Source organism: Apteryx mantelli, chromosome 1 (genome assembly GCF_036417845.1).
Source record: "Apteryx mantelli isolate bAptMan1 chromosome 1, bAptMan1.hap1, whole genome shotgun sequence".
Taxonomy (NCBI): Eukaryota; Metazoa; Chordata; class Aves; order Apterygiformes; family Apterygidae; genus Apteryx; species Apteryx mantelli.
In genome coordinates this window covers 190,771,660-190,843,748 of record NC_089978.1, presented here as the reverse complement: position 1 = coordinate 190,843,748, position 72,089 = coordinate 190,771,660, and the positions used below count along the sequence as shown (strand labels likewise).

Below are 72,089 nucleotides of genomic sequence, written 5' to 3'. Positions count from 1 at the left end.
TTCCCTTAAACTTTGTTTCTAATGCCTCACATGTTTGTGGAAACCAATACATAATTCTAGCCAAAATGCACTCTAAAAAAAAAAAAAAACAACTGCCTAGCATAGTCACAAACATGTCAGCTTGAAATAATTAACTGAAACAGAGGAGTAGCTATTAGTTATATTCTTCCATCTGCCAACGTATTATTCTTCATTAATATTAAATATAAAAGTGTCTTGGAGTTATAGGCAGGCCCTGCCCTCTCGCCCCAGTTGTCATATTTTGCCTGCACCACTTGACCCCTTTATAGCTCTCCTTGGCTGTCCTTTGGAACAAGTGACAGATAGAAACAGTACAGTCACCAGGGGCTACAGCCTGTTCAGACTCCTTTCCTATTTTACAATTGATTGACGTTACGTTTCCTGGAGAAGAATCTGAGATTCATGCTCGGAAAAGAGTCCTACAAATCACGTCTGCAAAGGTAACTTGGCAACCACAGAGAGGCTGTTTCTGACCGCAGGCGTCCTGGTGAAGCTCCATCCCTCTAAACCATGAGGGCCAAACTTCAGCCTGCAGCTGTCAGCATGCAAAACCTCAGCACAACACCTTCCTTACACTCAGTGAAAGGTTCATATTCCCTTTGTGTAAGGGAGGCTGCTGTCACCATAACAATTCTTCAGTCATGCCCATTTCTGGCCCCAGGTGCAGGACAACGGACTTGTGACCACCATGTGCTTGCACCTTGGGCCTGGGGATGGCCACAAGCTGGTTAAAATGGTAGCAGCTTTTAAACTGTTCTGATTTCCAAGAGCAAAACCAAAGTTAAACCACCCTAAATATTCTGCCAGACTTGCACTTGCACATTCAGGCTTATTATATTCTTCATTCAGCACATCAGATGCTCTCAGAGTGATTATGCCGGTGAAGCTGCGCAAACACATCACACCAAGATCAACGCACCCAGGCAATCCTTATTAGGCAGTTGCCAGTGGATGAACATTTCACACAGAATAATCATTATATCTCTAATTCCCAGCCCGGTAGCTTAGGGAAAACTCACAGAATACCTTCCAAAAATAAGCATGGGAGGTAGATTTTATAACTCTACTGCAAACAAAAAACAGGGACTCAGCAGCACTATCAGTTATACAGCATATTATAAGACCCCTCCCTCCAGTAAAGCAAGCGACAATCTGTTAACTATGTTCCTCCCTCTCCTTCAAAGATATAAATATCTTTCACCTTTCTCCCTTTACTCTTTCTTTCCAAGACGGTCCACCTGCTACATACCTAACTAAACTCCAAACAGGTGTTCCCAAAATGTGTTTCATTTTCAAATCTTCTGCCTTTATTTGAGACCTGAAGTGCACCCAAGTGATTGTCTAATTTTCCAGATGATAAAAGAAATTAGCCTCTACCAACAAACCTTGTCTTGCCCAGAGTTCATCATCCATTGTATTAATAATGTTTTAGCTTCCCTTCAATTAAATGTAGGAGTCTATACAGACTGGAAAGCAACAGTAAAAGACCAAGTAGACTTCTATCACTGTAAAACCATGCAATAGCAAAATAGACTTCATAGACTGTTCCTTTGACAATGGGGAAGGAAGGGGCATTTACAGTCACAAATATTTTCTGAAGTAATATAGTCATGAGCTCCGCAGGCAATTAATTGCTTAACAGGCTGCATCCTTGTAATTATTTTACCTTGATAACAGGCTGTTATCTTAAAACAATTTATCAAAGAATTCACTATCAAATTTTTTCCTCTATTGCACTGATGGAAAATTTTCCATCCTGACTATTTTAACGGAAGATCGGATTTTTAACCAAAAAAAAGGAGGTGGAGAGGGGACTGCTTTCCCTGCAAAATGTCAGTTTCCACAAAAAAATCTTCGAAACTTTCCAGGTAAAAACTTTTCAAGCTAGAAGTAAAATTCAGCTTGTGGAGAGGTCCTTCTTTTTTACAAACATTTGAAATTCCTTTGGGCAAAATACTCCAAGCAAATCGATTTCTGATAGCGGCCATTTTGTGAGCTTGTACCACACTGTGAAGGAATACCTAACAAGTTGTGTAATTTTAAGATATCCTTGCAAGCCGGTGAAAGGACATAAATACCTTTTACACAGTTGACCTGCAAAAAATGAGTACGGTACAGAACTGCAGATGCATTTGGCAGCATGAATCTCAGTCGATATAAAAGTCTCAAGAGTGCCTAATGAGCTGTATGAGAACAAGACTTGAGGGGATATGTTAACTAACACAAGATCAGCTATGACTCTGCGGCCGGGGTTGACAGAGACGAGTCTGTGGTTTGTGACCAGCTCACTGCTACCCTGCTGGCTGCTGCAGCCATGTCTTCACAGGGTTTTGGAGCTAGGGGTCAGCATGTAAGGTAATAATTAGAGATAGCTGCCGCGCTTTCACGGCTAACACCCAGTGCCCCTCTCTTTCCTTCCTATATATAGGGAGAACGTCTGGCAGCCCCAGAGCCTGCTGGCCTGAATCTTTTGCCGCTCTCTCAAGCTTAATAGGCACTTCATTCCCCCCTTGACAGTAGGAGACCTCCAGCAGAGTTTTATCATCTGCCTATTTGCCACTTAGGAGGTTTAGCCCTCCCGCATCTCCTAATGCAGTTGACTAAACCAGATCACAGTACCAAGCAAAATGTTTATTTTCAGACAGGATTTGTAAAACACTTTTTTTTTCTTTTCTTTTTTCTTTTTTGCTCAAAAAAACAATGAGATGGCAGGTCTTTGAAATTAAGTAAAGGCACAGAATATAGGTATAGAATGAATGCTGAATGAGGTCTGAAATGCTCTCAGCTACTTTGAATTTTGTTCCAGCAAAACTGATGAGTTGGATAGGACAGCCTACCAAGCAGAAAATGAAATGGAATTTCAATTAATTTTATTTCATCTTCTGCAACAGATGGTCATGTGCTTTGCTGTAGGGATTCGTGCAAAGGTGCTTAAAAGGCACATACCATTACCCTTCAGCTTATCACAGAAGCCCACTATTCACAATGGCAGCTAAAGATGCTAATATGTGCCTAAATCAAAAGATAAAACAGCCAAAGAAACAGAGTAACTAAATCATCCTCTCTTGATTAGTGAGATGTCACTACCAGCCCAGCATTTTATCTCAACTTGTCTCAGTATCATTTAATTCCTTTTCTCTTAGTCACCAGATGAGAGGAGTGTATTTCTTTCTGAAACTTTTTATACAAGTACAAAAATATCCATCAAGAACAACAGAGACAAGATTCTTGCTCAGAGATCACCTAACAAAAGTACTATGCTATTAGTGGAAACAGGAGAAAAATTTGATTCCAGAGATGACCCTATTCATTAGATACCAGTACAGCTACCAAAACATCGCATATCTATAATACACAGCACTATGATATCTAAAATTACAGGTAAAGCACATATAAATGTGTTCCAGGGTAAATAAACTTGGAGTATCTGTAAATTTCTTTTATATTCTCTGAAGGGGTATTTTAATATCTTACATCAAGCTCTGAAACAAGCTAAATTTTTTGACCTAAAGCAAACCAGAAATATCATCTTTTGCTTTCAGTTCCTTTCCTACTTTAAAACCATTTACAGCAAACTCTTCTATCTGATCTGCCTCAAACAACTCAACACTGCTGGGAGATCAGCATATTCGGGAAGAACAGAGTGTCAGTCAAAATCGGCTACACAGGCCTCAGAGGAGGATTCTGACCACAAACAGTAATTACAAAGTTTTGCTAGCTGGTTATTTTTACTACTACTCAGTGTGTTACAGAAGATCAGGTCAGAGAAGACAGCTCGGGTCATTTAGTCTATCCTCTGCACTTTACTGAGCTTTTCTCTACCTCGTTCTCACTAATGCCTTGTTACTCTGCCTCAGTAGTGGCCCCAGCAGTGCCGCAGCCGTCCCCATTATCAATTATAATTCTTCCTTAATGCACCGCTTTAATGCCAGGCTGCGCCGTGGCAGCAGGGAGGGGGACGCTCACGGCCCTTACCATACCTATCGCCCTGGGAGTCCCGCGCAGGGGCAGACTGTAAAGGAGACAGTTGTCTGCCGTGGAGCTCTGTGGTTTGATCCTGCCACCCCCCGGGAGGCGATGCTCAGCCCCTTTCACCTTCTGCCTTCTGCGCAGGAGTTCAGTCTCCTGCTCATGCATACGCTCTTCCCTACTATTCTCACCAAGCTTTATGGTAGAAAAGACACAAAAAAGAACACCGTGTATTTTTTAAAATAAACTGAACACTTACATTTCTGATAAAATAACTATGAAAAATATGAAGATTTCATAATAATATGGAATAGTACAAAAGTTTTATTGGCCCTCAGCTAAAACAAAATTATGGTTTGATGATAACTAATGATTGTTCTCTAATGCTAAAGAGATCTGGAAGGGTCCTCCAGAAGTTACCTAGTGCATGTCCCTGCCAAGACAAGATTAGCAATGCCTAATGTTTCTAACTCATATTTTCATGGGAAGGATGTGGTGTTCAGTCCCTTCTTAATACTAAGTAATTTGGACAGGCCCACTGCTGAATTAGGCTTATTATTAGAAACTATTTCCTCATGTATAGACAGAATCACCCTTGCTACAATTTAAAACTCCATCTCTCTTCTTCATACGACATAAATACTTCTACATACTCTTCTCAGACATGGGGACAGTTCTTTCCTTTTTTCTTTGCAGCTTCCTTTGCATAGCTAAAGAGTGTTATCATGCCCCCATCTCTCCTCAGCCTTCTCCAGTCTTCCCTCACAGGCCATTTTTTTCTGTTCTTATTGGTCTTTCCCAGATTTGGGTGCATTTGTCCACATCAAGTCACACCTTTGTTTTTTTTCAGGCCGTTTATCCACTTTGCTAGTTATTCTGAATTCTAAATCCTGCCCACCAAAGTCCAACTACTTCCGGTTTACCATCTGCACATGAAATAAATGTACTCTTTAATAGCACCATCAATGAAAACTGTGACTGGCACCAGAAAATACATTTAGAAATACATTTAGATAATTTGAAATTTTTCCCCATTTTGACCATGAACTTTTGGTATTTGTTTTGTGAGCACAGTTCTCCAGTGCTTTTTTTTTCATATCACAGTAATTTCCTCCAGACAGGGTTTGCCTAAGTTTTTATGGAAGAAAACGGACTATGGCACAGAGTCATCCAGGTTACTGAGGTCAGTTTATTTTTTCTGTATCTGAAAAGCCTTCTTTGGCTTCTTCGTAGAAAAAAATTCAGTAGGTGTGACATGATTTTTTTCCCCAAAAATCTGTTCAGGCTGTTATTCGTTGTTTAGTTGTTTTCCAAGCTTTCTGATTATTTCTTCTATAACCATTCTAGACATTAAAGTTAATCTGACTGGTCTGTAATTCCCTTTTTCTTTTTGCCATGTTTAAAAATGGGTAACATGTTTGCCCTTTATGGAGTGTCATCCTTTCTGAATAAGTTTACAGAAAATTTTTAATGGCTCTGACGCTGTTTCAGTTGTTCCTGAAGTACTCTTGAAAAAGTTTCAAGTCCAGTGAAGACACTAACGTATCTATATATTCAGATTTATTCTTTTGCCAGTCTGCTATTCGGGGCTTCTTATCCCTGATGTAAATGATATTAATCATCTGATCAATGCACTCTTGTAGTGAGGGCCTAAACAAGCTTTATGTTTAAAACTCTTTCCACCTTTTTAGCATACTCTGCTGCTAGCTTTTTTTTTCCCATTTGAATAATTTATTTTCTTAGTTTTCACAGTACTATTAGTGTACTCATAAAATGTTTCCTTATTACATTTTACCCCCCCTGCTAGATGTGTCTCAGTTCGTGCCCTCCCAGGGCTGTGGATACAAGGTCTTCCCATCCTCAGTCAGCTCAACTTGCCTGTCAGCTCAACATTTCATTCAGGTCCAGCAAGCACTCATGATTTAGTGAAGTCATTTTCTTATCCTTCCTTTGCACAGACATGGTACACACTTTTTTTCTTTCAGAGGCTTTCCTGAAAACTTTTTCCTTGACCTTCTTCCTGTAGAATGGCTATGATCTGCTTTTTTCTTTTTAATCTGTCCATTGCCTTTATTCTGCTGTCCTTCCTTCCCTTTCAAAAAATCGTGCCCTTCACCTTTACATTCTCTGAAATTTATAATCAAGAATAAATAGTTTTTAAGTAATTTTTTTTTTTTTAATCTTCCTGTATCAAGAAATTGCCTCCAACACACTGCAATAGTTTTTTTATACGGTTTGGCTACATCCATGGCTCAGCAGATAGCTTCTGGTGCTTGTACAGCCTGTGATCTCATCACATATTTCCTTGGAGGCAGCCAAGAATGGCCTTCTAGCTGATGGTTGGAGGTCCTCCTAGGTCCCAGGAAAGCCTGTCTATTGGTATCCATCACGTGACATCGTTGCAAGGACTTGTGCAGTATAAGAAGTTACTGTGCTCGGTAAGAAAGATCAAAGATACTCCAGGTTTTCCCCCGGGGAGTGTCTACTGTGCCATCTCAAAGCTGCCTGCTTCAAATAATTTATAGCAGACTTGGCCTGTCACCCAGTCTGGAAGCCTTTCCTGCCTAGCAGTGTGGAAGCAACTGCCATTTCTCATGGTCTCCTTCACCAAGAAACGTGCAACTCTTATTGTTGGATGAATGTTAGTTGTAGAGAAAAAAGCACCATCTGCTTTACCTATTTGAACTGATCATCATAGGTGACCCTTGCAAGGGCTGCCCTCACAAGGGTGGTCTTTCCTCCTCTCATTGCCAGCAGAGGCTTTCCATGGGTGTGTTCTTAGGCCTCCATCTCCTCTTCCTCTCCATATTCTCAGTGTCAGACCAGTATATTTTATCAGGCTAAACTTCTAGAACTGGCTGTACCCCTCTATATAAGTATTGCAGTCATATGAGTCATTCCCTAGAGCCTGTGTTGTGCCAATTCAGTAATAATTTTGATTATGTGCTGAGATTTCTATTCTTGCTCTTCCTAGAGACACATATTAGACACATGTATCAGTAAGGCTGTCTGTTAAGTCTTACAGTAGTTTAGCTTCTCTATATTTATTACCTTTTCCATTGTCCTTGCCTGGATAGTGTACTTCTATTCCATGCACTCATTGGTCTGTTTGAGCCCTCTAAATGTCCCTGAATAAGAAAACTACATTGTTAATTCATAAGAAGAGTTATATTTTAAATTGAAGATGACAGCATATATTTTAAAGATATGCCCCAGTAGCTTTTTTTAATATTTGCTATAAATAACAGTACACAGACTCATAGAGAAATATCAGAATTTTGCTTATGCAAAATGAATGGCTGCACATCTACTTTAATACAGCAGTCCCTTCAAATGTTAAATTCAGTTTCTTGATCAGGAAGAAAAAAATACACCTTTTTGAGAGACTGAGGGGGAAGGGAAGATGATGCTCAGTTTGTTATATCTCTCCCTGACTTCCACAGTGCTAGAGCAATTTACACCGGTTCAATTTCTCTTCCAGGACTGCTGTTGTCTTCTTTGTATCTGATTTCCAGCTAGTCAGACATAAGTGGTTTAGGCATAAGATATGCCTTAGGCAGCATTCTTTTTGGTCTCCACTAGTGCCTCAATAACATTGCAGGATAGGACCCTCTTATAATTAATTCCATTTTATTTCTTTTTATTCAATTTTTGCAAGAAAAAGCTCTTAATAAAGGCACTTTCTCCACACGTTTTGTCTTTAGATTTTAGCTGTGAGATTTTCATTTGAAATGAACCCATATTTTATAAAGAAAATTCTGTAAGTTGTAGCTACAAATGATACATGGCAAATGGCAGTAAATGTACAGAATACCTAGGGCCAAATTCTGCTGTCAGTTCTTTCTAGTTATGTTGGATCAGTACACTGAAAAAAGATTTACAACCTCAGGACATATCAAAAAAGGGTTACTAAAATGTCAAATTGAAAAAGCTAAACAAAAAGATGAAGCAGCATTTGATGTTTCTGAAATGGTCTCTAAAGCATTATTGAACTCATTAAAGTCGTTGAGGTTGTGAGGGTGCTACTGAGAGAAGTGTGAGTTAATAGTAATGTATTACATAGACTTCTCTGCCAACATTTATTACATAAAAATGTATATTCAAGTTATGTTTACCTTTGTGTCTTCTACATAGATTCTTACTGAATCTTATAAGAAGTCTTCTGCTTCAAACTAACAACCTCATCCTGCTCTTCTTTGTTTTAATACATCGTGCAATTTATAATAACCCATATTTTCATAAAGCAGAAGAATAATCTTCTTAGCTGATTTTCCACAGGGATTATTTATTCAACTTTATTTTCCAGGTCTGGAAGTAATATAGACAGTAATTTTTTTTCCATTTCTCTTTCACTGAAAAGAAAGTTACTTTTTTATCAAGTGACACTGATCACAGAAAAATCCTTTTAAAGAATGTTTGTTATTTATTCAATTTTCTGATTCGGCATACACATAAGATATTAATTGTGTTACTTAATACTGATGAATCCCTTTTAGAAGTTCCCTGATCTGCACAGTCATTAAGTATTAAGGGATTTACCTCAACAAAATCTAACACTAGGAAAAAAAGTACCTGTGGTAAATCCTATTATAGCTAGAAAGATGGGTTACCTTCCCCTGTTTATTTTTTTAATCCTCCTTTGGCAGGAACAACAAATTTGCAGGGTTTTTTTTTTCTTGATTGTCATTTTTACCACTCGAAAAGTGTGAAGGGTGAACATCAGGAGTATCCTGACATTCAGCCAAGTCCTGCACCTGGGTCAGAACAACTTCACACACAGTACAGGCTGGGGGCCAACCTGCTGGAAAGCAGCTTTGTCCTGGTGGTCAACAAATTGACCGTGAGCCAGCAATGCGCCCTTAAGGCACATTGAAGAAATTACTATTTATATGCAGTACCATAGAATCAGGAGGAAAAAAGCAGGCTTTGGCTCCATGCTCAGTAAAACCAGAGACTAAATACCACTGGTCAGCCTGTTCATCCTACTTGCCTCTGAGTAATGTGTCAGCTTCTCCTGAGTCCTTGTAAGCTGAGGGGCCAACAAGTTCAACCAACAAAGTCCAACAGAAAAAGTCCGACAAACAAACCAAACAATGAGTTCAACAAGTTGGTCTCTCTCTTCTCCATTTGGCGAAGGCTCTTGTTGAGTTCAGAGCTCAGGAAGTCCCTCCCCAGGAGGACTGGGGCATACTGGAGTCTCTGCCTCACAGCACAGCTAATCCTAGCTCTGAGATCTCCATCTACTGTGCCCACACTGAGAGCAGGAATGACCACACATCTTGACCTTAACCAGGCCATTTTTCTGGCATACCAAAATTTTCATATGGCCAAGACCATCCAGGCGCTTATCATACACCCTGGAGAGCTGCAGGGAGAGAAACACTATGAGCTGCAGACAGGTGAGGATGACAGCCACTCCCTGGAGGTCTCACATGCCCATTTCAGGACAGGGCTGGGTGTACAGTAGGGTGGCCTCAGCTATCCCTTGAGTTTGGTTTACTTTTGAATCACCACTATTCTGGCACTGATCATGTTCTATTGCCCCACTCTCAAACTGTTGAATAGACACAAATTTACTTTAACAAAAAAGCTCTAATGTCAGCTCCACGGTGGTAGGCACTCTACAGAGATTTTAAAAGGGACATCTTGCTCTATTCTTAGCATGTAATAAGACACAAGAAATAAATAGAACAAAGGAGGTAAGACAAGGCAAAAATAAAATAGATGCAATTAGTATAATGAACAGAAGGAAACTATGGCTTTCTCTTGAGATAGTTCTCCCACCCTACATTATTAGAGCCTGCACAGAAATGATAAAACCAAATAATCCTGTCTGCATCTTCACATGGAAACCCTTCCTGGTATGTTTTGAGGTATCAGTTTAATAGCATACACATTCTCCACTGAGGACTATAACCTCCTGTTGCAATGGGAATGAACTCTCTCTAATTGTTTTTTCCATGCCTAGTTATTACATTCTGTGTGTTCATGACCCATTAAAGTATAATAGCCATTGAGAGAAAGCTGCAGTATACATAGCTAGAGAGAATGTGTATACATACACATACATATATGTATATTCACACACAGTCCATACACTCATATGTATATGCACATATTATTTTTTACAGTATATATTATTTTTACAGTATATATTATACAATGGGATCCCAATGCAGTCCATAGGAAGACTAGTTTTTTGCAAATTACATTTAAAATTATTTATTATTTGTTTTTTAAATTGGAATCAGGGACACTATGGGAATTTATGGGTACCATTTATACCGCAAGCCTCGGCGGGGTACTTAGATTCTCCAAAATTAGCACTAACACCTGCAGATTGGAATTTTAATCTCTACTCTGTGAAGAAAAGCTACTGAATTAAAAGTTGGGTTATTGTTGTTATTTAGGAATCCATTTCACAAGATAATGTATGGAAAATACAATGCAAAAGAAAGCAGGGTGAGGTGAAAAGAAGCAGCATTCCCTAAGGCACTATTCTGTTCTATTTCTGTTTAGTGTGGTACATTAGGAAGTTTTTCCTGTATTTGTATTCTCTGTATGTAGCTCTCCACTGATGAGCTATGTGGTTTTGGTTAATTGTAACATTAGCAGAATGGAATGCTTTGCTTTGTGCATGGCATTTGATGATTACTTAAACACAGTTTTAAACTAGTGATTCATTTCTGAGTGGGCTTCACCATGAGTAGGCTCTGTCAGAGAAAGCTACAGTGTCATCGTCTCTGAAAAGATCATCTTATCATCCTAGGACTCTGTTTGAATACAAACCAACATGCCTGGGCAGGGGCAGAATGACTTGTGAGCTTGCTGGTTTAACTCCTCTTTCTGCATCAGAAACACAAGTTGCTACTGTGGAAGGAACTTCTCCTCATTTGTAATGATACCTCCACAATTTTCGGTGACAAGTGGAAACAATAATAATGCTACAAACATTTCAGGGTTATTTAACTGCACTATTCAGCAAATAGCATTCAACAGCTCTTGCATTCATAAGATACTTTTCCCCTTTTAGCTGTCATTACCTCTCGTTAGCAGACAGCTTATGCAAAGAAAGGGATGTTTAAGATGGCCACGGTTGTCCTCAGTCTGATCTCTGTCTTGGCGGCTCCAGAGCTGAGTACTGTGTGCTGAGCACACCCCACTCCTCTCTCCTATTCCCTTAGTGCTATTAACCACCAAGCCTCATTGAACAGAAATATTTGCTAATAAATATGCTGTGCAGCTGCCTTGTGGATGGGGCTGTTCCCGTGCATCATACCCTCGTGCAGACTGCCCTTCTCTCCATTTGCCAAACCCCAGGAGGAGGCAATGACAACTAGAGAACAGGCAGTGTCACAGTCACCTCTCACCTATGCAGCCTCCAGTGGAGTGGAGAAAATAATAAGGAAATAAGCTGCACCCCACTGAGGGAAAAGCTGCATGTCCAAGGAGCCAGGCAACATTCTGCCTTTAATACTTGTGTAACCAGATTCAGGTCTTTGCTGCTTCTTTTTAATGGTTAACTAGAGACCCACTGGAGTTTATGAGTACTGATTCATTTGCTCCCTTCAGCAGTATGTTCACTATCTTTAAAATTAAAGTGTCCCAGTTCCAGAGAGAGTTCCAGAGCCTACTCCAGAAAGCTTGCTCCTACTTTGGGGATTTTCCTGCAGGGTACTACATCACAGCACTACCTATTAACGCCCTGGTGGTCTACAGGGCCCTAGTCCAAAGCAGTCACAGGCATTCAGATCAGGAACTTATGTTTGACCGTGCCATGAACGGAACAACAGCATTTCCATCTGCCTCTCTCCTCAGAAGCCAGGTTTCTGCATCTCACGCAGCTGCATGTTCCACATAGATGCCACCTTTCACTCAAGGGGCTGCAGGCACATGGACTTTAAAAGTATGTGTCAGTATTGAAGGAATGCAACTCAAAGAAGAAATGTGATTAGGTCCCACTCATAGGAAAAAAAAAAAAAAGAGTATCATCCAGGAAAAATGGATGTGAGAAAGATGATTTCTTACGATAATGAAATGTAAAAAAGTAACGCAAGCAAATAGGGCATCAATAGAAATCCAACTTTGCACAAGACAACATGTCAACATTAGTACTTTGCATAATTTTAGATATAACAGGAGAAATCCCCTATGTGCATTTTATATAATAGAAGCATATTTAACAAGTGGAAGTCATTTAATAGATTCATGAAATAGGATGGGAATTTGCTATGAACCAGACTGAAGCACTTTCAAATAAACTTTATCTTTATGTGTTTTTAATATATGCTGTTCTTCAGATGCAGTTCAAGATTTATTTCTTAGTTAATTTTAAATCTTCTACTTTAAGGGAATCAAGTGTACTTTCAGTGACCGTCCTTGAAAAAAAAATGCCACCTGCTGCTTTGGGTTGTATGCCTTCAACACTGCCACCTGCCTCCTTGCAAAATAATATCTGAGTGTGACTATGTTCATAAATTGACACTCACCTTTTTTTAAGATGAAAGTTTTCATACAAAGTGCCAGAAAGACTTTAATGATATTTTCATGTAAAGCTTCCAAATCAGAGAAAAAGTGGTTCTTGCAAGAATATTTTGGCAGTTTGAGAATCCACAGTAGCTCTGTCCAGTTCAAGGGACGATGAGCTCATATATCACTTTGGAGGTTCATAATCAATTCCAAATTTCTTACTTGAGCTTTGGGATGATTCTAAAACCCAGACAGGAAAGAAAGTTCACAAGTGCTTCAAAAGTACATTCCTGATCCAAATTAAAACAAAAACATATATTCACCCTTTGTGTAGTAAAACTAGATTCTCAGGGACAGTCAGAGAACTATCTTACTCTTTGGGCATCTAGATTCACTGTTAAAGGTGAATAGTCATGGGGGTTCTCAAGAATGCCCTCCTGCTATCACCAAATCAGGCAGGCCACTAAGTACAGTGGCCTGGTAGTTGTCCATATGCTCCAGGATTTAGTCTGCAGACTCATGATATCCTAACTGCCCATACGCACAAATGCATCCTAGGCTCTAAGAAAACCTGTAGTTAGCTTTCTGTGTGAAAATTTGTATTTTTTTTTTTTTATACCACCAAAAGCAGAGGTTCTCCTGTTTGACACAGTAAGCCTCTTCATCAGTCTGGCATGCTGTCTGGTTGAGACTGCTCACAAGTGGATGGAATGGAACAACCATGGATCTTCTGACAGATCTCTTTATGGCTGTGGCCTAAGTCATTCATCATATGGAGTGGTCATTTAGTGAGACTGGAAGGCTTTTCACGACTGACAGAGCTGTGCCAGGCTGGAGGAAGCAGAAGCTGGTGAGGAACCAGACACGACTGATTTGAAAACACACACTACAGATTAGTAGATTATGATGCTAGACAATTTTCTCCTTCTCCTCAAGCACTCACTAGGATTTCTGGATCAGGAGAAAGAACAGTGAATGGCAGGTTACCACTGTTTTATAGACAAGACCCCTGATCTTCCTTACGAGGAGGAAGAGTTTCATAGGCCAGTCTGTGGCACTGTTCAGAGCCCTGAACTTGCACAAGGCTATTACCTGTACCAATCCTGCAAATGATTTCTCCAATGTATCTACCTCATGCCTATGCTCATCGACACTATAAGCACATTCTCCTGATGTTCCTGGCCTGCCTCTCTTTCCATTTCTCATTTCTAAATCCAGGCTGTTAACTCCATCCAGTAAATCTTCCTGCTCACATTTCAAGCACACGAGAAGATTTTGGTATTCAACACATCTCTGCAGAGGGCTTCTCCTCTGAAAGAAAGTCCCCTGATAGAAGCCACAGCGCTTCATGATTTCACACTGACTAGACATATAACAGCATACCCGTTCCCTGACCCGCTCCCGTGTTAGAGCTTCCCTCAAAAACAGTAACAAGAATGGTGGGTAGGAGCACTGTCCGGTTCCCTGTGCTCTAGGACAACTACAAGTCAGAGTGCTCCTGCAATACGGTAAGGAAAAGTTTATTTTCTATATTCACCTCATTTTACAAACTGCACACCTGGATGAATAAGATGAGTTGGGTACCTATCCAATGGCTGAGCAGAGGAATGAATAAATAGCACAGCATGTGCTTGCAAACATCCATCTGTCATTGCAAATATACCCTACCTGCAGAAGGTCAGCACCATCTCACATCTAAATACCGTTCCTTTCTCTGTAGTAGTTTAGGGTTCTGCTCATGTGAGTGATCAGCTTTCTTACCTCAGCACTGGACTTTTCTCCTGAATTCCCTAAGGGATCCTGGATGTTGAAATTAGGCAGAGAATTTTACCCAGGAGCAGGACACCTAATTACCTTTAAGGATCTAGCCTTGAAGACCTAGTTCAAACTCAACTACAGACAAAGGGATTACACTCAAAGTCTTGATTTAAGAGAAACTGAAGAAATTTTCATGTAAATTCACCTATAGTTGATCCAACAGATATTGTATTTGGAGAACAAAAGTGACAGGTGTACATCAGCAGCTGTCACACACACTCCTCATGCCCTTGCTCCAAAGAGCTTCACTCCACTAACTACTATGCAATATCAAATTTGTCTGAAAATACATTTCCCAAATCTAACATCAGGTATATGAAAAACCAGCTTCAGTGAATGTTATTTTCTTTGTTGCTCCTTTTATTTGTGAAAATTCTCAGTTTTTAATTTTTATACAGACTCTGTAACCTGGAGACAGTGGAGGGATGATAATGGAGCAGGTCAGCTTTTCTGTTTGTTGCTTTAAAAAAAAAATGTTCTAGTGCTCACTGAACTAAAAAGTCTGGTTGCCTATGTTTTTTTGTCTTGTGGTTGATTGTAAACTCTGATTAAAACTTCTCCCAGGGCAGGGGCACTTATAAGAGCTCTCTCCAGAGTGGACTCTCTAATATATGAGCTCACACTTCAGCCTTTCCGTTATTCAGGGCACTTCAAGAGTCTCCAATCTATCCGGCTGCCTATTTCCACAAAATTTATAAGAATACCATTATCTTTGAATTAATTTAATTTGTGTTTAATTCATCATCCAAATTTGAAAAGTTATTGCCAGCAACAGAGAAGCACAATGTGATTATATAAGAGGCTAGGCTAAAAATCACCATGGGCCATCCCTCCTTCCCTCTCTCTCTCATGTGTGCACACTGCACACACACTCAGAGAAAACAAAATATATGAAAATACCTTAATATTTGTGAGGACAGAAATGACCCTCAGTTGGGCAGGATCTCTCCTGCCCGTGCTCTCGCCCCCTGAGCTGCAGCCCTTCCCTCTGAAGACCTTCCTACCTCAAATCAGTGGAGATCCCCCCGCCTCTGTTGACGGCAGCTGCTCTCTGAACATCGGGTGGGGGAAGGAGGTGGGAAGAGGAGAGCAGTGGAACTGGGTGGCATCTTTGTGCATTCCTGCGCAAATATGCGCAGACATGCACAAGCAGGTCAATGGGGGGTTGCTTCTGCTGCTGGCTCCCACCCAGTGACTTCTTCCCTGCTCTCCTCCAGCAAGGGAAGTGTCTCCATTGCAGACGAGACATGTCACAGCAACCATTACTGGAGCGACCTTAACTGCCACGAGCAGCACCTAGCCCTCAAGGCCAGACCCACAAAGCTGAAAGATCCTGCTGTCAATGAACCTGTCAGGAGGGTTTGACAGGCAGATAAAAATATACTGTGACCTGGGGAAGTATAAGGACGATGCTAGAAACCTTCACTTTATCTTCTTTTGTTTCTTGCTGGTGTGTGTCATCACAGTTTTTTGTGTGTGTAGAGAGGAGTGGAATTAATTTTTTTTTTTAACTAAATTGCTTCTTTCCTCAGTGTGAAAATAGGTCAAGCACAGATCTAAGGGATGTGCCTTCAATACATTTTCTGCCAGAAATCTAGCTGGTGTTCCACTGTTTGTTGCTGCAGTGTGTACTAATCTATTCAATCTCTTCATCATAAGGGATTTCATTACAGTCCCATTAGTAATTGCTCACAAGTTTTAGAGTGCTGTCTCCATCCAGTGGTAAAACTTTGAAACTGCTGCTTTCCTGGAGTTTCAGTTTTTCAGACTACTTGTTAAGCATGATATATGCTAGCGCTAAAGTGCTGACCTTAAATTGCACAACTACTAATTGAATAACTGCATTAAAACATCATACTAACATGCATATGCCATCTGTAAAAAAGTGGCATTTTTTTATTATGATAATCTCAACAGCAAATGTTGCATGTTTAAATTCTTATCCTTCTTCCATTTTCAACTTTCACTGTGAAAGCTGATATTCGTCTGCCCATATAGCCATATCTGGTGATAAGGAAACAGGGACTCACCCACCTGCCTGTCCTGTTCCTCCTCTAGGTTAGTACAGCTACATCAATAACCTCTTCTTTGCTAATGTAACAGAAGAGTGCTTCTGGCAGCTCACATTTTCCGGAGATGTGGCTGAACTATGCCAGCAAAAGAACTGCTACAGACTGTGCTGTGTTAGATGAACTAATGTGGTTTCACCAGCAGAGACTCTGTAATTAGTCAAGCTCCTGCTTCACTGCCTTCCCTACGCTGTGTTGATTTTAGCTGCCACAGACAGAAAAGAGAAGAAAATGCAGACAGTGTCGGCTATGAGAACCCAAAGGAGCGCCAGTTTTTTTCCTCACTGTAGCAGCCTGTGCCTTAAGTCTTTTAGAGACAAGATGCCCCTGCTTGAGTCTTTTGGGGATACATTCTTGTTTTCCCTTCTCTTTGTTTTTGGCACGGCCTCAGCAAACATTTGGTCCCAGATTCTCTTCACAGGAAAAAAAAAAAAAGCTGCTGTCTGAGTAGGGTAACAGCAACTTTATCAAAAAATGGTGTGAAAGGTTAATTCAGAGGATAAATGGTTCATGCCAGACTCTCAGTGATGTTACATTGACCTGCTTTTGGTTTTGTTTTGTTTTCCCTAATTGCTCTCCAATATGCCAAGGTCTGGCTGATCTCCAGAAAGCAGGAGCAGAGAACAGTGTAACTCCATTTCTAACCCATCTCCTTGGAGTGCCCTCAAGGCAGCGCTGGCACAGTTCAGGCTGTGGGCCTTTATATTCTGAGGATGCTGGTGAAGTCTGTAAAGATGCACTGTATGTCCTGTATATGTATAAAGCTGCAGTAGGGGACTTAGGGAGAAATCAATTTTTTCAGTGTTACCTTTCAGCATTTTAAATCCAGGTATGGTCCATTGTCTTTTGATAGTATCATAGCTTTGAAGTTGATAAAAAGAGTTGGCAGCATATCTGTGCCTAAGACTTTTAAAGAAAGAGTTTGCTACTTAATGCTCAGTTGCTATTCCCTTTGGCTGCCAGGTCATACCCTTGATTCCAGAAAGTTTTGAAATTAGTCTTGACAGAAAGTTCAGGAGAGTGTAGACCACTTCCTTGTTTTGGACCTGTTCCTAAGTTAGAGTCTTAGAAAACAACTTTATGTATTCAAACGGTCCTTCTAAACTGAACAAGATTGGCAAGCCACTAGGAGTACATGAAGTTATGTACAAAAATATGCTTAGAATCTTGTTTTAACCTCTCAGTAAGCCAGAATGCAAACCTGGAAGTAATGAGGGTATTTCACCTTTTTTTGCTGAAGTGCTAAGGAAAATTATTAACTTATAAAGAAGAAAACCTACCTCCCTTGGAGAAAGTACTTGTTTATAATAGAGCTCAGAATTAAAACATCTTCCTTTTTATTTCACACAGACTTCTTTAAAATAAAGAATCCAGTTCTCTGAAAAGACATGACCTTTTGGACAAATTTTCTCCAAACTCCTGAGACCTTCTCAGATGTCTTCCTGGCCAGCTGGCTATGCAACTCTCCATTATCTTTAGGTCTAAATTTGCACTTTTATTCTGGGAGAAGTGTCCTTTGTCATGATTCCAGCCTCATGGAATGAAACCTGTTGTTTTTTTGCTCAGCACTAGATCCTGTAAGGCTATGCTTTCTGGTGAGACACTCAAAATGAACAAGACAGTTTGCAGCTTTCACCTTTCTCAATGACATGATACCTCCTGTTGCAATCTCACTTTAGGAGATGAGACCTGCTCACGGACTAAATTACAGCGCAAGATAGGAGGGTACAGCTACCTTTAGCACAGTCACTTCACTCCCCACTCTGAAGAACCCACAGATTGCACATTAGCTCTCCTATGCCCCAGCATTTTGCTGGAGAGAGGAGCATCTCCAGACAGAAGAGCATACCCTACACCCAACCCTTCTCAGAGTATTAGAGAAGAAAGGCTGTGCATATCATTGCTTTGGCTCTGGAGTAAAGGCTGATTGAAGAAGAGGCTGATCCACAAAGCAGTGCAGATTGTGGCTCATGAATATTGCTTTGCTTAGACATTATGGGTACCTAATCATTTTGATATTATCTGGTTTCGGTAGAACTACAAATATCATCTTTCAGTAACCATCACAACCAAGAATATGAAAGTGCTATACTGCCCAGATATGAATAATTCAAGTATATGAAGTGTAATAAGTTTTTAGAGATTTCTCTTAATACTTTTCCAACGGTTGGAACATGTGGCTTTACACATTTTCAATTAGACCTTCAGTACAGGTTGCTGCTCTGCTCTAGGATCTAGATGTAATGGGCAGGAGCCAGGCACATCTAAACTGCCTAAGGAAGAAAAGATTCTGTACTTTCAACAAAACAGTTTCTTTATGGCCTTGTTGATGAGGAACTAGAATTTGGAAAGACAATGATTTTTATTTTTAGAGTTCAGCTCTGTAAGTTTCTGCACACTTCTTGAGAGGAACAAGGCTTCTCAAGGTCAAAAAGACCTACACCTATGCTGTCAAGGCGGAAGGGGCCCTGAACACCCAAGGTACTGGGTGCTGGTAACTAAGCAAACTAACAAGGCAGACTCTGGAAAGGAAAGCATTCAGGTTGGAATGGGCTATTGTCGCTGGCTCTTTGACGAAGACGGTAGAGGTTGAAGGACATCTGCACACCTTAAACAGCCAGATGAGGGCAGCTGAGAGCAGTCACCTCTGCTCAGAAGTTCTGGAAGTAAATATGTCCAGCACTGAAGCAAACCTGCCCCTAGACTTTACTATTATTTAAATATGCCCCATATGAACTGTACTGCCCAAAAAGTATGCTTCTTTTTCACTTAGAGATAATCAGATGGGATACAATTTTACTACCCTTATGATCAAGGGAGAAAAGTATGCTGCCAAGGAGATGGTTTACTTATTAATTAATTTGGGAATTACAGAATGCAGAATCCTTTCTAAATAGTTTGCATGCAGTGGGGAGGTGACATCAGGCTATAACCCCTCCTCATCACATTACTGCCCTCTCTCTCTTCCATTTTTCCTCTTCTTTAACAGACGCATTCTCCTAAACCCTTGCGATAAAGAGAACCCTATTATCACCTACCTACATTTCCAGACAATTACAGTGCTTATAAAGGCATATACTCCTGTAGATGAGACAGAGGCTGACTACTATATTTAGCTGATTTATCAATTCCCAACCTTGCTGCCTGTAATTCACCAATCTCCTGACCCTGTCAGCCTGCAATGACCTGAGAGTTTCCACCATACTTTGCATGGAAGTAATTCTGGGCAATTTACAACACCCTTGAGAAAAGGCCCTGAACTGCCCAAACTTTCTAATAAATCATTCACTGTATTTAAATCCTCCAGTACATGGAATATGCCTTCACATCTAGAAGGGGAAGGCCCATAGCATGTACCCTTTGTCCAAAGAAAGGAAACTTCAGATCATAGAAGTTGACATAGGACATAGAAGTCCTTTCATGGAAAACTTTCCTCTTCTATTAAAACAAGTGAAGGCAGGCATTGTTAGCCTCTTCACCGAACGGTGTGCACAGCTTTTACTGAAGAGTTTCCAATCTCCCATACCTACTTATAGGGCTATGACCAACTTTGTAGGACTTTTCAACCACACCAGGAATCAGCATCAGATTTCTCCCTCATACTGCACATCCTCCATGTCACAGTCCCACTTAAATCCTTCCTCTCCAAGCTCCTGTTAGGTCTGATCAATCCACTTCAGCTGGCCAAGTTCTGAGGTGACCACACTCATGCAGAGTTGCATGAATCCCTTTCTATGCTCCTGAATGTGCAAAGTGCTGGTGATTTTATACATAGGTGTAACTGGTCAGAAAGCAAGATTTCAGAGGGATAGCTACACCCCAAGCTGGTTGTTAGCACCGGCTCTCAAATCATGCCTGTTTTGTTCTGAGTAACCAGAAGAACTGGCAGTCACCATGAGTCGCTGGATCCTTGTGTAGTTTTGTTTCTGCATTAACTCTCTTCCTCATTCTTGTAAATAGCTCTGGGCTCAAGGATAAGCAGAGTTGAAGAGTTTGTTTACCTACTCCAGCATTCAGAGATGGGGTGACTTCATCGTTCTTTCCAGCCAACCTCCTAATCCCTGCTAAGGAGTGCCTTAAAATCCACTGCCTTTTCCCCCAGTGCAGACAATGACTTTGAGGGTAACAGCCTCTTAAACAGGCAGTAGAGGTAGGGAATAGTAACCCTGAGTGACCTTCCAAAGAACCCCTCCCCTGGAGTTGGTTGCAGTACGAAAGCCAAGTTTGCTGTCTGTCTTCCAGGCCTGCACTGCTGTCACTGAGCTGTTCTCTGCTAAGTAAAAATACTTTGAGCCTTTCTGGTATATCATTAGCTACAGGAGTTGGTAAACATTGACTTCCTTCCTATGCCTAGGGGATTAAAATCTTACAATTACAGTCCATGATAAATAAATGGAATTTGAGGGGGGAAAGAAAAAAATCAATTTCTTGTCAGAAATACTTTCTGACACATCATTATTGCACTGGGAGCTGGGATTTCTTCACCTCCATTCCAGCACTCCCCAGTTAGAACATACTTGTTTATCTCCCTCCCTGTTCAATGGGAGCTCTCAGTTCATCATTCCTCTGCTGCTATCTGAAAAGAAAACCTAATTCTGGACATACACAGATTTATTTGGCTCAGGGGGGAGGGAAAAATGAGGAAAGGGACAGGGGCATCCTTTGATCTGACTGGCACTCTGCATCTCTCACAGCTATGTATAGATATATTTGTACTTACAGGTTCTGCATCACACAGGTATAGAGTCAGAGTGCATAGTTTTGCACAGCAACTAGAAGGCCTGACAGCCACGTGGCACAGGGTACTATGTGTGTATTTCGTGTGTGTATATGAAGAAGTAAAAAAGAGGGACAATCTCAGATGTTTCTGAACAATGCCTAGGCTTCATAAGCCTAATCAATTAGAACCAGTTTACAAAAGAGATTCTTAAACCTGGATGTCTTTTCTGAGAAGCCTTTTTATCTATGTATTTGGCTTCTCAGGGAGAGTACAATATGTATATAATTCTAAGAGATATGTAATAAAGACTTTGAAAATATCTTACTAATACATTAACTGAGGAGGCTGAAGTTCATCTTGGCTGCTAACCTCTGCAAATTAGCTGAAGTCATTTTAGATAAGTAATAGTCCATTGACCAAACCTTCTTAACAAGTCTAATTTCACAAGCCAGGGATGGGTGTCAAATGACATGTGATATATAACAAATCTCTGTTCCTGATTTTCTGTCTTCCTGCACAAACATTTTCATAGCAAACTGTAAAAATATGAGGAATAGATATAAGACTCAAAGTTTTGTATTATTTCTTTATATATGTCTGTTTTTAATTCTGATTTTATCATTCAGATTGTATTATTTCCAGTTAGCCACAATTTTTATAATCTTGCTCTCAAAAGATTAGGCCTAGTAGTCAGATCATAACAGATTACCACCATGTGTGAAAAAGAAGAACAAGACTGAAGTTATTTCTTCTAATGAAAAATAACATCAAGTATGGAGAATCAGGATTTACCTTGGAAAGTAACAGTACTGAAAGATAACTAGGAGCAACAGTAGACAGAAATGAAACCTGAATTTATATCATGAAGCTGTAAGAAACGACCATCACAATTGTTTCTGCATAGAGAACATCACATCTAGTTGAGTTACAAATGCATCTGCAAGAGTATATTTATTAGAAAGATGAAGTTAATAAGCTGGAGGGTGGTCACAGAAAGCAAGTCAGACAAATGATTAACAAATTTAAATATAATACGGGATTTTAAGAGTTTTAGAACATATGAATGGTTACACCAGTTCAACCAAGGATCTTTCAAGTCCAGTATTGTCTCCAACTGTTCCTATAAGCGAACATCTAGAAAACAGTTAGCACAGGGTAAGCCCATTTGGTCTTTTTCTCTTCTGGTCTTTCAGCTCCAAATATTTTCTGTTCAAGGAATTCCCAAGTCTGAAGAGGTTTATCTGTTTATTAACCCCAACAGAAATCTCTTCCAAGACTTGCCCAGTCTCAGTTCAAATCTATCTCAAAGTCTTGTCTCCACCCTATTCTTTGGCAAGTTCTACATGACTACCAACGCTTACATGAAGAACTGCTTATTTTCTTTATTTTTCTGGAACTGACCAGTCCTTGTACTGCAAAAGACATCCACCTTCTCATTACCACTTATGGTCTTGTAGGCCTCTATCATATCCCTACCTGGTCTACTCAATCATTCCTCCTATGATTCCATTTGATTCCTCCATTTGATTATCCTTATTGTCATTTTCTGAATCCTTTCCCATTCTAATACAGCATGCTGAAAGTAAGAGGGACCAGAACTGACCACAGCATTCAAGGGGCAGGTGAACAGTGGATTGATACGGTGGCATAATGATGCTCTTTTCATTGCTTACTCCTTCCTAAAGTTTGCTTTGCTTTTCTGATTGCTCCTGAGCACAGAGCTGATGTTTTCCTGGACCCATGTCCTATAACTCCAAGATCTTGTTCTTGAGTGGTAATGGCCAGCTCCAGGCCCATCATTTTATGCATTTTTACCCTATAAGTGTCACTTTATATTTATCTACTTTGAATTCCATCTGCTGTATTACTGCCCACTTATTCAGGCTTCTCAATCAGAATTACTTGTCATGTAATAAATACAAGTTAATGCTGACACAGCATCACTGATGCTGTTGGTTTCAATGCATACTATAAAAAATGCAATTCTGAATCCTGTGAATGGAAAATAATTCATATAAATTTTCCACAGTTGTATGTGTCTCAAATTACAACTTTTGTTTGCTTCACAGACCTTTACAGATCAGCTGAAAAAATACAATAGGTTTTGCTTCCTGGGACATTGCTGTATTCACAGGAAGCTAAGCTTTCCTAGAGTTACAATATTCACTGGAAAGATTGCTAATTTACTGTGCAAGAAATAACTGAAATAATCACTCCCACTGAAGGAACTATTCTTTCATGTTTTCACTCCAACCAAAATTTGAGATTTTTTTAAAACTTATTAATTGTTCATTAAAATGGTTTCAGCAAGAGGAAATGTAGTCTCTATATAAAGAATAGCATCCCAATGGATTTCTGAAGAAAAGAGCCTTCCCAAAGCAGAATAACCTCCTAGTCAATGTTTTGGGGCCAAATTTGCTTGCTGTTTTTTGAAATTTGAAATGAAATAAAATCTTCAAAAATGTTCTGTAGGAAACAAAGCCTGTATTTCTAGAATGTGTTAGGTGAGTAATATCTTTCTGGTGCCTAATTTGTGTATTTATTTGTCTTGAGGAGACAACTGTATAGATTTAAAAAACACACCAAAAGATGGCTTGCTATTTATTTTGCAGGGAAGTACTGCTGTGTGAGGTAGCATTTCTGTGGTCTTTAGGCTTCATGGACTGCAAGTAAACAGATTTATGGTATTGTTAGAATAGACTGTTGTTCTCATGAGATGTGACAGCTATGATTTTATAGTACTTAAGTTAGTGCAAAGTGACAGTCAGCCACCTACTGGAAATAATACCTACAGGCATAAATAATGTGTATCCACATGATTCCTGCAGCAGGTAAGCACAATAATGAAGTCATACTCCTCCTTTCAAATTCAGTCTCCTTTGCATACCAAGACTGCTTACTGGGTAGCCATGATGTTCCAGGACAAATTGCCTATTTTTCCTCACTCTTCCATTCTTTACTGCAGAACCGATCCTTTTTCAAACACATTCTTGTTGCACTTGCAGCATAGTACACAGAGTGACTGAATTACTGGTAAATCCGTATATGTGAGAGTAACCACCTATTTCTTCTCTGAAAAAGATTTGCATATGGAAAAGCAAAAATTTATATTACTATGAACATAAAACTGGCATAGTTCCCAATCTACCTTCACCACCAGCTAGGAAAGGTATTCTAGGAGATAGCAGAAGCACTGCATATAAGGGGCACGTTTTCTAACAAAGCCACTGTCATTTAGGCAGTATGCGATTGTAACAAATGCTGAGTAAGGTAAGAATAACCCCATGATAAGGGCAAAATGTCTGGAGCCAAGAAACCTTGCCTCTCCTCCTGGCTCTATCTCAGATTATTTGTGTAACCATGGGTAACTCAGTTCAGGGTTCAGACACATGATTGAATTATAAGCATCTAATAAGTTACTATGTGTCTAAGCAGTGATAACTCATGATAACTATTTGAATTCTCATAGCCAGTGAAGGACATTTAAGTTCATCCAAATACCTTGGAACGGAGCAGACATAAGACAGCACTTAGAAACAGTTAATAAAAATCAGCTGACGAGGGGATGACATAAGCAACATGTGGCACTTCATGAAGTTAGGTATCCACAAATTGAAATAAATCATTGTTTTTAAGCAAGCAACAAACTAACTGTAGAGGTTTAAATGTTTTAGCCACTTGATTCTAGAATCTCTTACAGAACCCCATTTATTTATCACGTATTTAAAAAGCAAAAATCTGTTTCCCTGCACACAGAAGAAATATAAGAGAAAAGTTGCCTTGCTTAAGTTAGCCTACACATTAATGTTTTTTTTCCCCTCAAGGTTATCATGTAAAGTGCTGATCTGACAAACTCATTCTGCCAGGTCTTTCCCCCCCCCCCCCCAAACAAATTTTTGATAGGTTAAATATACCAGCAGATTTTATGGATGATATCTTATGTCAGCACCTGCCTAGCTTCATACAAGATTGGGTATCATTTTTCTTGCCACAGATAGAATAAAAGCAGAAAACCTGGATAAAACACAAAGCTGTGTACTTGGCTTGCTCAACAGGATGTGGGGAAAGAGGAGGAAATTAGAGAGGTTACACTGAAATGGTTTGTACCATTTCAAAAAGTGTTGTTGGGTTGCAAAACATTTCTCGTATGCACAGAGGAAAATAAATTGATGCAGATTTACAAAGCAAATAGAAACATAGTAACTATGGCCATTGCCATATACGGAAAATAGACTGGAGGCAGCGTAGAGCCCAAGACCTCTAAAGAAAAAAAAAAAGGTGTGAGGGGAGAGGAAGAGAGAATGTCTGTTTCTTGATTTTGATACCATTTAACCACAAGGTCTGCATTCAGTTCCTAGAAGAAACAATTCAGCAGCATCTGCCTCCAGAAGCAGCGAACCAGGGTAAAAGCTGTATATATGCTCCATCTGCATAGCTATTTATTTACACCTGCATGCTGAACTGACTCCAGCAACACACCCTGCACTCCCTCCTCGCTGCTTCCCTACCTGTCTCCAAGTTTGAGCTACCAAGAGGTAGTTCATACAACCTATAGGCGGGTTTAAGAGACCAAAGATGCACATTATTTTAGAATGACTCCCATGTCATCAATTTATAAATGAAAGCAGAATGACTGAATCGAAGTCATTGTTTAGATTCATTAAATAATTTGGGCCGAGCAGAGAATATCTTCACTCTCAGCTGGAACTCTGCGTATTTAGCATTAGCATGGTGGCATTATAATGGGTTCCTGAGCTTCAGCCAGGCAGAGTCTGGAGAAAACTGCCCCAAGACAGGCATTTCAGCTCCACTTTGTAATTTTTCTGCCATGCAACAATAAGCACTTTACAAAGAAGAGAAACGTACGCTACTCCTGCCCCATGGGCATAAAACAACTTTTCATTAGATTAGTACTTAAAATTCTGTACATCAAAAGCTAAAAATCTTGCAAGTGCCAGGTGTTAAAGTTAAATGGCTTAAAATCAGTGGGACTCCTCATACAAGGCTCATTTCATCTTTCTTCTTTCCTGTTTAGTATACTCACCTCTGAGCCAGTGGGAGATGAAGAACAAATGATGGTAGTGTCATCAGCAAGTAACCACCTAAAATGTATTTTCTTTCCTTCTCATCTCTAGAAGAAATTCTGCTAACAAGAGTGGTGCCTGCAGAGAGGGTTTCAGGTGAAACTGAAAACTACAGATTCAGAAGACAGCAACACACGGTCAGAGTTGCTGGGTCAGTTGATGTGGGACTGACTCACAGCCATACTATTCAGTATTCTGCACCTCTGGAGCAAACTGATCTCATCCACCCTGAATAGCAGATGTTTTGGACTCTGACAAAACACCTGTCCCTCCATCCCCATCAGGGCTGAGGGCACCATCCTGCAAGTGCATCTATATCCTGCAGCACATCAGTAACATCCCTGAAGTCACACTGACCTTCAGCTGGCAGGACTTGCATCTCCATACACTGCCCCCCACACAGTTCATATTATTAAAACAATTCTCCATTTTGCATTGCAGGAGATTCACATGTGAGAAGACAAACTGCACCAGCAGTTTGTGCCAACTGGGTCTTCCACAATTCCCAGTCTTTCTCTGGAGCCAGGCCAACATTTCTCCTCCCCCCAGGGCACCAGTTCACATGAAATCAGACTGACAGTGTATCAGGGGAAGCTGCACACTCCCTAGTCATGCAGCCATACCTGCAGAATTGAGAGATGCACAAATGTTTCATCTGTGTCCTGGCCAGCAATCAAAGCAAAACACATAGGCAACTGAAGCAAAACATGTATGCAACAACAGACTCATGAAATGAGCTGTTGACAGAAGTCTCTGCACATAACTCAAAGAGCGCTCGTTTTCCTCATCCCCTTCTTGCCATTCTGGCTTCCTTGCCAAAGTCCTCCACAAATTAAAAAAAGTAAAAACAAGATCCATTTCCCCTAAACATTTATGAACTTAGCCCCTCGATTACATTTGCAAGTCAAAAGGGCCAGGAGTAGTATTCACAAAGCCCAGGCAGACCTATGCAATGGAAAGCCCCATCTAAGCTAGAAGATGGAACTGTTTCTGCTGCTGGTCACACACACATGCTTCTATGTCCCCTAGATCCAAGTCCTGAAGGCAACTTGTACTTTTTTATTGTGGATAAGTAGAGCTCTGTCCAGTTCCCCATCTAAGCTAGCAGACGGAACTGCTTCTGCTGCTGCTTACACACTCACATACGCACACTTCTCTGTCCCCTAGATCTGAGTCCTGAAGGCAACTTGTACTTCTTTATTGTATATAATGTAGAACTCTGTCCAGTTCCCCACCTCCACCACCAGAAAACAAAAACAAAACAAAAAAAGAGACACAGGTGCCCACATTACAGAAGCCTCTAGTATGGTTGTATGAACTGGTGCTTCAGGGCAGAGCAGTCAGGTTTAATCCATGTCAGTGACCAGAGCCAAGTGATCCACTGCACAGTGCTCTATTCTGAAGTGTCCCATACATTAAACAGTCAAGATACTCCATAAAGTTTTTTATTGCACAGGAAAATTCTTAACAGACATTCCTGACACAGATCTGCCATTAGCTCTAACACATTTAGTACACAAAATTTGTTTTTGCATTGTTAAGATGAAAGATTTGCTTAGGTTCCAGGAAAGCAGGTTGTAATGACAGACAACCTGATGAAGGGACATACTGAGTCCTGACACTTTCAAATTCTCCTCCTTCTTAGGAGGAACAAAAAGTTACCAGCAGAGTCATAAGGCCAACTCTCAAATCAGCATGGCAACATCCTAACCTTGACTTCAGAATCTGCACTTGCCAGTGGGAATCCAGACCAATCACTGTTAGTCACACCGCTGTTACACACCTTAGAGGGGTAGACGGAGCACAGGCAGCAAGGAGAAATGCAGCAGCTCCCAAGGCAAAGAGGCTTTCAGCTGTTACATCTACTGCCTCTAAGGTAAAGGCCTTTTGCACAGACTGCTTAGTTTATATGCATAATCCCTAAACTCCAACTGATTCTCCATGTCTTTCTCCCTAAGAAAAACACACCAGGGAAAAAAAAATTTTTTTTTTCCAGCTCCACTCCTGTGTTTCCCTTCTCCATAATCACACAGATTCTTCCAGGGAAAATGTGGTGGTCCATAAAATGCAAGTGCTTGAGACCACCTTAAAAAATAATAATAAAATAATCACACATGAACATTTTCACAAATTTAATGTAATGGCACCCTAATTAAGTTTACAGTAGTTTCATCTCTACTAGATATCAACTGTGTTTCAAAAGTAAAAATGGAAGAAAAACAACATGTAAGTAAAGCACTCATCTTTCATGAAGTTTTAGAAACTCAAGCATTTGAGTTACGTATGCATATTTTTCAAGAAATTAGAATTTTATTTTCCATCCTCCAAGAACAAGAATAGCTTCTGCTGGGTCTTTTCACACGATATGGAAATCAAGGATGACAAGATTCAACCCAAAAACTTGAGAAGCTTCTGAAGTCAGGGGTGTCATAAGGTTGTATCAGGACTTCCGTTAAAGAGCCTGTCATGAAGCACACACTATAAATAGGAAAAGAATGTGCAAGAGCTCTAAGTGAGAAGCACAACGTTTTGCAAGCTTGTGCTCTGACGGAACTAAAAAATGCTGACAGCGAATAGCCGGCCTGCATTCCTTCAGCTAAAAGTCAATTAGCTAGAAAACGAGCAATCCTGTCATTTTATTAATAGTTTCATACTTTAACTTTAAAAAGGAAAACAAGCATACTTTGTATTAATAAAGTTTTGGACATCCTTAAAGGGAAGCTAACCTAGAAGCAGTCAAGGACACCTTATCTTCACCTAAAATTAACCTGAAAGGCAATGCACTCACTCACCCACTAAAAATGGACTTAAATTTGGGGGATAGCTGTGTTTTGTGCAATTTTCAGAACTCATTTTAGCTTCTACTCCTCTAATTCAGGATTATGCATATAGACTTCTCTTGCAGAACAGACCCAAGTTCACATGAGAGAAAACTACCCTTAGGAGAGATCAGTAGCTTGGTTTCAATATGGACTTTAAATCGTCCTTCATTCACGCTTAAAAATGGCTCCAATTCTGTTGTTTCTGGAGGATATTTTTTTAAACAGTTAAAATATTACCCAGATGAAAACATTAATATTTTACCTTTCCATCCTGCCTGTAGGGTTGCCTTGCACTTCTAAGTTCCAGCACTTAATCTCTAAAGATGACTCACTAATACTCTTATATTTAATATTAAAGGCCACATCCTTTCATAGTAAGTGTTTACTTTTCAGTGTGAATAATTTTTCTCAATTTGATACAGAATCCTCCTCTCTCTTAACAAAAAAAAAAACCACACACCTTAATATTTGTGAGATAAAGTAATTCAGAGCTTGAAGATAATAATTTGTTCACTTCGATGCGCATGTGGTATGAATCAGATTGATTCATGCATGGGACTGATGGAGCATGTTAGAGAAAACCTGCAGAAAGCTACATGAATTATACATTTAAGTTGAGTCATATATTAATTATATGGAAGAAACTAAAATCTCTACTTGCACTGAAAATAGGCGGAAATAAGAATCATATACACACACCCCAGCATTTTTCCTACTATAAGAATATTGCACATTCCGATAATGTTGCACAAATTACTGGCTTTTTATAAAGACCATATATGAGGTATTAGTCTATTAATAAATAAAGAAGAACATGGTAAGGAAAAGTACTTAATATAATGCAAAAATCCATTATAAGTATTTAGTGAATGAAAACTGAACAAGCAATAATACATACCCTTGTGGGGAAGGTTAAAGTTACTTAGCAAATAGGCAGCTTTCAATATCAGTCTGAGAGTAAAGGGTTAAATCTTTCTGATAAAGATTTTAAGAAATCAAAGCCTATTGAAAACACTGCTGTTTAACATGCTCATTTTGCTCATGAAATCCATTTGAAAGGTAAACTCTTACCTCTGAATTCTGCGGGGAAATCCCTGATTGTGGGTGATAGCAATCTTATTAAAGGGAACCAGTTTAATATACTGGACCTATATTACTAGTTGAGAAATAAAGCAGAACTTTTGGATTGACATCAATTAAAATATCATTTTTTCCGCCCCTTAAGTAGTTTATGCTGGTTATGGATTTCTACAGTTCTGAAATTGTTACCCATTAGTATTGTATTTATTATCAAATTCCAGCACCACAAGGAATTAGATGAACATGACAATTGTAATTTTCAGTTTTACTCTGTATTTATGCTAAGAGCTTACCTTTCAAATTACAAAGCTGATAATTCCTGCTGACAGGTAATAAATCTGTCATTCTAAACACAATATATTTATTCCTTATTTAGTAAATTCCAGAAACACTAGGCATCTGGAGCTAAGCTTATCTTGTTTAAGTTCACCAGAGCACTGAGGAGTATTTAAGTTCAATATACTGAGCTATGGAAAATACATTTCACATGTGGTAATATAATAAGCAGAAAACAAGAGTATATTCAGTATGCTCTTCCAAATTTGGTTAAAAAGAAATTTGTATTAAGGAAAAAAAAAAAAAGAAGAAGAAGAAGAAGAAAGGAAAGACCTTGTGGGCACACAAACTTGCATCCATGAATAGCCCTAAAGTATTCAAGTGTTATTCACATCCTAAAATCTCTAGGGGCCTATGTAAGGCTACCTGGAAATATAAGCAACTCCTACATCACTTCCTAGGTGAAGCACAATCTTAACGTACTCCCTCTTGTTACTACCCAATTTAAAAAAAACGGGTTTTATTTTTAACACATTTGCAACACTGGACAGAGTATTCAAATTAATACCCACATAAGTCGCACTTCCATTTCTATTTTGTGCAAACCAAGATAAACCATACAGTAAGTCCATATCAGATGAAAACTGCAAGTGAAAACTTGGAAACACATTAAGGGGGGGGGGGGGGGGGGAAGGCAACACTTCAGAATAAAGCAACTCCTCTCTCCTCTGCTGAAATTCATGCACCAGTAACTCAAACAGTCCTGAATTGGCATATATGAGGAAAAAAGTCTATATTACATTTCTAAAATTAAAAATATATCATGTTTTGAAATTCAAATTTATGGAAAGTGTTTACTAAACTGAAATATATATATTATATATATCTTCTTCTGTCACATGAGATCATTTCTCTCCCCTTCCCATTCTAAGTAGCTTTCAAGACGTTTATTTCCCAACTGCATGTTGTTTCCATTAGAAGAATTAGTTTTAACATTACTGCTATAAAGAAATTTTAGGTAAGTGGTTTTTTTAAGAACAGACAGCTTAAAGAAATTTCTCCATATTAGCAAAAAACCAAGAAAGATTATGAAGATGTTGAAATGAGAAGAAAGAGATGAAAACAGAAAGGAAACATTATTGTCCTGAACAGTCTGTATACGTAGTAACCATGTTTCCTCGTCGCTGAGTGACAGTCCTACAGTGCTTGCTAGATCCATGAAACCTGTTATCAGTTCGCACTGCATGTCGGTGTGAATTTTCAAAGTCACTAAAAGAAAACATTTTTTCCATATTTTCAAACACATCATCAAACAGTCCACCTCCAAAGGAGAATTCCTGGAAAGAACGTCTTTGCCGATTGTGACCTTCCCGATGACTTCGGAAGTGACTCTCAAAGTGCTTTTTTGACCGTGAGTTTTGACTAAAGAGGTCGAAGTCTTTGAACAAATCATCAAAGTTGAAATTAAATGATTGATGGAAAGGGTTTCCATTACTTCCCTGTCCTCCATGATGGCCAAACTGATCATATTCTCTTCGTTTATTCTCATCCGATAATGTTTCATATGCTATTTCCATTAAAAAAAAGTTTAAAAAGTTATTATTTACATTCTCATAAAAAAAAAGAAAGAAAGAAAATCACACACAAATGTAGGCCCAATTAAGCTTAATATTTGTTTAACATTCTAAAATCCAGAATAAGCTATTTCAAAAGAAATCTAGCTAAACTATCAGGACAGATTATATTCTCAAAATATTAACTTCACATTATACAATACAGTTAATAAACCAGCGATAAAGACTAGTATTTATATTTGAAAGAAAAGAGCAATGATGCACAGCCAGCAGAAAGATGAAAGCGGGGAGGAAGGGAGCTCTCCCTAACAAAATGAGCTGCCTACTGCGTTCCCGTCACAGGAATGCAGCGCAACCTCCTGCTCAAAGTAGGGTCAGCTTTGAAATTGGACCAGGTTACTCAGGGCTTTATCCAGTCATGCTTGAAAACCTCCAAGGATGGAGAAACAGCCTCTTTGGGCAACCTGTTCCAGTGCTTGCCTGTCCTTAGTGATGAAAAAGTTTTTCCTTATAGCCAGTCTGAGCCTCTTGTGCCTATCATCTCTTGTACCATGCACCACTGAAAAGCTTGGCTGCAGTTTCTTGATAACCTCCCCATAGGTACTGGAAAGCTGCTGTTAGTTCCCTCTGAAGCCCTAATAATTCTAGTAATACCAAACAGGATCTTACTGCACAGGTCAAAAGATAAGAATAATATTTGAAACAGCCTCCTAGCGCTAAGGAAAGAACTTTGGCCTACTGCCAAGAAAATTTGTGCTAAGAGACAAACCAAAAAGCCCAATAGGCAGGAATGTCTAAACTGTGTAAAAGGCTTGCCTATGCACAAGGACACAGAAATGAGTCGAATATTGATACTGTACATTTGACACCATGGAAGCAGAAATAAGAAAAAAAAACACTTTTCACCTTTTATCCAGTAAAAACAGAGTATACTTAAATTACTGCATTTGTTCACAGATGTAAGCCATGTATCTAGTTATTAGGACTACAGTTAGAATATATTACCTTCAGCAATTTCTCTAAATTTTGCTTCTGCACCAGGACTCTTATTTTTGTCTGGGTGGTATTTCATAGCCAGCTTGTGAAATGCCTTCTTGATCTGGCGGTCAGATGCATTTTTTGGAACTCCTAAGATACCATAATAGCTCTCTGTAGCCAGTATTAATTCAGTTATCATTAAAATGCAGAGAGCAAATGTGAAGACAGATTGCGTAGTTGCCATGTCTGTGGTTCCTAGAAAGAAAAGGAAACATACTTGAAGAACAATGTCTTTTAGGTCTCACAACAACTTAAAGAAAAGTACAACTATAAGCTGTAAGAGGAAGACCTGTATGTTTTATGAGTCACTCAGTGACAGAGATGAAAGTATGCGGAGTTTCACGTGTGCTAATGAACCTCATCCCCCCTAGTTCTATAGTCACAGAATACAAGTCACAGAATTAAGACTCTGCAAATTCCTATTTCACCTGCATCACAAGTGCACTTCAGTATACTTCATCTTTGATTTACACCTATCCTTACCAGTACACTCTCCCCACAGTCCTGTTTCCAGCTGTTGAAGTAAATATACAATACATTTCACTGCAGCAAACACAGTTCATGCTGGCATACCTGAACTAGCTTGAAACTAAAGTCTTGAGTTCTAGGACCATAGCCATGGCAGCTCTAAATTAAGTGCAGGCTGCAAAACCACTTCAAAATACTAGGTGAATAACTCAGTCATTAACCTGTGCAACAGTAAGAGTCTGAAAACCTAAAAGGCCTAAAGACTGACTGCGAGGTGTAAAACAGTAAGACTTAAGACACTCATGCTCAACTTAAGAAGGTCATTTAACTGACCTAAGGTGAACACAACAGAGTAAAACACTCATTTGGAGTGCAGAGTTCAGCCAAGTAGGGCATATTTTCCTTTACAATGGGCTGGGCTGAACACTTTCATAATAGATTGTGTTTTGAATAAAAACACCTACCATATATCTTTTATATCAAAAAATTTATCTGATAAATATCATTGTACGTAAGGGTTTACAAATGCAACTCAAAGTCCGAAAGTCTGTCAAAAAAGAAAGTTTCCTATACAAGACAAACTTAGCTTCAACAATGTAGCTAAGAGTTTTTAGCTATTTGACAAATACAATGCTAATAAAAAGAAGTTATATTTCAAAACAAGCTGATGCTAGAAGTCAGGGTAAAAGTGGCACAAACAACGGTCATAAGAACATCAGCTCCATGTAGCCACACCATCTTTCATGTTTTATATAAAGGACAAAAAGTGTGCTCTTCTTATCAGGAGAGGAGACCAAATGCTACTTGAATGCTTCTGTATATTAGAAGCTGTATTTTAAAAACATACAGTATAGAAACATGAATGTTCAAAGACAGAATGCTGGCTGTCACCCAAACAGCAAAATGTCTGACAATGCCCTGAATATATGAAAAGTAACATGTCCCCTGCACCAGATTACTCTCATTTGAGAGTATCAGAAATACAACTCAAGGGAAAAAAAATCTAAGACAAAGTATAGTATTAGTTTCCTGATGAAGTTATTCTGTGAAAATTGAATAAACTAACATTGTTGTCTGAGCAGCATTAAAGTTAGAGTAATTTTGGCTGGTATGTGACAATAAGACAATTATGCCTCTAGTAGAAAGTCCATAACCTCTAAAGAAAACTAACATCCAAGCACTACAAAAAACAAAAACAAAACCCCCCCCCACTCTTCTAAAGGGTAATTCAGGGACTAAAATGAATGTTGTGACATCAGAGCATAAAGCTCATAAAAGATTAACATGCCCTCTTAAGCATTTCTTTGGCTGGCAGCTTGTATGATATCAAGTGTTAAGGGGTAGCAGTTGAAACAAACTGTATTTTGATCAGAGTATTTAGATACCAAATGGACAATTCTTTTCAGTATTCTTCTTGCATGATACCAAGAATATTTTTAGTACAAGAAGTTTTCCATGTAGTCCCTCCCATCAGTTCACTAATCTCAAACATCGCCACTTTGGCACTACTCACTCATAAAACCTTCTATTCCTTTTGTGCTTTTTTCTTCTTTGCACTTTGCAGATATAGATTTGCCTCTTAATCTCGCACCAGAAATTGTTTTTATTTGTTCTCCCCACAACTTTATCTTACTTATATAATTACCTGCTCCTTTTTCCTATGGCCAACCTCTCTGCTTCTACTATTTAACACTCTTTTTAGCATCTTTTCAACTTTTATTTCCTTCACTAAGAGCCAAAACATCTTCTGTAACTCCCAAGATTGTCAGCACCCAAGAACATAAAGTCACTCCTCTAAAGCTTTCTGCTCTGCCCAAGCTTCTCAACTTCTGTTACTCTGATAATGAATAAGTTTTCTTATTTCTGTAGTTTTTCATTAGGTTTCTGGTAATGGAATTCTATGCTCTAAAGCCTCTTAGTTTTATCTAGAATTCTAAAGCATTTTTAATGAATCGGTATTGAAATAAACTAGATACAAATGATAACGGAGATATTTCTTCACATTTTAAAAAAGAAATTCCTGAAAACCTCTTCATCAAACCAGTCAAGCTTTATGCAAATGGGCCATGAGAATGTAGACAGATTTAATGCTGCCCTTAAACAACTCAATAAAACCTCAAATACAAGAATGAAATGAAAATCAAATGAAGTGAAATATAAATGAAACTCGAATAGAAGAAGCATTTTAAGCAGATAAAGGTTATCAAAAAGAACTAGCAAGTCTTATATTTAGGCACTATCATCAATTATTGATTTTTTTAAACCTATTTTACTTATTGTCAGTATCTCAGTATTGCTACTATTAACTAAAATGCTATAGGCCAGATCTCTCCCACACAGACACCACTCCCATTTCTTTTTACAATCATTTCCAAAATAAAGTTCTTTTAATCACTTACTCTGCATACCTGTCCTCTCCTTCAGTTTCCAGATTGGAAAGAGACAGATAAGTTTCATTTTCCAGGCCTTAAACACTGATTACTTATGACATTTTCTGTTCCAGAACTCGTAAGTTCCATATACACCTTAACACTAAGCTCATACTATGAAACTGCCCCTCAAAACAATTATTTTTTAAGAAGAGTACTGTAAGAATCTTTACATTTTACATTTACATTACCTCCACATTTTATTTGGATTTATCTAGCAATAAAGTTGGAGATTTCAGTAGCACAGATTAATTATTCAACTGCACTGGATAAGCAGATACAGATCTCAACCGCTACATGGCTCGGTATAAAAAGCATGCTGTATAATCTTTATCAAAAGTATTAAAGATGTGATAACACTAACTCTCAGTTCTTCATCAGTTTATCAAAATATATCCATTACCACACAACAGTGTGAAACTTAAAGCATGCTATATATGGATTAAGATCTGTCACACAGAAAATAAGCAGTTACTTCCATCTTGCAATGCCAATACACTACTCCATCCCTCTTTGAAAGTGACTAACAAAGACCTTAGTCAAAGGCTTACACTCAAGAAGTCTCACAGACTCTGAAAATGCACAACAGCATCACTGCTGTGATTACATAAGTTGTGATGCACTACCAAATGGAAATATGACGACTTTCACATAGCTATTTTCACAGATACTTTATTATTAGCAACAAAGTCTAAAAGTTTTCTATCGGTTCTCACACCACAACTAACCCAATGAGTAAGCAAGTCTCCTTTACCACAACTAGCTACAGAAAAGCCTGACAAACTCCAGGGCTTGTACTTTCCCTGACCTCTCCTATACTGACCAGAAAGTAAAACCAGGAGTGGAAGGGTGCTGTTCCTTCCTCTCGAGAGCAGTGAAAGGAGACAGAGCCTCCCCTGATACCTTCTCTCGCCAGACCCCAACCGAGCCTCACTAAAGCCGTATTCCAGAGCGATACCGAGCAGGAGCTGGACACTGGACGCACTAAGTGACGCTGTCCCACCGCCACATCGGCCACGCTGAGGAAGATCCCAGAAGGGGCTGGAGAAAAAGGAGAGGCTGGAGCCGCCCCGAGGGCGAATAAAACCACCAGACTTCTCCTCGCTGCTCCCCCCCACCTTCTCCACAGTAGCCCAAGGCCTCATCTCCCCCCTCCCCAGGTTCCCCTAACCTCTCCGGCCCCTCCGCCCTGCGCCCAGCCGCCTCAGCGCCCCATGCGCGCCCCAAGCCCTCCGCCGCAGCCCTCTCGCCACCGGGGAAAGGCCCCACGCCCTGTCCGCGCCGCGGCAGCCCCTTACCCAGCCCGCCGCCACCGAGGCCGCCGCCCCTCAGCGCCCCGCTCCCTCCCAACGGCCGCGAGCGCGCAGGCCCCCGCAGCCAACGGCGGTTCCTACACGAAGCGCTGCGCCATTGGCCCGCCGGCCCCCACGTGACGCAGCAGCGGGGGCGCACGTGGACGGCTGTTGTTGCCGCCGGCGCGCCAACGTCACCGCCGGGCGGGGAAGGAGGGGGTGGGGCTCCGGCCGCAGCCGGGGGCGGAAGGAGGAGGGCGGTGGCGGCTGCTTGTCCCGCGAATCCTGCCGCCACCCCCTCCGCTGCTGCTGTGCGGGTGGTTCCGCCCCGCGGCTGGGCCGCTCCGCTATGCCGCGCTATTGCGCGGCCTCCTGCTGTAAGAACCGCGGAGGCCAAAGCGCCCGGGACCAGCGCAAGCTCAGCTTTTACCCGTGAGCGACCGGGCTGGGGACGGGTGGTGGCGGGGGGGGGGGGGGGACGGGCTTTGGTCAGGGCTGCCCCCCCCCCCCCCCCCCGGCCCCGGAGATGGCGACCGCCATCTCCGGGGCGGGGGGGGAACAGCCCTGACTGAGGTGCGGCCTTCAGCGGCCCCTCAGGACCCGCTGAGGAGGGCGGGGGGAGCGGAAAGGGGGCAGTTGTGGCCGAAAAACTTAACTTTTGGGGGCGAGGAGGAGGGGGCAGCCCGGCGGGGTTGGAGCCGTGCGTGGTCTGGCGTGGCTGGAGGGAAATGCAGTTTTCTGGGGGGTGGAAGCGTGTGGAAAAAGGGTTGCAGAGGTGAGTATTTAAGGGCCCAGCAGGCTGGCAGGTGCTTCTGGAGAGGGAGTTTACCTCGGAGAAATAGGGGACTATCAAAGAGCTTTGCAGTAGGCCTAAAGGGACGAATAAAGTTAAAACCAGGGGGATTCCAATAAAACCTAAAGTTTATGCTTGTAGCCGTGAGGCTGGCTAGCTGCTAGAGCTAACTAGCAAGAGTGTTGGTTACCCTGTTTTTTTCAAGCCTGGCTGCCTTTCCAGAAGGGATGTTTTAGCCAGACTAGCACCTCTGCTTAATGGTGGAGTAGCTGAGTGCAGTTTCTCTATCTGGCAGGTTGCAAACTAAGGGCTTAATAGAGTGGAAAAGTAAATATGTGCTGGTTTTCCAAAATGATAATGTTCCCACTTTGATTAATGTCTTGTCTACACTGTAGGCAGAAGCATTACTAGTTTGTATGGAGGCATTTGAGCTACTCATAAGCTAGCTAGCCTGGTTACTAAAAATCAGTTGATGGCGCTGCAGAGTACTAAGCACTGACTGATTAATTATTCACCACCCCAGGCCTATGCTAACCTCTGTACTGATGCAGTTACGTGGCTGTCCACTCCCACAGTCATGAGTTTAAAACAGTGTTTCTCAGCCCTGAGAGGAGCACAGTGTAGGCATCTACATACTGAGGTATTTCTGTTGAATAAAAGTACAATAACATTTGTCGATGGAAAGAATTTCATAGCGTTTAAGAAACATTTGAGGAGTAAACTTCACAATCAAGCTGAAAGGGAAAACTCATTTTGGTAAAACTTATACTGTAAACTAAGCTGCAAGTTTAATTCAATTGCTGAGTAGTAATTGCTATTCCAGGATCAGGAAGGCTGTGTAGGAAGACCCTCAGGAAGACCATTCCTTTGAAAGGGATTTTAGTTTAGATTGAAGGAGACCTCTTTACCCCAGCATAAATATGTCTGCAATGTGTGACTTAGCAGTATATGTGATAAATATAAAACAATAAATGAAAATGAGAAATAAATTATTTGTACTACTTTAGAGAAAGTGAGTGCCACATGGGTGATCAGAGCAAGTTTGAGTACTGATACATATTTATTTTCAAATGTATGGCATTGGTGTAAAGATGATTTCAAAAACAAAGGGCTGTTTTATCTAGCCATTGAGTTGTGCTGTGTTACTAGTAATACAGACCTGTGGAAGGGGTGCTAAAACTTGATTTTCAGAGAACATTAGCCCTACTTTAGTAACTGCTATTGATATGAAATCCAATGATTTATAAGTTTTTATCCCCTTGCCTCCTAATATCCCAGAGAAATCCTCTTCTGCCCTATGGTCTTGGGTCCGAGTCCCTTCCTAACTTCATTCCCTGTGTCCTAATTTCAGCTGGCCTAACTGCTCTTCTTTGCTACCTTTCTTCACCTTTCTGACTTCTGTGGGTGGTGGTTCCGAAATAAATTCCATTTAGCTTCTCTTTCCATTTTTCATTTGTTGTCTCCTTTACAACAGGGAACAGATTCTAATGATGAATAAGGGAATATGAGAGCAGAAGCAGGTTTTAGCAAACTCGCTCTTTAGCTAAAATAAAGAATTTGGCTACTAGACATTGTCTCTCACTACAGGTTTCTGTGTTTCGCAGTCTGAAGCAGACTGACTGTGACGAAGGCAGTGAGGGCTGTGTTGCCCTCAACAGGGTAATGGCAGTGGAAGCAAATGCTCTCAAGGCTTTGTTGAAGAGGAAGGTGCAATTGCTGGCATGGCCTTCAATTTGTAAGAAGCTGTCCTATCACTGAGAGGCCTCTTCAGAGCTATGTAGTAACATCCCAGACTAAGCTCTGCTGTTCATGGGATGTGCTGTATAATACTTGGAATGCTGCTATTGGGTGTATGCTATCTAAGTAGGCAGGGTTTGAAAAGGCTGAACTCCTAACCTGTCCTTGAGAGGTTATCTTGTTCTCTCCAGTGTTATTCTTTGCATTCCTACATATACTCAGAGCAAATTGCATCAAATGTTTGCTCTATTCCCTTAGTACTTGAAAGCTTAAATGGCAAGAAATTCAGAAGATTGGGGAAGGGGGAAGAAATGCACATTTACCTATGAATTTCAGGTATCATCATCCAAGTTTGCAGTTTTGGAATACCGTAGGCCTGCAGAAGAGAGTCATTGCCATGTGCGGCTGTTTGGAGGAAAGCTGCAATATCAGGGGACTGAGGGCGAGATGCAGGGTTCGCCATCAAGTTGCCCAACTCGCATGTGCCATTTGTCGAATCCAGGCAACGCACAGCTCCTTCATGTGCCGGGCTCTCTCCCCAGCTTCCGCTGTATGAGAATACATCAGCACAGACCCAAATTTTATGTGCGTTGCAGGCCTATAAATGTTATTGTGGTCTATTAATGTTCATTGAAGTATAGTAATAACTATTATCAAAAGAAATGATTGTTAATTAAAAGGGAAAAAGAGCTAAGGAGCTAAGAGGAATGGGATTAGGAACATCTGTACATATTTAGGGAGTAGATGGAAAAGGCCCTTGTAAATAGGCTGTAGGCAGTTGTTCACTTGTGGATATTTCCGATCACCATATAAATCTGTCTCCTACAGTTTCATATAGACAAAAACAGCTTTTTATCACTGCACATGATTCTAAAGAATATCACTTTCTTAACAGTAGTCATTTAACAGTGTTCAGAATTCAAGTTATGGTTTATGTACCATATGTTGTTGTATGCTAGAGTTGAAAGAAACTTAATACACAGCAGAGAAATCAGTAAGCACATTCAGATACTCTGATGCCTATCTGATAAGAGGTGAGAGATGAGTGGTCTAAATGTTCGTATTGCCATTACCATAACTGCTTGACTGTGCATGCATCATAATGAGCCTTTAATCTCTCTTTGATTTCTATGTATTGTGATTCGTTAAGTAAATTACATGTCTTTGCTGGCCTTTTTTTTTAATTTAGTTCTCTTTCCCATGTGATGTGTCTGACTGTTTGCATGTAATTAAATTTTTTTTTTTTCTGTAAATGTTTATGCTCTTCATTTTCCTTTTCAAGTAGGTTAGATGGTTGAAAAGTTAGTTGTGGATTACCCAGTATTGGTTTGGGGGTTCTCAACACTGTAAGAAAGCTGAAACACAAAATATGGAAATACTTTGCATCTCATGCATTGCTTCTTGAACAAAGTTTAAATCCTGCACTGGATTTATTATTCACATTTCTGAGTTAGTAGATAATCAGAAGTGTGACACATACTAAGAGATATTTTGTTAAACAAAAGTTAATAACAAAAGTTTTGTTACTAGTTTTGTCTAGTGAGACAAAAAAGCCACACAGATACTTTTTCTAAAACATTTTTAAACATTTTTTAATTTCCTGTGACTTCAGTAGAACTGTTTTCTGAGCAAGTGTTGGAGGATCAAGCCTTTTTAAAGACATTATGTGAAAGTCTTGACCTGAAGAAACCAATAGAGATTCTGGTGTTGAACTCTGGCACTAGAAATAATTTGGATGTTTACTGGATTAATATGTATGCAACATAACGATAAGCATTTTGTATTTAAAAAAAAAAGAGAGAAAAAGGGATCATTTGAATCTTTTTGTAAGGAAAGACTTACCTGTATGGAAGAATAGGATATCCTTTATTTAAAAAAATAAATAAAACCAATATTGTCTTCCCCCCCCCCCCCAACTGTTTTAAACAAGGTTTCCACTTCATGATAAAGAGAGACTTGAGAAATGGCTGCGGAATATGAAACGAGATGCATGGACTCCGAGCAAGCACCAGCTTCTCTGCAGTGATCATTTTACCCCCGATTCCCTTGATGTACGATGGGGCATACGATACTTGAAGCATACTGCTGTGCCAACAATTTTCTCTTCCCCAGATGATGAGGTAATGTGGGGGGGTTGTTTTTTGTTTTTTATTGTAGCTAACCATCTATTTATATAATACAGCTGTGCATTTCATTATAATATATTAATATTTTATTTTAAAAATAGAATTCTGGTCCATCAAAATATTTTGTCAGCAGGATTGACACAAAATGAATATGTAATTGCATAGTGTAAAGATAGTGAGAAGGAAGAACAACTTTCCATTCTTTAACTGACGGTTCAGTTTTTTTTTTTAAACTGGAAATTACAGAAACTTTTTTCATAAATTTAATTTCCTGTGAGAATATTATTATTCCACATATATATTTTTTTTCCCCTGTGCAGCCACTCTTAATTAATAATCTAATATTCTTTTAAGGCCTTCTATTAACTATACCTAAATACTGGCTATGGAATGTTTTGGTTTCAAACTACAGATTTCTCTTTCCCGTCTCTAACCTCTCTAATACCTAAGTGCTCAGGTGTGTAGGCTGCAACGGGTGTGCCAAGAAGACTATTCTATTTCATCTTGCGCAGAGTTGTACCATTGGTTACATAAAAGCACTGTTCAACGCAGGCACCTAATTTACATCAAAACTATGCTAATTCTCTTCTGGAACATAGCTATCTTCCACTGGATCATCAAGAAGAGAACAATATTGGGGCTGGGAGAAGTGCAAGGACTGAAGCTGCTAAATTACTGAAACTGAAATTTGTGGCTCATTAATTTATCAAAATAATTTATTTTTAGTCATAAAGCTCCATATCTCCTTGGATAGCTGCATGTTACCCAGACTGCTTTTGACTCTCTAGAGTGAAAAGTTAATTTTGATGAATTTCTCAAAAACAAAAACAGAAAATCTTGCTATTTATGACGGTAGTAACGTAGCAATAAATACTACCATTTTTTATCACCTGACATTACGTTGTCACTGTAACAGGGAGCCGTAGTTTTGGAACTGGACTTCATGCACTGTGTTCTGTAATACCACAGATTAAAAAAAAAGTGATTTCTGCCCAAAGGAAAGTAGGCTTTCCCCCACCTTTTCATTCTGTCTCATTTTGACTGTGTCCGTAGTCCAGTCATAGTATACTTACAAAGATGTTACGTGGATAATTTTTAGTTATGAAGTTAAACATTTAATGCAATGATGTTGCCAAAAAAATGCCAATGACGTCTCTAAATTATTTTTGCATCAGCAATATGCATGACGTGTTCTGGATAAACTTATCCAGTGTGGGAAAGTTGGGTATCCCTTGCTTCCCTGCTGACATGAGAAGAAAGACCTTATTTCTGACATGAGAGGGAGGAGTTGCATTATTTGTGTATTCTTCACCACCACTTTGCCCTGTGTCTTGTGGAGCAAGTCAAGGATATCTTCCAGAAATGCTTAATGCTTAAAAACATTTTATATTATTTCTCTTTCTAAATGAAGAAAGTTTGATAGGGAGAGATGATAAAGGTTCCTGTCTCAGGAGGAGTGTTAGCTGCCTGCGTTTCAATGTCAGTCACCATTCTAGAGTGGTTTGCATGGATTTTTATTTTCAACACTGTTATAAGAGTGTGTGGGTGGGGACAGAAGGACGAGGAACCTTCTCAATTAAAGTAAAGGTCTGTCTTCAAGCTGCTGTATACAGAGAGGTGTTTTGGTGCTTTTCCTCCAACCTTAGCAATTTTGATAGGCAAGGGTTTCAGCGATATTTCCCTGACTTAGTATTTCAAAAAGGCTATGACTAGTTAAAAGGTTTAGTCAAAGAACTTTCTCAGATGCTAGTAGAACAAAGTAAGGGAAATATTTATTTCCCTGGGATTGATGAGGTGTTATGTACCCTCTTTGAAAAGATAAAATTAAAGGTAAGCAAATGAATTCTGTTTTTTGTATGTATTTTTCAGTCCTTTAAGACTGAAGTTTCCTATAAAATCAAATTACAAAATATAATGTATTAAGGATACTCCAGCCTCTGCTAAAAGTTTCATCAGCTCAGAGCAGGATGAGGAGAATGCTGAGCACTCTAGAAGATCCTGACTGTGCATACTTCTATGAACATACACTTTGAAATTGTCTTTTTCCATCATAATCTGGTTTTTCTCAGTCTGTTCTATGTGGTTGTTTTTTTTATGTTATTATTTGCCTGTCTTATATTTAGGTAGCAAAGTTAAAGTTGCTTCTTGTTCTGTTTGTTTGGGGTTGTTTTTTTGGGGGGGGAGGGGTTGTTTTTTTCCCTTAGTCCACTGGTCTAACATAGCAACAAGTTATGGTTTCTTCCTAATCAAGCCTATTGGAAAAAATAAGCTACTCAACATCAGTGTATTTTTGTATCAGTGACTGAAATATCAAAAAGCTTGTGTATACTGATTTTTAATCATGTGGTGATGCTGTTTATGTAGAGGAGGGGAAAAGAAAGTGGCTAAAAAAGGATAAGCTTCAAATTATCCTACTTTTAGTAACACTTTCAATTTAAAGTCCTGCTAAAATTCTATCCTTCTGTCAAAATTTCTATCCACCCAAAAAAAAGTTTTCCATTTTTATGAATTGCAGAGTGTAGCTGCCATAATTCTTGCTTGCATGTTTAAAAATCTGCATATGTGATTGTGTATGAATATGTATACCATTCACATATTTCACTTTTCTTCAAGCCTGTGTTCATAATTTTTTTCTGTTGTTGTTAGTTCTCTTTGGGGTGAACCACCTGACTAAAAATTTGCTATAACTTGCTAAAACAACTTTATTGCATCTTTCATGCAAAAGTCTTATACCATGTATATTTAATACACATATATTTAATATAGTGTTTCAAGTTGTAATAAGAGATGCTAACCAGTTAGAAATATTTGAATAGCTGCTTCTCCTCGTTGCTTTTTAAATTATTATAACTCATGTAAATCAATAAAGTTCCTTAGAGCTTGAAAAAGAAAAAGATAGTATTACTGTCTTTACAGCTTCTGAATAGTGTTTGAGCATGTAGGACCTGTAACAAAGGTCATAACAAAGTTATGGAAGACAGTTATGTGATTTATCGAGTTTCTAGTTTGATTTTTACGCAGTGCTCGTCCAAATTATTAGTTACCCAGTACCATGCCATAGCATGAGGGCTCCACTTTTTTTTATTGTGTTCAAGTGATTTTCTAGTTACAAGATGTCTTTTTCTTTTTCTTTTTTCTTTTTTTTTTTCCTCCAGGAAAAAGACTCTTCTCAGCACAACCCACAAGAGATAAAGAGAGAAGACCAGGAAGAAGCAAGTGCAAATGTAGAGTCAGATAAAGTACCTGTATCGCTTGAACCTTTTACACCAAAGAAAAATCTTGTAATTGCAGAAAACGTAGATGAAAAAGCAGAAGTAGGTTGTTCAACTGCATTGAATAAACCTCTGCAAATGGGAAAACGACAACTTCAAAACAGAGAAGACTTTCAAGCAGACAGTGTAACTCTTAATAATTCATCTAAACAGCATATACATCAACTTACACCCATTTTAATGGCAGCAGCAGTCCAGAACATGGAATCTACCAGTGTTCATAATTCTGTAGAGAATCCAGTAAGTTGTACAGCTACAGTCTTGCAACTCTCAGACCCTGACTACTTGAATTCACCTCTGAAATTGAAAAATGCTTTAGGTTCAATTACTGACTATCCAGCTGAAAATCCTAACTCTCATATTGCAGGCTGTTCTGTTGAAGTACAGCCAGCAAGTGAAAATGCCATTTTAGTCAGTACAGTCACACAAACTATTGAACAGTTTAATGGAAGTGAAGAATCTGTCATTGCTATCATTGTACCAGCTGAGAGTCCTAAAGAGCCTGAAATACTAAACAGCTCTTTCCTGCCTATTAAGCAAGAGTTTCTTGACATGGAAGAAACAGAAACAGAAAAATCTGCATATATGAATGCGTCTAGTGAAATTGAAGTATTACAAACTGAACATTCATACTGCAAACAAGACATAGACAGAGGTCACCTTTGGCAAAAAATTTCGAAGCTCCACTCTAAGATAACTCTACTTGAAATGCAGGAGATAAAAACTTTGGGGAGACTCAGATCCTTGGAAGCTCTCATTGGACAATTGAAGCAAGAAAACCTGCTTTCTGAAGAAAAGCTCAAGATTGTAGAAAATTGCTTCACAACGCTTGAAGTGACTATGATACAGTAAAGGCTTTAAATAACTGTTCTAAAATATCTTTTTTTAGCCCCTCTGATTGTCCTTTTGTACAAATTAACTTGTGTTTCAGTGATGGTATTTTAAATATCTAATGCAAATTGTGTGAATAACAAACATTCTTAAAAATCAACCATTACCAAAGCTAGGTGGCAGAATATTGCCCTTAAAACATGACAGTTAAAGTTTTGTTACAGTATATAAAGTGGGTAAATAAAAATAAGTTAAACATTTCCAAGTGCAAGCTTCCTGAAACATGTGAGCCCAGCATTCAGTGCAGCAGCAGAAGGGATAGCATAACTGTGTAGGATGAATGATTATAAAGCAGTTGTAAAATACTGTGTCCCAGTCCTCTCAAATGAGTGAGGAAGTATGTAATACACATTGTCTAGTGAGGCCACAATTGCTCCTTAATCTTCATTTAGCATTCTGGTACATTTTTGTACACTTTGACCTTATTAAAAATGTTTCTGCAATAAAAGGTGTGTTTTTTTATTTAGTTGAATATTTTTTGTCTTGCTGAATATTACAATGAACAGGTCCATTCTCTGTCTTTAGAATGATGGAATATTCAACTTAAATGGCACGAATTATCTTAAACAGTGAAATTTTTGCTGGTTAGTAAAAGGGAAAGTTTTAAATATTCAGTGAGCATTATCTGCTCAAAAGCGTTTTTGATCCTTATGTATTTGATTTCCCCTAATAGTATGTTGAAAAAAAAAAAAAAAAGCAGCTCTTTGCAGAGTAAGTTATTTGTAAAAGTAGCAGTCTGGCTCACTATTCTCTATAGCTTACTCTTCAAGAAATGGAATTGAGACTGGAAATCCTCTTCCTTATACCAATTTCATTAACTGTTTGTAGTGCCCAGGATGTCACTACATTGGAAAAATTAGAAGGATACTGGTAATTCATTTTGAGAGAAATGAACTGATGGGCTTTAAGTACTGTGCTTACACTGTCTGCGTCCTACCCCTTCCATCTAGAGCTCACTGTACAATGATTAGATTGTTAGAGGAACTTGTTTGTATCTTCCTTTACTTCCCAAATTCAGTATAGGATTGGAACAAATGGGTTCCTTTGGAATCTCTTTTCTGTACTGTTCATCAGTCACATTCTGAACTGTTCTGTGGCATTTCTAATAAGGGATTGAGAATCCAGCAACACTGATTACAAAGTTGACCTCCAACTAGATAAGAAAAAAATGCAGAGAATTTTTGAGAGTCATAGAGTATCTGCCTGGAACTTGGTCTACTAAAATACAGTGCTATAAGAGATCAGTCTTGTTCTGAGTTCAGGAACCACCTTGATAGGCTTGTTTTACCCTCAAGAAGTGTCTTTCAATAGTTAACTTTCTTTAGTCTTTAAGCATAGGATATGATTAGAAAAATTCCCAAAGAAGAAAGAGGTCAATTGTGATCAATTTTTTACTCAGACTGCATGACCCATGCATTTTTCCCTCTTCAGAGTCCAGTTCCTGTAACAAAGTCATGCAAGGGGTGTCCCTGTAGCCTCTGAAACATTGCTGCTACACGAGGTCCAATCTTGTGTATGTTGTCCAGATGGCCTCTGAATAGTATATTTTGTAATTTTTATCAAGTAAGGGATCTTTCAAAACAATCCACAAAATGCTATATGAGATTGCTAAATGATTTGGCAATTTTTGGAGTTTCATGAATGTCCCTTTATTAATCTGCTAACAATATATATTTTAAGACTTGCCAGCCACTTCAAAAGTCTAAGGCAGATGTCAAATGGCAGTGAAAGTTAAGACACTGCAAAAGAGTTTTTGAAATCCATTAACTTTAGTTCACCTACATAATACCCCTTACAACACCTCAAGATGCTGTCCCAGTAAAGTTCCTCAACTGTTCCTTAAAATACTTTTTTACCATGGTATTTAAAGTCCTGAAATATTTTTGTTTTCACTAACAATTCACAGTATTAATATTGAGAACATTATTTGTGACATAGGTGTCTTTAAACTCGGAGGAGGGAAATGTTCAATTTTCCTTTTTTTACTAGAGTTTCATGGGAATATAGCAAAAAAGCTCAAGTAATACCTGTACAAGTATGTCACCAAGCCTAGAGATTTCCCTCCTGTACGGGTGATTTGGGCAAATGGGACCAGTGTAGACTTGAAAGGCCTGCAGTGGTCAGCATCACTTCAAACAAAAACAAAACAAAACAAAAAGCGAAAGATTGTCTGAAAGCAGATGACCCTATAGGTCGCCTTTCTCAGGGCCAGCCTTGTAGAGATGATGAGCTTCAATTAGCTTCAATGATACCGTCATGCTGAATTACTCAGGCTAATTGTTATGAGGAAGGGAAAAAAACTATGTTGAAAATTTCCACACCCCACTGAATTTGAGGTTGCATGTATGTGTTGTTCTCAGTGTTTCCTGGTCATAAATCTAGATAGCCTTTGCACACAATTTTATTTCACGAAATTTTATGGACTCTCAAAGATGCTATATTTCTCATTGAGATCCAATCCACAAACTGTTCTTGCACCACTGCAGCCCAGCATCAAAATAGCACATTGAATCATTATTCTTCTGCATTTTATCAAGCTTACCTTGATCATAGTTATATTTCTTACTTAATTTTTCTATAATTTTGCATTTTTATCAACAATTTTTTTAACTTTTGACTCTACCTTTTCTCACTGATCTCCTTAATCATTTAAATACTTTCCAGATTCAACTGATGTAAGCTGTTTCCTTAATTCACCTTTTCTATTTTCAGTTGTATTTCTTTTCCCTGGCTACTGTAGGGATTCAGCCAAATAGCTTTCTCATGGATCTTCATTTAAATTCCAGCAATTTTATCTGTTTGGAATAAACTGGTGCCCACTTCTCTTTTCTTTTCCTCTTCTTTACAAGGTTGACTGTGAAGTTCTATTTAACTAATTCTGAATGCCAGGACAGATACAGTCGATTTTTTCTTTCTATCAAGCTAATAAGTATCCAGGACCTCTCTTCTGCACTTTCTTCCATTGGCAGTACCAATACTGACTTCATTCTTATATTCTTCACAAGCATTCATTAGCAGTCTGTCTACATCTCTCATTAGTCATCTTTGATCTCTTGTTACTCTCCTTTATCTCAGAGAAGTTCTAGTTATTCCTTTCCACTTAAATCCTCTCCTACTCCAAGACTTGCTCCTACATTAAAAAAAAACTAGCAGCAGACATGGGCTCAGTTAAAATACCGTCTTTGTTAATGATGCATTTTCTCTGTCCTCTTCTGCTTTGCCTGCTTTGGCCCCAAACCAGTGTACACAGACTGGTGCTGTGAGCTGGTGCTGTGGGGTCCAGCCGCACATGGCGAGGCCACAGGCCATCATCTGGGCTGCTTTCTGCAAAGCGAATTATGGAGACCCGGCCTGACTGCGGTGCTGCTGGACCCTGAATGACACAACTCGTAAATGGCACAGAAGTTTGTGCGAGATGCTGTCTTCCTGTCAGTACATTTTAAGTCTCAGACTGTAAAAGATTACACCTTCCTCCAGCTCCCAACTTCTGTAATAGTCCATTTTTCATAATACCTAACCCCAGTTCTGTCCAAACTGCTTGTGTACAGCTTGAAGCCTCCCCTCACTTGCTAATACTGGTTTACTAGTTAATACGTCATGCAAGCAAATCCTCACTCCTGCACATCAGCCAGTACCCAGTGCTGTCTTGGCCCAGCGGTAAGCACAGCTAGCCCAGCCCTTCCCTGTCCCAGGGACCTGGTCTGCAACTCCTGAAGCCCATCGCCTTGCTCAGTAAGTGCTCGTGCGCACGTGGGTGACCTGCATTCTCTGCATCCCTATTTCCTAATTATTTAATTGTGTCAATGACAGTGGTAGACTTTGCTTGGTAGGATGAATTATTTCTAAGCCCATTGAGGTAAATACTGAAATTCCCTTAGTCCTAGATGTTTAAGACTTCATAATGATGGTAGGGCAATGAAACCCAGAGCCTGCTTTTGTGAGAAATCGCATCCACCTAATAAAATATACTGGGAAACACCCACATGATTTCTGGGCAAACCCAGAAGACACGGTGAGCAGTGGTCTGCAAATTTCCTAACTGTCCAGGCAGAGCTAGAAAAGGTCCGTATCCAGCCTCAAGGAATGGCATAAGATGCAGCAGTGTTGAATGACTCAGGTCTCTCCCCTACCATAAATCCCACAAGTGAGAACCCATGTGCCGTAGCATAAGACTGGAAAGGAACCGTAACCTGCACACTAGGGCCTTGCAAGGGCTGCTCGGGGTCGTGCATGGCCATGGGGATGAAGGAGGGGGCTTTGGCATGTCGGGTGGCTGCCCAGGGACCGGGCCTTCCCGTGGGGCATCTCCCTGTGCTGCCGAGGCAGCCTCTGCTGCAGCAGGTGCTGCCCCTTCTTTAGGATCCCACACGCCTGGCACAGCCCAAAGCTACAGGGAAAACTCAGCAGTGTGCTGGACACACATGAAATACCAGCACCAGTGTATTTTTCTTTGCTCATTTACCAAAGAATTTTATGACTTTCTAGCACAAGCTGATTTACATTTCTGCAAACTCCACTGGATCTCAGAAGATGCTTTAGAGTTTTATTCACACTACATAATATAAAAATATCACTGCTCTATTTTCTCCTTCACTGAAATCAGCATAATGATTTTCTAATTTGCCAGACCATTTACTGCTTCAGTGAAGATGTGAGTTTTTGCCAAAATACTTTCCACAAATATGACGTTAAGATTCAAACCTCTAAACAGACTTCCTTCCAGTAACTACACCTCTTGGCATTATTAAACATTATGAGGCATGATGCAGAAAGTCTATCGCTGTTTTAATATCTATCTTTCCTCCATAGAACACTTAGAATAGCATATCTGAAAGCAGAAAAGCAATTTAGAAGCCCGTGTCTCATCCTTTCTAAAAGAGATTAAACTTTATAGGTGCTATTGAAATACATAGAGGGTATATATAACAGTAGTGTTTCGTATAAACAGCAGGTGGTGCTACTGGATCACTCTGTAGAAGACAAAATAAAGACCCGCATTTTATTTTCATTCTGTTGGCCTCTGAAACATATGCAAACAAATTATAGATTAACTATGCAGGTTTTTTTCCTTGTATTTCAAATGTATCTGAAAAAAAATAAGGGAGTATCTGAATTAAACAGCATGACCAATTTTCCTCAAACTTACAGAAGTAAAGCTTCAGACAAGAACTCATTTATATTCTGAGCATAAAACATGAAATTCAAGAGCCTTCTGCTCAAGAGAGCGGTGAAGAAAGATATATTCATTGTCCTTACATGGAGCATGATTGCATCCTTTATTTGTTGAAGTGGGTCAGTGATTAAAGTTTGAATCCCTGTTTAGTATTGCTTATTTGCATATTAATCAGGGTAGTGGTATGAGTGTTTAATCGTATCCTTCATCAAGAATGTGAGCTTTGCTACGCAAGTATTGCAGACTGTTTTTGAAACCAGGAAGACAGTGCAGAACAGCTTTATTCATGGCATAGCCCCTCTTAAAATGCTGTGGGATGGACTCGGAGAAAATGCAGCTTCAAATGATACCAACAGCACTGGAATACAGGAACACTTTTGAAAGTCTCTAGAGGGGATTCTGTTTACTTAGGCATACAGGCACCAAGGTTAGATGCTTTATTTATATAGTTACAGTCTTTTTCTGAAGACTTTGAAAGCCACTTTGCATATAGGAAATTTGGACAAGTAGGAAAACCGATTCACCAGATGCCTAGATTAGACAGAGTGGGTCTTAGCCACAATCCTCAGTACTGCCAAGCATCCTCATATGGTACACATCAGACATTAAGAGTTCTGTACTACTTCATAAGTAATATAAATTGATAGTATTCAGGTACTTTTACCCTTTTACAGCTCCTTGGGATTATAAGCAACCTTGTGGCTGTTATAGCCTGGCTCTGGAGCAGTAGCTAACACCATAAAAAGGTCTTTCTCAGCCATATCTGCTTGGGTAAGCACATTATAGTTCATAAATACCAGTAGTTTGACCTTCAGTCTAAGTCAATAGACTACAAGGCTACATAAGAATAGACTTCAGGGGCCTTAAATGACCAGAATAGCTACTATTTGGAGATATGAGGGATGTAGTTTCACGGCATGCAAAATACATCAAGCCTTTTGGAGCTTATACTTACCAGCAGGTGTTATTAAACTTTCACCAAAGCTCTTTATTCAGTTTTATGTGACCAGAAACCCTCTACAGCGACAAACTGGCTTTGGCCACAGGGCAGAGCACAGACCCCATATTGCCTCAACTCCTATTGAGCAACTATGAATACTCTTAAAATTCTTTAACATCAGCCTCCACCAGGGCTGGCTTTGGCAGACTGACCATTAGTTTTCAGGAAGTAGCTGGTGTTCTGCTATATCAGATATCTGCATATATCACTAGATAAAGGTGAGCACAACAGCATATTTTCTTTTCAAGTCAGAGCCCCAACCTACATCTTTGGAAAGGCATTCACACCTTCCCACCACTACTACAGCCTCACTCTGCAACTCAGTTATCTGTATAGTCCCTTAAAAAAGGGGGAAATTGGCTTTTCACAGATCTAGCACAAAACTAGATAAAACCTGGCAGTTCCTACTCTGTTTTGGTTCTGACGTGGAGAAAGGCCAGGGGCTGAACGAGGAGTATGTCTGATTGACGCCACAGGGACTATTTGCTGCCTTGTGAAACCATCAGCCTCACATATGTGCTGTGCAGTTTGCGGTCGGGGGCTACCAGGGGCGCAGGCAGCCCGTCCCCACACCGTGACCGCGGGTGCAAGGGGCCTCCCCCCAGCATAGCTCCACACGTCAGCTGGTACTGAAACACTGCATTTTCCCACTGCCAGGAGAGCAAATACGCAGGGTTTGGCTGGCACAAAGGATATCAGCTTTGAATTCAGTCATAGCTCAGGCTTCCAGCAGGGACTCAAGAAAGAAGCAAAATGTGGACTGATGCCAGCTTTTATCCTCCTTTTCCTCCCCCTTTGGTTTACTTAATGCAGTAAAAGAGGGACTAATAAACCAAGCTCCTGAGACTTGCTGGGGTGAGAAAAAGCTGCAAGAAGAAAAACATGCAGATAATGAGCAGAGAACTACATTTCATTTAAGGAGATTAATTAGAAGCAATAACAAATCCCAATTAGATTTTTAATTAAAAACATATTAGAAACTGACACTTATCTAAGAGTTGCTACAGAAACATGAGCTCCACCACGATTGTATTTGAGTTGACTAATTTCACGACTTTTAAACATATAATTCACCATAATGAGATCACAGTCATAAATCCAAATGAAATTGCATTTCACTTCTTTGGCATTAACACCATCAATTCATTTCTTTAAGTATCCATTTTGTGAGAGTCCAATAAAAATACTTATATATTTTGCTTTGCAAAAATTCAGGTATTTTAGTTCGTTCTTAGCATCTGAAATGAATTTGCAGCTCTACCCACAGTTTTCAAAGAGTACCATTGTCCCAGCTTCTAATAGTACAAGAAAGTCTCAGTCTCACAAATTAGATGAATTCTTCAATCAGAGAGACTCCACAATGGGTAATTTCAGACACTCTTTGCTTGCCTTTATTAAAGCACAATCATTAAAAAAAGGCAGAGCCATAATTTTGTTGTTGTTGTTGTTCACCTATTACACTAATCTTATTTCAGGGCAACAAAACACAGCTTCCCACTGAACAGCGCTACCCAAACTGCTAGGTGCCGGCTGCTTGTACCAGGCATTCATTGCTTTTCAGCCTGTGTCTCTTTGTCTAACCTCACCTCACTCATTAAAATCATGGGGTAAGGACATGCACGTGCCTTATTACTCTGAAATCCTCAGCTTCCCTTGACAGCACCTTGGCTGGAAAAGGGATTTATCTTCCACCAGTAAATAGATTAGGGATTGTCTTTTCTAATGAACAGGGTATCTTTTTAACTTACTTCATTTAAAAGGAACTACCTGTCATGTCTGAAAGGATGTTGCTAGTAATAATCTACTGTTGTTTGCTATCTGTTCAATGCAGCTCCAGCTCCTGCATGGTATACAGCAGATAACATGTGGGAATGGCAGAATAAAAGGGAAAAAAAAGAAAAAAAACAATTACAGCTTTTTTTTTGATTGATTTGATCTGCTTCCTTGACAAATGATGGTTTCAAAAATTGACATGCCTTCCCTTCACCCTTAACAGCTGCAGAAGTGGTATAACAGTGGAAGCCATTGCTCTAGTCTCCAGCATAAGAGACATAAAAACTGGCAAGATTTTTGTGGCTGTTGTGAGAATTGCCTGTTTTAGACACCTGCAGATTTGTTTAATTTTGTAACTACTGACCATATATATATACTCCAGGAAAAAATAGTTTGACAGTTAAAGAAATATGCTAAGCTTCCTGAATGATGTCTTAGCTAGCCATGAAAATTTTTGCCTTTGAGTTTTAAATAAGTATGTTTAAGAACAATTAGAAACATGAGTTTATAACATAAGTTTTACTGCATATGAAGTGATGCAATGAGCATCATGCATTGATGACAATGCAAAACTGATGTGAACTGATAGAAACACAATCAGTAAAAGTTTCCTGCCTTTCTATCTCACATGCTTGCATACCCACAAAACACTCAAACCACTATATTTTCCTTAAAGAAGAGAATTTTGAAATAGCATTGCCAGAACATGTCTCAGATACGTTAACATCTTCTCTCTCTGAGCATAAAAAACAGTGTATTATTGCTTCCCAAATTTATGGTAAATATGTATTTTATTCTTTCTACAGCACTTGTCAACAAAGCAACATCAAGCACTAATGAAATGTTACATGACAGAAGAATATATCCTGCTTTTTCTTTCAGGAGTGTCTCTAATACTAACAAATGTTTGAAATCACTGTTTAAAGTTACTTCAAAATTTGACCAGATTGACAGCCTTCTGGGAAATTCTCTCTTTACTGCATTCTAATCAGCAAAATTGATGGCTTTTGAAACAGAAAAAAGTTATCTTTCAGACAAGCTATAGCTGTGGATTCCCAATCTGAAGTTAATATTGACACCTGTTCACCAGTCCATGTTTCTGCAGTTCCCTAGAGAGAAAGCAGAAGCCAAGAGTATTTAAGAACCCCAGGGATATTAAAAGCATTAAGTGCCCGTTCATTTTGTTTTCCTTCACAGAAGATTTGTGGCTGTCAAGGGAACTGAGGACTATAAGCAAAAGTAGTGTCATGAGTTTTTTAAGTTTAAATCAACCTTGGTATTTTCCATTTACGACACAGAGAATTGCCTGTTCTCTACAGTAGAAGTTGTGAGGACAATTCCATGAGTAAAGTTCAGGAATATGGTGGTCTGTCGGATCAGGCAAACAATGTGATGATGCATGGGAGAGCAAACAGGCGGCGTGAAACTGCTGGCTACTGTTTCTAATGCACGGCCCTGCAAAATCTCCCGTATGCAAAATAAGGACTGCGAATTTCCCCCATCCTTTCCTCCAGCCCCCTTTCAGAGAATAAAATATAGGTAACGCCAGACATTGAACATACAGTTTTTCATATTGTTGCCCTTTTCTCAAATATTTATACTTCTCAAGAAGAAGGTAAAGACTGAAGGTCTGATTTTCAAAGGTGTTTAGATGTATGGGTGTTACACATCAAACTGCATTTTCAAACCAGGCCACTGATCTTTTCTATTCGCAGATGATCTGAGATGCTTGGCCAGAGCTGGGCCTCTTGTGCCAAGGCTGTGGCTGTGGCCTGGAGGCTGCGACTTTCTGGGGAAGCCCCCCCAGGCTTGCCTTGTGCCACATGGTCCTGCCCCCACAGGCAGAGCAAGAGCTGCTAAGAGAAGGTAGCACAACTGGGACAGCCTTGGGGCTGGGGAGACTCTACAGACACCAAAAAAAAGAGCTAGTATCTTGTCACTTCACACGATTTGTTATCGAAGCACTGAAGCACTGTACAAATGAAAATCTTATGTAGGTCTGGAACAACAAGAGAACAGCAAACTGGCCTGAATATATTCAGTGCTTCCTCTGAAAAACACTACTCCTGTTCTCCTGGCAAGCATAACAGGTCCATGAGCCTGCATGCCCCCTGGAAACAAAATTTCCCGTTCCACTTTTATGGGAAGTCCCTATGCAGCAGAAGCTGCCTTCGAGCCTATGGGGATCACTGCAGGGCTTGTTCCCAAGGGCTACAGAGCAACCCCAGCAAAGGACAAACATTTGCACTCTGCTGAACTTCGTGTCACATCTGCTCTTGAAAGGAAGTCACTGTAAAGTAGCTCCTAAAGGCAGAAAAGCAAACCTTCCCTTACACAGTGAAAGCCTTTCATTCATTTGAAAAGTGAGAGCTGTTCCTTTTGGAATACCATGTACAACACACAGCTCTATAAAAAAGAAGAATACTGACAAAGATAATCACTCAGTTTTTCACCATTTACAAACCACCTTAATCCCTTATTGCAAACTGCTTCCTTTAAGAGCAGTTCCACAAGAATACATGTACAAGTATTTTGGCATTTTCATTTTACTTTGTCTTTTTTGTAAATTCCTAAATGGAAAATATTTTTTGTACATGTAATCATTAAGAATAAATTTTCAGATGATTTCATTTCATGTGTAAAGCATTTCTGCTCTAAACGATTGATGCACAGGGAAACAATACTCTAAAATCTGATGAAAAAAAATGTAACTAAAAACATTTACTTAAAACTTGAGCCAATTAAATAAATCTAAGACAAAAATGTAAGATAAGAAGAGGAACCAACTCACTGTGATCCTAAAGGGAATATACTATAAAAATAGTTTGAAAGGGGTTAAGAAAGAGTGAGGGCCAAAGTAACACAAAATATCAAGCTTTGATCCAAATTCTGTCTCTTATGACCCATCATAACAAGGGCAGAATTGCCTGCTGGCTTCATTTTTATTACCATTATGAAGGGAACATGTGCCTTCAGGGAGATGGGCCCCGAAAACATACCCAGTAATGAATCCAACAGGAAAAGCAACCAGCTAGTAAGAGAAATACGATGTTACCATCCCCATTCTATAGATCTCAAGCCACACAGAGAGGTGGATTTCCTTGGGAAAGATGGGAACAGACTCCAGAGCTGCCAAATGCCAATCTAGTGTCTTAGTCACAAATCACAGAACCACAAAACCTCAGAAATGTTGGTTAGACAGAGCCTCTGGAGACCATGTAGTTCGATTTCCCTCTCAGAGTGGATCCATCCATCCTACAGCTGCAGCCCTGGATGCAATTCGACTTTCTGAGCTGGGCATCTCCCTGTCAGGATCAGAGAGAAGAAAGGGGCCCCAGGTACTGCCATGGGCCATGCTGAAATGCTCTCTGTTTTACAGACAAACACTGCACAAAATAAAAGGTAGGTGTTCCTAGTCATAATTTCTGAATACAATATAGGTGCTAAGATGTGTTTACGTTCATAAGACTGGGCAGACTAGGCAACCACTATTTTTGGTGGAATATTTTTGAATGGCTCATTTTTAATACCCCCTGTTTTGGAGATTAGTGAGACTATATCATCAATGGAAAGGAAAATAACATGGAACACAAATGGCAATGGCTTTCAGTCATACCCCAGCTCTATTAATTTAAGACTGCAAAAAAGTTATTTTAAAATGGCAGGGAGAGCTCCTGTTCTGCTGGGGGAGGTCATGATGCTTTCCTCAAAAACCATCAGAATCGATGGTAAGACTCCCATGCACTACACTGTAGCAGCTCCAGTTAGCAGAAAATGTAAAGAAAAAGTGTGTTCTATCCTTTGACACAATTTCACAAAATTAGTACAAATATCTTGTCACTAGCAGTTTGTTTTTTCCTTCACATATTTACTTAAGACTTTATATATTTTTTACAATTCTTTTGCAAACCTTCACATGGCCACATGTAGTAAGAAAAAAAAAAGTCAAAGGATGGAGAACAAGGGGGCAGTAGAGTCTCTTGCTTACGAGTGCTTAAAATATGCAGGCTTTGAACTTATGATGGCATTAGAGACATCCTGATATGATTAAGGGAAAACTAGGAACACCCATTTGAATCAGTGGCAGTGGAATGGCATAATCCCACCATCCTAAGCCCCGCTTTGTTTTCAGGTTGCCCTGCTGATCCAGAATCAGTTGATGCTCTTTGGGGTAAACAGTGTGATATCTACTTCTGATAGCATCCCCCCCGGCTGAAAATTGCCTCTAAAGCCTGCCTTTATCTGTCACTTTCCTAGTGCAGTCTCAGAAGTCAATCGCCAAAAGCGCAGCAGATGGTTTATAAATAAATCCGTATATATGTTTATGTACAGGTTGCAGTTTGTTTCCTACAAAGTAAAAATGCAAAAAAAAATACAAAAACAACAAACCAGCCTACCACTTCCACGGAGATCATATGAAGGCAATGCCATCACTTTCCAGGCTTTATTATGTATTTTGACATACTCCTCTGATTTGAGGCAGTCTCAGCATATTCTGATTATAAGTGTGAAAACGTGTTCTCAGGGTAAGAAACAAAAAGCAGGTCAAATCCTTTCCCCAGGGAAACTGAAACTAATTAGCACTGTATTTGCCCAAAAATGACTGAGACATACCAGAGACCTTAAATGATGGAAAGAGAAAGATCCCATCATTGATAAATCCACTTATTTCTCATATGCCATTCCAGTTATTTCATTGGATCACACACCCACAAATATTAATAACTCTTTGTTCTCTCTGAACACTGGATTTTAAAGGAAACCTATGATTTTAGCACCATGGATGTTATAATATGCAAGCTGGTTTGTTCAACAGATTGAGCAACCCTTACTAAGTCTGGTAGGCTGCAAATATATGCTATTTTCCACACAAAGAGACAAAAGCTGCCTTTCTGCTTGAGCAGCTCTTCTCAGATGTCACCACCAGCAGCACAACATGATTTCCAAGTCAGCAGTTGCCAAGCTCATCAATAAGACATGGATTTAATACTCAAGCATAAGGAGCAGACAGTAGCTTACCACCTCCATCAGACTAAGGGATCTGTGCTGGGATGATGCAGCTAGAGTTTAGCTTTTGACAATTTGCAAGCCCATAAGAAATGATGTTTCAGTGGGAACTAATTAATAGGTGTCTTTCAGTTTGAGTTTTCATTGAGAATAAATTGCCTTGCAGATATGTTTTCCCCTTCTGTAAGCTTTCACTTAGTTTCTAGGGGTTTTTTTTCTATTCTTTGCTATCAATATTTAAGTGTAAATAAACTTTACACCATGATGAAGGTTTCCTAGGAAATATCCTTGGGACACTTTTCCTCCACCATCTCCAACATGCTTTCCAGGATCAAATAGGGGTTGCCGACTTGCTAAATCTTACGACTACTATGTTTTCAATAATCTTCTTATTTGGTTTCCCCAGCTGTTGTCATACTCAATGGGATTTAATTTTAGTAGCAACTTGCTTATCTTTGAAGTCAGTGTTATCCCTTCGCAAAATCCTTTGTGTGTCAAAGCTCAGGGGAGCCACTCTTTAGCAGGCTCAGCTTTTGCAGCTCCTACAGCCAACCCAGATACTCCTACCTAACCACTGTAGCTAGGATCATGTTAATTCTGCTCTGGGGATCAAATATGCTGTTCAGCAACCCAGCTTAGCTGGGATGGCTAAAATGGAAACAGTTTTGGACACTGCTGACAGACAGCTATATTTTTCAGAATTGAAGGGAAATGAAGATCCTTTTTGACTAAATGGGCTGAAATACTCCTGCATTACTACTGAGGCCATTCTGATCACATTCAACAGTCTGAACTAATTCACTTATTTGTCTTAAAGCTTCCCCAAAAATGTCCGTTAAATTCAGATAGCACATTTCAGCATTATGGGCCCTTATATAAGACACTTGTTTTAGAGTGACATACTTGTCTAGAAAATAAAGTGGAATAGTTTATTTGATGTGTTACTTTCATTCTAATGTCTAAGGGCAGACTTGGTGTTGAAAGAGTTACTTTACATTATAGGGAGTCTATCAGTCTGGCTTACAACCAAACAGTTTGATAGCTTCTAATCAGACTGGAACAGCTGTCATCTTCAGCAGAACATTTGTATGCCAGGATGATTGCCACTTTCTTTGTAACTTCCCAGGCAGCAAATTAAAGTACAGCTCCAGAGGCTACCAAGTCCATACCTCTTGCATCTGAATCTCATGGCCAAAGAATAACAACAGTTTGTATACATTTTGAAATGAGAGTTTTCAAACCTACAGTGCTATCCACCTGGAAAGAAGGCGTTCATTTATAACCTTTCTATTATTTCCAGTAACCAAGCTTCCTTCATGCCAGGGGAGCCACAGCACCAGCTGGGCAGCAGCACCTGCAAGGCAGAAGTCTTGGGACGGACCCAGCCTTTTTCATCTGCATGAGGAAGGGCAAAGAGCAATGGAGACCCGCTCCAAGTGGTGTCATAAGCCAGATGGCTTCTTTCCCACAAGGCTCAAGCCTTGCTCTTGAGTTTAACCAGGCCCACTGTTTCCCCTGCTAAAAACTAGGAGCTGCTCAGATATTATGTTGACCACGGAGGTACATATTGAATTGGTTTGTTCTGCAGTGTATGCCAAGTTTGTCTTACAGGTGTCATGCCTTCAACACAGATTACAGCAAAAAAATACATAGACATATAATATAGAGGAAAACAGGACATTATAAACATTTTTGATTAAATTATCTGGAGAACAGCCATTCTTTTCCATATCTCTCATATATCTGAAACAACCAAAAGGAGGTAGTGCTTCATGCAGTTGGTAGAAACATTTTGGAATAGGGAGTTTTGTGAAACTTGGCCAGAGAAACTGTGGATGCAAATAGTCTACCTAGACTCAAGATGAGACTGAACAATGAATTGGAAAGAGTCCCAGTAGGAGTTACTAAGTAGGCAAATTATATCTGGGAGGGTAGGAGTGATGTGTCACATACATTTGCCCTGTTCTCACACTTATTACCATTGTTGAAGACAGAATACCAGGCTAGGTGGACATTTAGTTTGAACTGCTACAACCATTATGATATTCTGATATTAATTTATGATAATTACTATGGTAGCTTTTTAATTAATATTCAAATGAAATGCATTTGAAAGGGCTTTGTGTACATTAAAATACTAATGCTTGGTTAATGACATTTAAGCATGACTTCAATGGGACCATTCAAGACAATACATACTACCATGGCTTATTTTGGGCATTTTCTATGTCTTCCAAGCTTTTTAATGAAAACACTAACTTGTTTTATACATGTCATGTAATAGCAATAATTTTGAAGCTGCTTTATTAAGGAGTCATCAAGCATATCTTTCTTTTCCCCAGCAATAGAAATTCAGTCTTGATCTAGCTTCCTTAAAATATGGGGAAAGAGACTGGCATGCACAGATCTGAACCCACCGTACCATCTTAAAGTCTCTTCAAACCATCAGCACAAATATCTCCTGAAACTTAAATTGAACCAGTGGCTGAGAAAAAAAGTGATGCCATGAAACCGACCATTAATAAGCTCATAGCTCTATGGTCGGCATCAGCAATGCCCAGGGAACTTCAGCTGATGCACATCCACTGGGATTAAGATTTTCTCTCTCCCATAGGGTACACTCTTGTCAATTTTCCATTTAGATTTTGCTGACAGGGAACAAACTCAGTGAACTAAAGTAGAATTTTAAGAGTTTCCTATAGTCACTTTTAAATTCCAAGTTGCCATTTTACTTTGCTTTGTTAATACAGTCTATCATGAGATTGGAAGATATTAAAGACCATTAGCTAATCAAAACTCATTCTCTTATAAAAATCAGTTTCCCCAGGACAAAAGAACAGTGTTTCTTACAAGGCCTGCAACATTGCTAAATTCATGTATTCAATTAATTCATAACTCTTGGTGAAGAAGGTAGCCTGTAATATCTGCTTTGGCTGATTCCTTTTCTAATTTTCATTTTATGCTGACAGGAAACTTGAAGCTCTCTATTACGGAGACAAAAAAAGTGAGTTGATTCTCAGAAGAATGGAACTGTCACCTTCTTTCACCTTTCAGCCCTAGAAAACCAAGAAGAAAAGCTTGCACTGTCACCACTGGGCATAGCTCAAATACCCACCTCCCACTGCAGCCAGCTACACAGAGCACGAAGGAGATTCACAGCATCAGATTGCCTCCAAACCCTTCATTTTACCTAACCCACTTCATCATCTAGATGCATCTTTCACCAGCAAATTGCCCTACTCCCTCCTGCACATGGCTCTCTTCATGTGTTCATCATCTCCAGGATGTGGCATGGCGCACAGCAATGCAATGTAGCTCCGGGTAACCCAGTGCGCAGGCAGCATATCCTCCGCGCCACCTGAATTTAACCTCCCAGGGATTCTCCACCAGTCCATGTCTCTTCCATAGTTGGTTAAATTTCTTTTCTTCATTATTTACTTTAAATATGTTTTTTTAAAGGTCGTTACAAAAAAAAGTTTATTCAGCCAAAGCAAAATTAGATGATAACTCTTTGACTCAATTTATTATTCTCTTCATTTCTTCCAGTCTGATCACTCACTATCACTTTTTGCCATTTACAGGCAAAGGCTGGGTTTTTTGCTTTGCATCTTAATTTCTTATATCATCTTTAAATTTCTAGCAATTAATTTATACAATATAATATTTTCTTGGAAATATTTTTCAAAGATTTTTCTTTGGCTATAAAATGCAGCCTTCTAATAAAATTTTCTATGTTGTCATGTCTAGGAGTCTGGTTAAGTATTTTTCAGCTTCAAAGTGAGTATTCATCTCAAGCTCTGGAAGCCATAAGGACATATGGCCAAAGATCGTAGTTTCAGTAAACATTTTAGTTGATGCTCTGAAGTGATGATAGGTGCTGAGAAGGTGTTATCTTTGATCTATCATCCCTGAAAGGGTGACACATCTGCCACTTCTTATTCAAGTTAACATAAGAAAGTCACTCTTTGCTCAGTAGTTAAACAGTAGCAGCCACCATCGAAGTGACTGGCAGACAAGCTTTGGTCGGCTAAAATAGAAGGTGAGTCAAGTAGGTAAAGATGTTTCTAGTGCATCGACTGTAAAAAGCTGGGGCTGTGGCACTTATTACTGCATTCAGTCTTGGCACATCAGAAATATGAAATAAGGAAGAGAGCCACTGGGGTATGGATAGTGCCATCCTAGGAGAAGCCAACAGAGATCTTTTCTGGAACACAGGTTTGGCAGGAAAGAGTCTCCGATTTCTGAAATAGAAAACTGCCTCCTGCTGCTTGTCCCGTCTGTGCTCCAGGAAATGCACTGCTGACTGCTACAAATACCAAATATCAAATCCCACATGAGAATTCAAAGAATTGGGAGCACAAAATATGTTTGGCCTACATTCTAATTTCTCCTATTTTCACACGATTATGGCCAAAGTGATTTGGTAGCGATTCTCTTAATGTGACCATCTGAATCCTTTGGACCTAAAGGAAATGTATACCAAGCAGGACAAAGGCCAAAGATTACTGAGGGAAGCAATCAAATACAGTGGTTAAAAATGACGTTATCTTATATATTCATTTGCTTACTTTCTTAGAATTTGCAAAAATATTAAAGAGGGTTTTTATGGAGAAAATCTTGATTGTTAGAAAATTCTAAAACAAAAAGTATCTTAAAAAATTCTTTTCTTCCTGCTGTAGCTTTGTCTTTAGATATAGTAGAGTGCAGAAGATTTTAGGCATGGAAACCAGTTTATCCTGCCCACCGTGCATGGGAAGCTGCCAGGAAAAAGGAACCTGAGGAATACTACAAATTACCAAGAGTCCTGCCTTGGAGGTCCTAGGTTCCTAAAGGACATTGGTGTGCTTCCTTTGATGAAGCTCAAAAATATATGAGATAAATCCAGCAGGGAAAATGCAACAGGAGCTTCACAGATGTCCTCATTTCTGAGTAACTTTCTTCTTTCTCTTGCTTTCCACTTGTTTTCTTTATCTGCTAAAAGTAGTAGAACTTAACCTGGTATGTTACAGTTATATCAAACAAATCATTCTTTCTAAATTGTTATAAGAGAATGTATCATTCTCCCAAAATCAGAGAAAGGGTCTAATTAGCGTGAACAGCAAATCTCTGCAAAGGAGATTTCCTTGTTTCCAACCACAAACAGTCATGAATTTCTGGGACATAGTTCAGCTGTTGGACATGTGGATGCAGTTTAGCATCCACCTTGGGAATTCCAGTATTTGATTTCTGTAAGGAGGCTGATTTCGCCAGTGCAAACCCACATATTAGAATGAGAAAAAAGGCTGGTTCAAAACACCTCTCCAGACTGTAGTGGATTTTTCTTTTAAGCATGCTCACACAGAACTCTGAAGCCAACACGTTTAAAGTCACTTGAATTAAATAGGCATTATTGGCATTTACTAATCTGTTTCACTCAATAAAATTTTTTGTTCCTACTTACAGATTTTAACACCCTTGCAATCAACATTTACAGTTCAACTTTTAGGAAATGTATTATGTTCCCCTCATTAACCCACGGTATTTCAATATTTTTCAATTTTTTTTAACAGTTTTTCTCCAACATCTCAGCTTGCAAAATACCAGAAGCTACTAATAAATGTAGTCAGCTGATTAAATGAAATTCCGTTCTTTGCACTTTCAGATCTCTAATCATCTAGAGGCAAATCAAGAGCCATATTCAGAACCTGGATGGATTCTCTCACCAAACAGAGCCCAGCAACATACTGTTCCTTATTATATCTATTCAGTGGTAGCATTTGGACAGTGCTTTGAGTTGTATAGGAAGTTAATGTAGTATGCCATGTGCCCTGGCTTTATGTTTGACAATTTGTCATCAAAACAAATTGCTGCAAATACCCTAAAAACATTTTATATATAAAAGCATTTGAGCAGGTTTGTATCCAGGCAACAGATGTAAGCTTTAGAAAAATTGCCTATTGCTCTTTGCTTGTAAATTAGTTGCAGTTAATTTCCCTTAGCAAATGAGATCTGCAGAACCCTGATAATGGGAATTGATAAAAGCGGGTTTTAGGAAAGCTGACAGAACAGGTATTGTTTTACTAGATCCTAGACCCTTCCTTTCCTGTGGATTACAAACCCCAGAAAGACCCCAGTGAGATTATTAACAACGTGGCACACATTTGCAGATTCTGACTATTGCAGAGTTATTGACGAGGCTGCCTGTTTCTTCTTTGTAGATGAAATGCTGACTATTATTTGTGCTCCTAGGAATTTTAATGATAATATAAATGAAACACAAACCAGTGAAAAAGCACTGAAATAGAAAACAAGTGACAAGACAAGCTCAAGCTCTCAGGGCCTCTGTGACTGCAGGAAGACCTGCCTGGGTGACTGTGAGTCCTGCAGCTGGCTATGTGCAGGCTGCGCTAGGGCTCGGCACAAAGGCAGGCAATAGCAGAGCTGGGCTTTGCCATGAACTGACCACAGTTATCTCTAACTTCAGGATCTGGTCTGTGGCACATGCCTTCAGAAGTTAATATAATCCACAGTAGTTTAGAAACCACTGCTTCGCTTACAGATCAGGCTCCCAGTGGCTTGCTGGACTTTGTGGTTACATCTGTATTAGTACATAAAATGGACTGGGAACTGTTGCCTGGTTCTGAGACCAAACGGTGCAACAGAGCACAGCTAAACTCTCTTACCGTCCAAAACAAAGCAGCTATACTACTTTCCTCCCCTCTCTTGAATTAATATACATTAGTATTGACAATGTATTCTAACAGTATATGCTTTCTCTATCTTCAAACATTTGCCCCTTGCAATTATTCATGTATAAATCATTTAGATGTATAAATCTAAATGTAGATCTATGCCTAGAATCCCAGCTAAAAACTATAATACAGGAACTGAAAAGTCTATAAACTGTTAAAATACAGAAAAACTATTCACTTCCACAGACATGCACACACATGCTATTGTCCCACAATAGCTCTGATTATAATTAAGGCCTTTCAGTGTTTCATTAGAGCAATATGATTTTTAAAGGCCTTATTTTCTTTCAACTCTCTAGGCGTTTCACATTTCTCTGCCTTCTGCTAATAGTTTTGTACAGGGCTGTAGTAGAAAGTCTTGACTTTTATAATGGCACTCTTAAATATACCCAAGATCTTGATCCTGAATGTGAGTTGATTTATTCATTCTTTTCCAGTACGATCTTATTGGTTATGCAATAGACATTTACATCTAAGTGCTCCAGTCAGAAGTATTTCCACTGTCTTTAGTAAGAGCTGGATCAAGTCAGGAGACAGGAATAGATTTTCTACATAAATTGTTTCTTCTCTTCACAATTCTATGCTGACCCAATGAACACATGCATAACAGAACCAATTCCCCTGTGCCCTTACCATTGACAGTTAGTAAGCACAGGAATGTCATTGAGCTATTGCTAATGGGGAAGTGTATTCTAGAAAGGGGGAACATCAACACAAGCCATCAGAGATAGCTAGATTCAAAAATGAGTGCATAATTCACCTTCAACAGCATATCACAGTATGCTTTTTGTAGTTGGCCGTATGTCCTGAGTACAGCTAGCATCCTCTTCCTAGGCTTGCATAGCAGCGCAGAAGAGATAAAAGCTGATGTTTTGCTCCTTATTATTTCTCAGGAAAATTCTGGAAGGTTTTCAGTCTTCTCATGCCTTGAAGATGTGGATATAGGGTGCGCAAGCAGCTGAAAGGCTTGGTCATTAGGACATGGGGAAGGAGTGAATGCTGGCAGCTGGCTGCACAGGAGGCCTTAGTCAGTTCTTTGTATCAAAACCCCTTTTAGCAACCCTTTGCCGGGATCCCTGAGGCATTGTTCTCCTTAGGGCTGATATGAAAAATGCCTCCATGCTGAGTAGTCCCAATCTTCTATTTGTTTTATCAGAGACAAGCCTTTCACTAGACTTTTGAAAATGAAGATTACCCAGGAATGAACTATTTAAGCTATTACTTAAAGAGAGATGAGGTTTAGACCATGTTTTGTAGACAGTTATTCAGCAAGGTTTCACTAAAATGAGACCCTTGCTGGTGTCCTGTCTGCCTAATTAAATGTTCTGTCCAGCCCACAGAAGAAATTCTTAGATGTCTGAACAAATATGAAACTGAATTTAATGAAACTGATATTGATTCCTTTTTTAAAAATTATTAAAGTTGCCGAAATTAACCACTTATCCTAAAGTAATGAATGATTGTTAAATTACTAATGATTAAGCAACAACTATGGAAAGCTCATTATCACTACCAGACTAAATTGGTCTCACTTGGAAGACATCCCAATAAATCAGTTGTCTTGGCTAAGCCAGTTACAATTAAGTGGACAAATGGCACCTTTGAATAAATACAGAAAGTGAATTAAGGATAGCCTCTATGGGGAGCTGTACCTTTAAAGGGCTCTTGTAGAAGACATTCAGGTGAATTAAGGATGTTGAATGAAGCAGACTCCTGTCAAACCTCTGGCTTTAAGTGATCACTGAACCCATAGTCAGGAGTGTCAGGGATACAACAACAGGAATAAAACCAATTCCCTAAGTAACAAGTAAAAGCCTCAGCAGAACTGAAGCTCTCTACTATACAGAAGACATTTAAAAAAGGCTTCAAGGGTCATTCAAAAAAATGACAGTAAAAATGCTTGAGAAGCCAATGAAGTTTTAGCCATTCTTCATTCACTCAGAAAGAGGAAACTGAACACAAATCTCCCACATCTAAGTAGTTTGATGCATGTGGCATTGCATCCACAACAGTGTCTGGGCCTAGAGTAGGTTAGGGTGGGGAGTTGTAATGCTAGCAATATGTGTGTTAAACCCAGTATTTCACTAAAAACATAAGGTAGGGTACCAAAGAGAACAACATTCAGGATGTCTATTAAAGAATAGGGGTTCTTCAAGAGGAGTTGAGGTATTCTCAACAAAGTACAGAGCAAATCCAAATGGGCCCACAGTCAGCCATAAACTGTTTCATTCTCCTTGCCATAAAGCAGAGGCTAGAAGAGCTGAATAAGTTAATTGCTCAGTAACTTGCAGAGTCATTCTTTCTTTTTTCTTCACTGGAAAATTCCTATATCTTTGAGTAGAATGACCTGCAGTTCTTTCTCTGAACAAAATTAGTACTGGTAACAGACCTAGTAACTAGAAGCATTTCTACTGTTCATGTACTCATCTATCTGTTCCAGTAATATCAGCATGCATACACATGCATTAGAAAAGGTCCTTTGTGGACCACTTACCTACCTTGCTGAACACTACAACAGAACTTCAAGTAAATTCACTAAAACTTCCGACAGAAATAAGTGGACCCCACTGTGCACAGGGTCACTCTCTATGCTCTGTGATTTGTGAGGTTCAAGCCTCACAACCTGAGCAGAAACCTGAACATAAACATCCCACTTCCTGGACAAGTATTCTGACCACTAGACTATAACTTAAGAATTGGATACCACTAATGGCCCACCAAATGGGCAGCCTTTGGCCCACTTGAAGAAGAAGCAAACTAAAGATCAGTTCGGTTATCTGGAAAAACAACCAAAGGCAATCAGCTCCAATGGCAGACTCAACTTTGGAGTCAAAGTTGAAGGAAACCTCTACCTTTTCCTTTGTCTGAGGCACCTAATTTTCACAGAGGAGAATTTCAGGCCTACCTGAAATACCCTTCTAGGGTATTTGCTTGTTGGCTTGTGTGGGCTTTGACACTTGTCCTCTTGCACTCTACAGGGTGTGTAGGCACCTCATACCAGAGCTTAGCATTCATGCTGCATCCAACCGCCTAACTCATGGGTAGGTGTGCAAGGCCCCTCAGTGGATCTTGCTCTTACCTCCTAACTCCTCTCATTAAACTGAGTTCTTGTATATTCAGCTTGCTAATTCTAGTGCATTTGTGCAGCCATAAAAAACAGACTAGACAATGAAATTGCAGTAATTGCTGCTGACATAAAGTACAGAAATGACATGTTCGATCTTCCTGAAACCATTTAGTTATATATCATTTCTTCCAACCATCCTTCTGTATATTTGTCAGGTCATTTTTATACTGTCCACATTAAAAAGTATTCATCACAGAAATGAATTATACCATCTGGTGTAGATGACAAAAACCTTTTTAGATAAGAGCATTTTGCATCTAATGGATACTAAAAGACTGAACTGTGAGAGAGTTTATTGTCAAAATGGCATCAAAGTTTACAAAGTGTTGAAGCAAATGTGAAAAAAAAATGACATACGTTGTGCAGTTCAACTCCTTTTGTACCTGTGAATGAAGTCATGTCTTCTTATCCATCCTGAGCAGCAAGGGGAACAGATGAATTCAGATGAATTACTGATCCTAGGACATACTTCAGCACAGGCCAGGATTCCCACTGCTTTTCTAGGGTGGAGTTGAGGTTGTTCCAAGGCCAAACTTGCTTCTCACCACCTTGTTTGCTGATCAGAGAGTGATCAGAAGCATACTCACAGGGTGACAGGGACAGATGCCTCCTATCTTCTGAAATACAAGAAAAAACTGCCACCTCTCAAGGAGTGCTGCTGAGCATGCACATTAACTTTGAGAGCAGTCTGCAAGTCCCTTAATGAATCTAACCAGATCATTCTAATGGGAAACACTACATTTACATCCCTGTATATCACCTGTCTTATAAAAATATCATGTAGTGATACCACTGCATCCCTTCTAGAAGGACCCAATATTTATTGCAAAGATGGCACATGAAATTTCTCAGCAAAGAGTTAAGTTAACATAGGTAGGTTAACATTTAGTGTAAACAAAGGTATAAACTAATAAAAGAATAGGCAAGTGAAAACAAGCTGGATTTCTCTGCTGATGAAATATAAAGGATGGTCAGAGATGAATTTTTAGTTCTACGTAATGGAAGGAAGATATATCTTGGAAATAAAATGTGTCACATTTGAAATGGCATGAGGAGATAGAAGGGAGACTATTTTAGTTCCTCTCCAGTAGTCTCTGTGCATGTATTATAAAGCTGATGTTCATCATTTGAAAGTCTGTCTGCCTATGCCTGCCAAGCTACTGCTCCCCTCTGTTCAATGAGCCATTGCGGAGAGCCATATCAGGGCTCTGGGATCAGTATGTTATCTCCAAGACATGCAAGAGCCACCAGAAACTCTATGCTGTCTCCCTCTCCTGCATTTTCATATTGGGCCCATGGACAAATCCCCTATAAATAACCCTGACCTGGACTGAATGTATAGTGTAACATAGTTTTATGTCAGACAGCTTTTCTGTACATCATTTACACATATATGTGGCAGAAGCTGTGAAGGAAAGTAGCTGGAAGTAAAAAACATCCTATGGTACAGCCACCTTGTTTTCATGTAATCATTTTTGTCCTGTTATTTCTTCAGCTACACTGAAGAACCTACATCCTGAACTGTATCATTGTCTCTATCACTCTGACTATACCTATTCCTAAATCAATACAGTTAAAGCAGAAAAAAAAAGTGTGCACCTCAGCCCTATGAAAACATTTTCCAGCTTCCTTGACCTCACAAAGATGCACAGTCAGCAATTCCTACATAAACTCACTTTTACTGAAGCAGCAAAAGATTATTCCAGTGCTTCGTGGTAAGTGCTATTTCACTATAAGCATTAGTCAGGTGGTGTAAGAAATGAAGGACAAATTTCCAGTTTTCTGTGTTCCATCTCCTATGCCTGAGACAGGCCTTCTGGCTCTTTATGATCAGCTTCTGTCATCCCAGTCCATTTAGGATAGCAATCAAATTGGCTTTGACAGCTATCCCAAAAAAGGAAGAGTTAAATACAGAATACATTCATTCTGCCTCAAATTAAAAGGGTTCCAGCACTAATTTCAGTACAGTTTCAAAACTAAAGCTGCAAGGAGAGTATTGCCAGCTCAGTATTACCAGCTGTCATTATAAAATAAAATGTTGCTAAGAAGGTTTCCAGCTAGCACAGTAGTCAAGCTGTGTATTGATATGTTGTAGAATGGGATGGGTGTAAAACCGAAAGCAGCATTTTTCTCAGTGCTTAAAGATACAACCCTCTTTGAAGTACACTGCAATGGCTCCCTACCAGTTCTGCCTCCTGGCATCCTCCTTTATGTCTGCTTTGTAAATGCAGCAAGTCATGTGTTGAATATGGATGGACATAACTGCACAGTAGCTCTGAAGGGAGGAATAATATGCCCACTGTTCAGCATCTGCATCCCCCTCCTCTGGGTGGGAAGGTTTGTCATTCATCTGATGATTGCCTGCATTTTGGTTTCATTCGTCTCAAGAGAGGTTATCTTGCATTTGTCATAAATACCTCAAATAATGTTCTTTTTCTTAATTGCATATTAGAATGAAAGACAAAGAAGGAAATGGTTATTTATTTCTTGATCCAGCTCCTTTAGAAAAAACCTTTTCAAATCCTTTAGAAATCCTCCAAACTTAAAAGGCTACATTCTTTCCCTGCATTCACCCCTAACTTATTAACTTCTCAAAAATACAGTTTATTTTTCAAAAAAGGATGATATAATAATTATACACCCTATCCTCAGACCTGCTCCATAGCTTTGCTCAGAGTCATTGCAGTGGTCCTCAGCAGCAAAACAGGCTTATTCTTATTCCTGTTCTTATTTACTGCAAAGTGGACAGAGCTGTCTGAGAATGATCTGAACCCCACTGTACATCATTGTTTATTATCAACAAAATGGCTTGTTCATGCCAAGATTGTGTGACAGGATGCTTTTATTTCTTCTTTTTCCTTTTCTTTTCTTTTTCTTTTTCTTTAAACATCAACTATCAGATTTTCAAAAATGCAAAAAATGATAGCTGCTTTGTGCTGACTGCTTGGGAAAACCAGACTACCCAGTTAAAGAACAAAATGAATTCTTGTGAGCTTTATCTTTAGGATCTCATTTATCAGAACTCAGTTTTTCAGTTACTTCACAGTATCCATATTAATGATATCCTGCTGCATGTGAGCACACTGTTGGAAAACAGCAAGGTTCCTTGGCTGACACTAACAGAAGAACGCACCCTACAGAAAGTTTTTGCAGCTGCTGCTGCTGCTGATGATGAGTAAGCAGGAGAGCATCCAGCTTATTTTTACTTATTCTGTCTTTAAAGTATTCATTCAAGCACATCTGTGTGCCTCTAAATGCACCACAATGTTGGATGACGAGTCTGTTGCTAGGCTACTAACAACATGTCCTTTTATACATCCAAAAATACAT

At 39.4% G+C, this 72,089-nt stretch overlaps 2 protein-coding genes across 8 annotated transcripts; one reads left to right on the top strand and one right to left on the bottom strand.

Moving 5' to 3' along the window:
* Positions 1–31,005: 31,005 nt before the first annotated feature.
* Positions 31,006–37,194, bottom strand: DNAJB9 (DnaJ heat shock protein family (Hsp40) member B9). 5 transcript variants are annotated; one of them, XM_067314761.1, is made up of 5 exons: positions 37,136–37,194; positions 36,741–36,878; positions 35,808–35,826; positions 32,908–33,135; positions 31,006–31,895 (listed from the first exon to the last, which is right to left on the bottom strand). In XM_067314761.1, the coding sequence occupies exons 3-5, from the start codon at positions 35,812–35,814 to the stop codon at positions 31,465–31,467; spliced, it is 666 nt and encodes a 221-aa protein (XP_067170862.1). In that variant the 5' UTR covers positions 35,815–35,826; positions 36,741–36,878; positions 37,136–37,194; the 3' UTR covers positions 31,006–31,464. The 5 variants fall into 5 exon arrangements, with proteins under 5 accessions (XP_067170862.1, XP_067170878.1, XP_067170854.1 ...); XM_067314777.1 differs by lacking the exon at positions 35,808–35,826; XM_067314753.1 differs by lacking the exon at positions 37,136–37,194 and having other exon boundaries at positions 36,741–36,942.
* Positions 37,195–37,363: 169 nt separating this feature from the next.
* THAP5 (THAP domain containing 5) lies at positions 37,364–46,396 on the top strand. Of its 3 annotated transcripts, none has more exons than XM_067314722.1 (3): positions 37,364–37,561; positions 41,590–41,779; positions 44,941–46,396. In XM_067314722.1, exons 1-3 carry the CDS (start codon positions 37,479–37,481, stop codon positions 45,907–45,909), a joined length of 1,242 nt encoding a protein of 413 aa, XP_067170823.1. In that variant the 5' UTR covers positions 37,364–37,478; the 3' UTR covers positions 45,910–46,396. The 3 variants fall into 3 exon arrangements, with proteins under 3 accessions (XP_067170823.1, XP_013802733.2, XP_067170838.1); XM_013947279.2 differs by lacking the exon at positions 37,364–37,561 and adding an exon at positions 37,820–37,904; XM_067314737.1 differs by lacking the exon at positions 37,364–37,561 and adding an exon at positions 39,523–40,244.
* Positions 46,397–72,089: the final 25,693 nt, after the last annotated feature.

Coding starts and splice junctions, on each gene's coding strand:
- THAP5 (XM_067314722.1), top strand. CDS start 37,479: ATGCCGCGCTATTGCGCGGCCTCCTGCTGTAAGAACCGCGGAGGCCAA. Junction 37,562..41,589: donor CGCAAGCTCAGCTTTTACCC/GTGAGCGACCGG, acceptor GTTTTAAACAAG/GTTTCCACTTCATGATAAAG. Junction 41,780..44,940: donor TCTCTTCCCCAGATGATGAG/GTAATGTGGGGG, acceptor TTTTTCCTCCAG/GAAAAAGACTCTTCTCAGCA.
- DNAJB9 (XM_067314745.1), bottom strand. CDS start 35,865: ATGAAACTTATCTGTCTCTTTCCAATCTGGAAACTGAAGGAGAGGACA. Junction 33,136..35,807: donor GGAGAGGACAGGTATGCAGA/GTAAGTGATTAA, acceptor TTTTCTTTCTAG/GAACCACAGACATGGCAACT. Junction 31,896..32,907: donor ATTTAGAGAAATTGCTGAAG/GTAATATATTCT, acceptor TAATGGAAATAG/CATATGAAACATTATCGGAT.